We start from the raw sequence: 72,089 nt of genomic DNA, 5'->3' as shown, positions 1-72,089 counted from the left end.
ATTGGGATGGATCCAATGAGTCCCTTCTGTGAACAGAAGGGCTCCTTCTGTTCATTGAAAACACTGAGATCCAGTAGAGACTCTTGGTGGAGGAAAGGAAAAGCCATTTTTGCCAATGCCTTCTTCTCCCTGCAGCTTCCAGTACCATCCCTGATACCACCTCCCAGAATGGCGGATGTAGGAGGAACCAGTGAAAAGTGCCTTCCCCCTTATTCCACTGGAAGCATCCCGTGAATGGAGTTCTGCTCATAGGAATGCTGGATCCAATTCATTTACTATATTTTACATATATGTGTGAAGATACAGTAACCGTCAGACTTCATGACAGCATTGTCTGACAAGGCGTCCACAGTTCACAGTCTGCCATATTTGTATTGGTCCAATAAAGGGGGTGTGTGACTCAATTGCCTAATTTCTCAATTTCTTCCTCCCCACACACATGTTTTAACTTAAAATGCAACTTTGAACCTTGTTCGTGGCTTTCCCGGATTTTGCTGTTAACTGCCAAGTCCCTGTCAGATTGAAATTGAAACAGCAGAGAAAAGATTTTCAGCACACTATTTTTTCCCTGCAGTTTTTCTCCCTGTCTTTCACCTCTAATGAAATTACCGTTACCTGCCGTCTTATCCTATACTCAGCCACCTTGAATTTTAAAAACCTGAGCTTCAAATGCTTTATTAAATTAACTACAACATTGATGTGGGGTTTTTTAATAAAAGCTTGAGTGGGCACAGTTTATTGGATGCGTAGTGACGTTTCACAGTATTTAGTAGCATTGTGGAAATGTTCACTGGAAGGATGCGGGACTTTTGAATTCACTGACCACGGCACAATCCACCAGACTTTCTACAGAGTAAACCCCATTTTAATGAATGAAGAAAGAAATGAAAGAATGAATGAATGAGAATGCAGATTATATGCAAGATGCTTCTGCAGAATGTTGCCCCAAGCCTCCAGGGCTTATCCAAATGGTGAATCTTCTGAGTGCTGAATGTTTCACAGTCATTGTCGTAAATCTTCCAGATGTCCTACCTCAAGAAAGCCCAATGCTCAAAACATAATTCTGTGTCAGTGGAAAAATGAAATTTTCCCTTTCCATCCAGCCCTTGCTAATGCTTCCATTGTGATGGTGAGTTATGTATGGACTGTGGGAATATAATTGGCACTCTTTGGATGGTGGCCATGACATCAAAGGAGTTGAGCAATACCCGTTTTCTGTTCCTCCGTGAACTATGGTTTTCCAGGAAGATAGTTTTATCTACTATTTTGTTTTGTTTATTGTTGTTATTATTGAGATCCAGTGTGGTATAGTGGCGAGAGTGTTGGACTGGGAGTTGGGAGATCTGGGTTCTAGTCCCCACTCGGCCATGAAGCTCACTGGGTGATTTTGGGCCAGTCACAGACCCTCAGCCCAACCTACCTCACAGAGTTGTTGTTGTGAGGCTAAAATGGAGAGGAGGAGGACTATGTATGCCGTCTTGAGTTCCTTAAGGAGTAAAAAAATCATGGGATATAAATGTACTGAAATAAATAAATAAATAAATTGTTCTTTGTTTTGTTCTTCCCGGGCCATATGTACTAAAAGGTAAAAGGTAAAGGTGTCCCCAACCAGTCGTGTCCGACTCTAGGGTGCGGTGCTCATCCCCGTTTCTAAGCCGAAGAGCCAGCGCTGTCCAAAGGCGCTTCCGTGGTCATGCGGCCGGCATGACTGAACACCGAGGTGCAAGGAACGCTGTTACCTTTCCCGCCAAAGCGGTGCCTATTTATCTACTTGCAATTTCTTGCTTTCGAACTGCTAGGTTGGCAGGAGCTGGGGCTGAAGACGGGAGCTCACTCCGTCACGCAGCACTCGGGTCTTGAACTGCTGTCGCCGACCTTCCGGTCTGCAGTTCAGCGTCTTAACCACTAAGCCACTGTGGCCCCTTCCATATGTACTACCTCTCCATTATTAAAGCACATAGCCTATTGTTCGTTTTTAAGAAAAGCAATAGCAGCAGCAACACAATTTACCCATCTGCAAGATAACTCTACCTGCAGCAAAATAACCCTCCATCTAATATTGAACTGAACTGATGTTGTGCATCCTTCAGTGCTTTTTAAAGCTGTACACCACGGGCGGGGAACCTTTTTTTTCTTTTGAGGGCTAATCTGGCAGGTGCAAAAAAGCCAGCTGCTGGTGGATCCAGAGCCAAGGTGTGGGGGGATCACTCTCTTTTCTCTGTCTCCCCCTCTTTTTCCTCTTCCTCCCCACCCAGAAGCCTGATGGGAGAGGAACAGTTTGCTCTTGCCAGAGCTCTGGACTGATCACTTGCAGAAGGCTTTATAAAGTAGGCCAAGGGATGCATGGCAGTGGGATGATGGTTGCAGGCGTCCCTAGGGCCACAAGTTGCCCACCCTTGGCATTCACATAAAATGTGTTCTGCAGCTGGCCCTGCTCAAGCTGTTGACTTTTGCCCTGGCTTAGCCCTCAGGCCCCACCCAGGTACAAGGGAAGGACCGTAGCTGAGTGGTAGAGCCCCTGCTTTGCATGCAGAAGGTCCCAGGTTCGATCCCTGGCATCTCCAGGTAGGGCTGGGAAAGAATCCTGCCTGAAACCCTGGAGAGCCGCTGCCATTCATTTATGTATGCATTACATTTCTTATAGTGCCCAACAGCCAATGCTCTCTGGGCAGTTGACAAAACAAAGCATAAAACCACAGAATACAATAACATAGTGAAATGTAACATATAAAAACCTTCTGTTAAAAACCAACCGCGGTGTAAAGATCTAATAATGCACTAACCCAATTTTAAAAATCTGAAGGACTAAAAAGCCTGGGAAAATCAAATAAATCCCAGATCTATGCCTTGTGTCATATTGATATGATCCCATCATTGTGACGGTAGTCATGGTTGACAATGCTGGGCTAGATGGTCTGACTCAATATAAGGCAACTGCTTATGTTGCCAGTGTGGTGTAGTGGCGAGAGTGTTGGACTGGGAGCCGGGAGATCCGGGTTCTAGTCCCCACTCAGCCATGGAAGCTCCCTGGGTGACTTTGGGCCAGTCGCAGACTCTCAGCCAAGCCTACCTCACAGGGCTGTTGTTGTGAGGATAAAATGGAGAGGAGGAGGAGAATGTAAGCCACCTTGGGTTCCTTGCAAGAGGAAAAAAGGCGGGGTATAAATGCAAGAAATAAATAATAAATGTTCCTTTGTGTATGTATGTGGGTAAGTATTTCAAGAGTTAGCAATGCCATCTCAAGTACATTGTGAAAATATGGGTAGGGCATGGAGAATCCCCCCCCCATCACCTACAAGACATTTTGCTACCTAAGACAGAGCCGCAAATTCTGCCTTTCAACCACCCATGTCAAGGGGCAGAGTACTGAAGTTATTTTGGAACACGGAGCAGAAAATTCCAGGAGCACCTTTCCTCATCTCTCGCAGTAAAAATACAATAATTACAAACTGAAGAACAAAAAATTTGCTGCCCTTTCATGACACTCCAAATCTGCTGTCCGAGGCAGCTGCCTCAGTCTGCCTAATGGTAGGTCCGGCCTCATATAAATTGTTCAGTACTTGATTTTAGTTGAAATATGCTTCATGCCCTTGTCACATTTATTAATTCCCTCATATTTTCCTACTACATTATTTTTTCCCCATGTGTATGAAATTAGGCAGAAACATTGATCACCAGCATAAGCATCCCAAACGTAATAATAAAGGGATAACTTAAATAGTTCCTAAAGGAAATCAATCCTGAGTGCTCATTGGAAGGACAGATACTGAAGCTGAAGCTCCAATATTTTGGCCACCTAATGCGAAGAGAAAACTCTCTGGAAAAGACCCTGATGCTGGGAAAGACTGAAGGCAAAAGGAGAAGGGGACGGCAGAGGATGAGATGGCTAGATAGCATCACCGATGCAATGAATATGAACTTGAGCACGCTCTGGGAGAGAGCGCAGGACAGGAAGGCCTGGCATGCTATGGTCCATGGGGTCACGAAGAGTCGGACACGACTGAACGACTGAACAACAACAACAACAAACTTAAATAGTGGGTGCACAAGGTAAGAGTGAAATAAATCTACAGCAGGCTTGGTGTCATAATCATATATGTCTGAATTAAGGATGGGGGAGAAATTCATTCAGTTTGCATTTTAATATGAACTTACCTAATTTTTCACTTTCAAATCAATATGCAAAGAGAAACTCAAGTTATTTTTTACACTTTTTTGAATTTTTCAATGGAGTTTTCCAATACAAAACATGCATACTAAAATGGGCACATTAGGGGAAAATATATACAAAAATGCGTATGTTAGTGAAAATAACATTTAAAAAATATATTGTACTAGGAAAATAGCTTACAAAAATGTGCATATTACTCAAAATTGCTTGCAATAATGCATGTATTAGGAGAAATGCACACAAAAATGTATACAAATTTTCATGCAAACTTATTTTTAAAAGATTCTCAAAGTTCAGGAAGAACCAGATTTAAGACTGGAAAAATGAGAAACTGAGAGAAATCGAAATTGGCGGATTTGTCCATTCCCAGTCTGAACTACTCCACCCATTCTTAGTATGTAGCAAAATGAATGCTAATAATGGTATGAATATCCCCCATGCTCTGAGGTTTCTGAGCTGGGTCACAGACAGGGTGGGATACAACAGTAGCCTTGATCTAAAGTGCAGAGGACGGAGCATCAATGTCAGGAGCTGCTGGGACCAGATCTGGGATCCTCCGGCTTTGTGTCTGACTGCTACCAGGGCTACAGGTTCGAGTGTTGTCCTAGAATATTGCCCTAGATAGTAGAGGGTTATCAGGTAGTGGAGTGACTCCATGCACCTAGGCCGACCGTTGGCTCTCCTTTTGGGACTTTGCCTGGGCAATGATAGTCTTTCCTGGTTTGTTTTCTGGCTCTCACCCTTGCTTTGACTCCTGGCTTGCTCTCAGTGACTGCCTGTGACCCAGCTCTGACCATCAACAGTCGGATAAGGTGGGAACCGGGAAAGAGGGCATCCCTTCATCCTCTTCCATAGCATATAAAATCACTGTGCCAGAGATGTCTAAGTGATGCTTCTTACAACATCAGTTACCTGTTAAGGGGGGGGGGGTGTCACCCAGTGAGCAGAACTCATCCCTGCCCCAAGCTGTCCCACTTGCAGGCTCTTTCTCCTTATATACCCACAACTGGCATTTGCACACTGGTCAGCCAGATCCATATGTGGATGGATACCTGTTGTGACTGGAGTGAGAACTGAGGCTGTTCTGCTTATATTCTGATGGCATCTTGTGGTCTTGTTCATGTCTCTTCAAGCCTATGCTTTGGCCTCCTTTGATTCCTGCCTGGTGGTGGAAGTTGGTGGAAGTTGGAGTCCTTGTGGTGGCAGGTGGTGGCAGGTGGTGGAAGTTGACACCACTGCAATTTTAGTTATCTTTTTATACATCCCTGGTGAAGATAATATAATTTTTTAGTGGAGATAACAGCAAAAGAAGCTCGTGGGCCAGATGTGCCCCCCAGGGGCCACATCGAGAGGGGAGCTGGAGGTTCACCATCCTTGGAATAAAAAGACAGTCATCAAAATCTCATCTCCTGTAAAGGATCAGAACTCAAGTCCATTGCAAGTCTTGAACCAGGGATTTGAGTGAAGTCAAGCTGTTATCCAGCCAGCCTGCTCCAGCTGCTATAGGAGGGAACTGTAAGAAGATCGGCCTAGGAAGCCTCCTTATACCAATAGGGCAGATTCAGTCAGGTGGTGCTCTCTGCTTCCTTTAAAAGCTTCTGGGCCAGGCTTGCAATGCTCACCAGTCTGCACAACCAGCAGGCCTCCTCTTGATGTTGACACAGTTGCTGGGTCTGACATACAGTTGAAGCTTGGGCAATCATTACATAGCTGTAGTGCAAGGAGAGAATTATGGATAGTTCTCAAAATGCCAGCCAAATCTTTCTGCCCACAAGCAATAAAGACCATGTTGACAATTCAGGGGGATGTGGTGCACATGCAGAGGCCTACATGACTGGAGATGGTCTTATTCTCTTCAGCAGTTCTCCACACGCTGCTTGACACATAAGAGCATAAGGAAGCCTACCTCCCTACCATCCTCCGCCCTTGTATGCTGAGGCAGCTGAAACTACTGCACAAATTCTCATCCTCTTCCAGATGTTCATCTTCAAGCAACACCTTTAACATGAGGCTCTAAAAAGAAAAGATGAAGCCCAAATCAGGGCTAGCTCCAGGTTTGAGGGACAAAGTGCCCTCTAGTGGGCTTTATCCTATATTGGTGGGCCCCCAGCTATTTGCTTCCTGGCAGCAGTGGGTGGTTGGGAGTCGCTGTTTTAATTTCCCACAATGCCCCAGACATGGTGTCAGTCCAGTGCGTTGGGAGAAATTAATATGGTGCCTCACAGACCACGCCACCAGTGTGGGGTGGAGTAAGGCAGCACAGGGCAGGCATGAGCTGCCTGAGGGTACTGATGCCAGGCCTACCAAGTGATCACCAGTACATCAATCCCATTCAAAGGGTTTGTACTTGTGATATCAGTGTAATATATCTTTGGTGCTGGCTGTAGCATTTGTAAGCAGTTTTTGGTATGTCACATGTTAAGCTGGTACAGAACGCGGCGGCTCGCCTGATTAAAGGCAGCCGCCGGTGAGATCTCATCACTCCAGTGCTGAAGGAGTTGCACTGGTTACCAGTTGTTTTCTGGGCCAAATTCAAGGTGTTGGTTTTGACCTTTAAAACCCTATATGGTTCCGGCCCAGCCTATCTTAAGGAGCGCCTCCAGCAACACCAGACAGGCCGCTCAACAAGATCAGCCTCAGATGGCCTTCTCTCTGTCCCATCAGCCAGGACAGCTAGACTGGTGGGGACGAGGGAGAGAGCCTTCTCTGTGGTGGCCCCCACTCTGTGGAACTCCCTCCCTAAGGAACTCCGTCATGCCCCCTCGTTAATGAGCTTCCGTCGTGCATTAAAAACATGGTTGTTCAGGCAGGCATTTGGGGTGGGTTAGGGTATTTAAAAAAAAAAATTATGGTAAAATTTTATTGTTTTAAATTGTTTTATGGTGGGTTGTACATCGCCCAGAGTGGCTGGGTGACCAGTCAGATGGGCGATTAATAAATTTAATAAATAAATAAATAAACTATTATGTTCTCTAAGAGAGCCTTCTCCAACCTGGTGCCCTCCACAGGTTTTGTTCTTCAACTCCCATCAGCCCCAGCCAGCATGGCCAATAGTCAGAAATGCTGGGAGTTGTAGTCCATCTATAGGGCACCAGTTTGGGGAAGGTGGTTCTAAGAGCATGGTTTAAGGCTTAGGATATCCTTCAAAGCATGCACATTTTATCTCCATACCTAATGCAAGTGGGGGGAGATTTCTGTGAAAAATTACTCTTGAACAACTCTGAATATCCTTTTGGGGGTGGGGGCTTAAGTTTTTTTCAAAGATCTATTAAGAACCAGAAACATTTCATTTCATCATTAAAATTTTCAGTCTTAGGAATAGACTTGAGGCTGTTGGAGTGGGAGAAAGAAGTAGGCTGAACCTGTGTGCTTGTGGGAAATCAGGTTTCTTGTTTTCTAGTGAAGGTTAATAAATTTCCAATAAATGATAAAGGCTGCCTTTAGGTAGCTGATTGGTGAGGTCAGATAACAGTCAGCCTAGGCCTGGCTGGATTATCCATTTTGCTCAGTGGGTGTGGAGGGTCAATTTTTTTGGCCCTTTTGCATTGAGACATAAAAATCCACAGGAGTGAAGAGCCTTATTAGCATGCTCTCCAAGGAAGACTCTAACACAACCAGCTGGAAATGGCTCATCGGTCCAGACACATTTTCTGCTGTATAACTGAATAACTCTTCTAGGTGTGCAAAGCCAGGATCTGTGACCTTCTGTGGATCTCTATAAGTAAACAACCCTTCATCTGTAAAACCTGTAGCATGAAAACAGCTGCTTTGCTGATTAGTTGCCATTTGTGAGCACCCGGCACACAAACCTATCATATGGGGAGGGACGCTGCATTACTTGTAATGAGGAGAAATCACAGATACAGTCAAACACAGGCAGGATATAGTGAGTGGCCAACTAGCAGGCCTCTGGTGAACGGCCCCATGTCAGAGGTCCAGATTCACTGGAGAATTTCTATGGATGAGTGTTCCAAATAAATAATTAAATAATAAGTTATTTCGCAAATGTGAATAATCATAATCATGATTTCATAAGTCATTACTGATGAATGCTGAGAGGTGCTGGAACAAAATAATAATGTTCTTTTTAATTGATAGATGGAAGTTGATTTACTCTGCTATTTGTCTTTACTAAGGGAAAAAAATCCCAAGTAATGGCTCCTAAGTATATGTATAACATTTCCTCATAATGACATGCCAGCTATAGTTTTACATATACAACAATATGCTCCCCAGCGCTCTACATGGTTTGGCCATGACTAAGTAGAGTGAAATGCCCTTAGCTGTGCCTCAGGCCCTTAATGCCTCCAGCTGGTATAAAATTAGCTGATTTACTGGGAAAATAAAGAGGCGAAATACATAGCTGGACATTTCTGTTGCTCCCCAATCAGGAGCTAAAAGATCAACGCCCCCCCCCCCTCTCAAGCAGCAGATCCTCTCTTTATAAATATGAAACACATTGTCAGCAGTGGTCTACTGACCTGACAGGCACAATAGCCTGAAATCTTGTTGGAATTATGTTTAAAGTAAGGTAGTAATGTAATTAGTATCAAAATGAATTGATGCCTCAAATAACCCAAATTTAATTTCGTGGCTTGCAGTGGAAATGATTTAGCTGAATTCGGCCCAGGTGCTTCTCCTGTTATGCTTTTAATTGCAGCAAATCAGAGCTGTATCCAGGACATGTGTTTTTTTGTGTGTGTTTTTTAAACTAAAGGGTTTCTGACGTTCCTCAGAATAGAAATGTTTTGCCAATCATTCTACTTAAATAGTAACAATTTATTTTTTCAAGCACTTAGTTCCTTGATCAGAATCCATATTCATGCGGGCCGTGCTGTAATCCACTTTACCACTTAATGTTGCAATTCAAATGTTCGGTAAGAAGCAAAGCCCTCCAGAATAAAGCATGAATATTACCGTGTGGGGCTGTAAAGAGAAGACTATTAGAATATATCACCAACACACTAGGGGACCATTTAGTGCTCTGCTCTAAATACATCATTTAATTACAATGGAGACATTACTTCATGTTTCTACTGATGTAAGTATTATTAGAATTCATGATATTCGCAGGCTACTGTGGGCCATTACATTGGCCATAAGCTATTCCATAAGATTTACTGCTAAAGGCCCGCAAGGGTATTTGAGCATTCATGGATTCTGAAGCAGTAAGCTTTTATCTAAGACACATAAGTGAGGGACAACCGAGTTATTATCTCTAAGAAACATAGCTTAATATTTTGGATTCTAAAGGTTAAGGTACTATAAATCCTGAATTACTCTGAGATATCACATAAAAAGACATTTTTATTTTATTTTACTCCACTCTGCCTCTTAAAATATTTTATGGTGGCAGTTTTCTAGAGTTGTGCCATGTTGTTTACATGCAGTCCCTGGATGGATCAAGAATGCTGACACAGCATTTATTTTCAAATGTGGTAATAGGGATTTCTGCCCCTCCCCCCACCCCCCACCAAATCCTCTAATCTAGTCAATGCTGCAGACGTGCACAAGTGAACCTATGAGGAAGAGGGGAGCATTGATCTCAGAAGCCGGGGATCCCACTCCCCAGTGAGAATGCAAATTGAATACAAATGGTGTGTTGAACCCAGAAGATCCCATAGACGTCCCTGCCTTTAATGTACCTTGGGCAGTTTTGGATGAGTCATCATCAGTCAGATTTATCTGGCCATCATTCCTGACTTTCAGACACTTGCCAGAATGAGCATGCTGAATAAAACACTCACCCCCACAAGATCAGCTCCAAACCTGTCCCTTAAAGCAGGATACGTGAAAGCTTTCATTTATCATCATCATCACCACCATCATCTTCATTTACAAAGTGTGGACTGTAGTAGTCTCCTTTTGAGGAACTGATTGGGTCCACACCCACTTAGCTTCAACAACGGCACAACATCATGTGATGCTTCCTGATTTAAAAGCAGGATGGCTGCACTGGTCAAGGTTTCCCATCGGGAACCCAAAGGCATGATCCTGCATGTCCTCATGTTCCTTAGACAGTTCCTTAAACATGTTCCTTAAACATGTTCCTTAAACAGTTCCTTAAACAGTTCAAGTACACTTTGTATTTAAGAGTAAAGCACAACAAAGGCTCCAGGTTGAATTTAGCACCAGAAATGTGCTGAATCTAGTTCAGCATAATTGAGGTCATGGCAGTTCATGGCTAGTATTAATTCTTTGGTTTCTTTACATAATAAATGGTGCTCCTGTTTTTAAAGCTCAACTTTTTAATGTGTTGTAAAATCCATTGACAAGCCAAGGTGCTTGTCTATATACACCACATAGTGTGTGTGTGTGTGTGTGTGTGTGTGTGTGAGAGAGAGAGAGAGAGAGAGAGAGAGATCATATCAACGTACCATTTAAACACAGTGATGAGATATGGGGGTCTGTTCAAATAGCTTTACTTATCTCAAACATATAGGAGGGAATCCCCTTTGGAAAATATCCTTGGTAAAAGGTTGTAATTCAAGAACATCCCGTGGTGCCATCAGGGCAGGGCTTGGGGGGCAGAAGTCCATCCCATCTCAGCAGAATGAGCAGGAGGGCCCCCAAATGGAGCCATGTGGCTTAGGGTGGCCATGTGTCCTGCTTTACAGATGACAGTCATCTATCTGAAGGGGGTTTCAGAGGACAGGCCTCTACTTGAAGGCATTCCCCATTTGCAGGGCCGTCCAGTGCAAGTCCTGTTTAAAGATAATAATAAGAAGGGAGAGGCTTGAAGGGGCCTTGAAGGGGCCCATCAGTATCAGACTGAGCAGGCACACAGTACAGTCTTCCCAACCTTGGTGAGAAGCACCCTATTTTTATTTAGATGACTGTAATTCTTTCTAAGTTTGAATCTGTACATTTGAATCTAGGGCATATAACCAGCACTACTGGGAATGTTAGATGAAAATAAGTGAATATAGGGGAGGGGATGTAGCTCAGTGGAAGAGCCTATGCTTTCTAGGTCTCTAGTTCAGTCACCGGCTCCTGCCTGTCCAAGCAGACAGCTGGGTTAGATGGATCTCAATCAGAAGAAGACAGTGTCATATGTTCAGTGTGGGAACAAGCCTGTGACCCAGAGATGCAGCCCTGGGCATGCAACCTGGGGTCTCCTATAGGGAGACAGAAGGAATTCATTTTGTTTGCATTTTAATACCAACTGGCATAATTTGTACTTCCTGAACAAATATGCAAACCAGAATGCAGTTATCCTTCAGTTTTCGCACTTTTCCAAATTTTGCGATGCAGTTCTCCAATGGAAAAGAACCATCCAAAAATGCATCGGGGGGGGGGGGGGATCTGCCTGCAAAAATGCATACATCAGGAAAAAAATAGCATACAGAAAGCTATATATTAGGGGAGATGGTTTGCAAAAACTGCACGGGTTAGGGGAAAGCGGGTACAAAAACAGGCACAATTTTTTGTGTGGACTTTGAAAAAAAATCCACAAACAAATGTGAACAAACTCGCACTTCAAAACTAATTTATTTCCAGGGGAGTGGTCCTTCCATACCTCAGATACAGAGGCTGGAATTCATACTTCAGCGTGTTCTACTTGGCTTTTGCATAGTATTATCTAACCACAGTCGAATGTTGTCAACTATTCTGTGAAAAAACGTAATTGTGTGGGTGGCAGGAGCAATTATTGGAGGCAAAACTGGCAGCATGCCACAGCGCTTCCTACTGGCCAGCTGCTATAACTGCAGGCATCTCTAAACACGAACACAGTCAGTCATCCGTGGTAAAGGTCACTTCTTAGGATCACTCATCACCCCATCATCCATTACATTCTTTTACAGGTTTTGTGGAAAAAATAGCTTGGATCCTAACATAAGTTAACATATGGGTGTTCACAAAAAGGCTAATTTCCCATTACCTCCTTCTTCCTGTAGCCAGGGCCAGCGTCAAGGTTAGGCATGGTTGGGCACCTGTCAAAGGCCCATAACCCAGCAGGGGCCCAGTGACAAGAGCCCCCTGGAGTTGCTCCTCCTCTTCACCATTGCAGCCTGCTTGTTCACTTGCCTCTCGTTCTGGCCCAGACAACAGTGGTGGTAGCAATAGATGCCACAAGGGATGGCGTGGGCACCTGACCTGACTGGGTCCAGGAGTCCATCGGGCTTCCCCCCGACCATGCCCCAGACTGTGCCCACCAAGCCTCTGGCCTCACTCACCCCCACTCACGCCCTCCTGGACATTCCCCGCACTCAACCAGACCCATCCATGAGCACCCGCCATTTTGCCAAGCTTGTTCTTATGAAAAAAAAGAGGTCATTAAACATGTGCATATTTAAATATGCGCAAATTCAGTCTGGGAAAGGCTGATGGATGCAATATTAGAGGCATAACTGGCCCGTTTTTAAAGATCTCCTTTTTTTCATAAAAAAAACAAGATTGGCAAAATGGTGGTGCTTGCAGACGGGATCCAGGGTGAGTGTGGGTGGCTCGGCGAGCTCGTGGGGGATTGAAAGCGGGTCCGGGGGGGGCTTGAGCAGGGGCAGTGCTTCAGTGGCAGCCACTGGCCACTTGCTCGTTGCTCTCTGCCTGTCAATCAGGGAAGTGGTAGCAATGATGAAGAAGAGGATAAGGAGCAATAGCAACTGGAGACAATGGTGGGGAGAAGAAAGACTCCCTGTGGGAGGAGGCCCACTGAGGGTGTCTTGCCAAAGGGCCCTCCGAAACCTGGAGCCAACTCTGTCTGCAGCCCTCTGAAAACTATCTCTGCAGGGCTTTGTGGCCTTCTCGAACAATGTGACCCTGGCTGCTGGGGGTGCAGAGAATTCACCAGAATTGGGCTTGGCTCCTAAGAGAAGTTAACTTAAGGAAGTTCATGGAAGGAAGGTTTCCCAACCTTTCCTGCTCCCACAACCCATTACACCTGACCCTCTGGACTAAAGAGGCTGTTCAGGGGTCACACACAGGCGGCTGCAGAGAGGAGCAGGGCATGGGAAACTTTTCTTCCATTAGCTTCCTTAAGTTAACTTCTCTTGGGATGCAAGCCAATGAAATCAGCATATTTATTTTGTAATTAGCATAAGTATCAGACCTGTTGATGAGTGTAGCATCCTTTTGTGGTTTTTCTAATAAAGTGACATGCTTTAAAAAATACTTGGGCATTATTTGACAAGATTTATCCAATGTTTCTCTGACCAATTCACCCTATCTTTTTCTGAAGTAAATAGATCTTACTTCTACTGCATCTTGCTTCTTACTTTCCTTTTCTCCGCCAGCCCAAGCCATGCTGTCTGGCCTCTAAAAGCTGCTCCCACTGCCACCAGCATTCCTTTAAGCCTCTTCCAGGTTGGAGCCATCCCTAGAGATGACATCATTGCAGTTTGACGGGGGCTTTTCCTGCCAGCCCCACCCAGCCACCTGCTGCAGTGCTGCCCATCCTGGATCTTTTCCCCACCTGTTTCACTGGTTACGCTAGTTAAGCTCTATTTCATGATAAAAGGTAGGGATGGATCGCCTGAAGGATCGCCCCCTCCCATATGTGCCTGCCCGGACCTTAAGATCATCGTCAGCGGCCCTTCTCCATGAACCCCTGCCAAAGGAAGTGAGGTGGGTGGCTACTAGGAGGAGGGCTTTTTCTGCTGTGGCACCCCGGCTCTGGAATGAGCTCCCTAGTGAGGTTTGCCTGGCACCTACATTGTATTCCTTTCGGCACCAGGTGAAGACCTTTTTATTTTCCCAGGCATTTTAGCATTTTAGCTTTCTAAATTTTTATCTTTGCTGTTTTAAATCTGTATTTTAAACTCCTGCAGTGCTGCTAGGTTTTATTGTGGTTGTATTGTTATATTGTGGATTTAATGTTCTATATATTTTGAATTGTTTTATTGTGTGCTGTTTGGTTTTAATTTTTGTGAACCGCCCAGAGAGCTTCGGCTATTGGGTGGTATAGAAATGAAATGAATGAATAAATAAATGGGTGAATCTGTCCATTTTGGTTTCTCTCAGTTCCTCAATTTCCCAGTCTTAAGTGTGGCTCATGTCACACTTAGAAAATTTCTCCAGCCTTAAGATCATTTTATCTCTAACTTTGAGATTTTTTTTAATTCATCAGCATTTTTGTGCACATTTCTCCTAAGATGTGTATTTTTTCATGCATTTTTGCCCAATATACACTTTTTTTGCAAAGACATTTCCTAATAGAATGTATTTCTGAAAGTTATTTTCCTTAATATATGCACATTTTACAAGCAATTTTCTCTAATATTGTGCATTGTAACATTATTTTGACTAATATGTGCGTTTATGTATGCTTCTTTTTTTTCAGTTGAGAACTCCATTGCAAAATTCAGAAAATTTTGAAGGATAAGGGAGCTTCAATTCACATAGTGGTTATAAAGTGCAAAACTAGGTAAGTTTGCAATCAAATGCAAACTGAACAAATTTCTCCCCAATCTCTAGTCAAATGTCTTCCCCACTTCCATCACATTCAGTAAATGTACTCCTACAGAACTCTTCATGAAATACCTTCAGCATCTGCATTTCTCTGAATTCTCATGTACAAAGTATTTTATGAAGTGGACCCATCCTGAGAGATTCAAGTTTGTAGCATAAGCACAGAGGGTTGGGAAGAGGTACTGGAGACATTGCTTGCATTTTGAAATGATCTGCAGTTCAAAATGATCAGCTTTCTCCCCCTTATTTAATGGCCATTCCCCACCCACACCCACCCTGGACTTGCGTGGTTCCTTCATTTGTCCTGTAAATAGGATGGTCACACTTTCACAGAATTCCCCTTGGCTTGAGTTAAAAGTTTAATACATTCCCCTTTGTCTTCGTTTGCTCTGCCCTCGTGAATGCATAGAAGGGAAGGAGCAGTCTATGTCAGATCTGCCCTCAGAATCATACTTCAGACGGAGCAGGGTGCTTTCACTTTGCCCTCCAGCTTCAAACCTGTCTGTGCCATGCATTTGATTCTTTCAAAGATGATTCTCATGCACTTTATGGAAATGTACTTTTCTACCCGGGTCACTCCAAGCCCAGGAAAGCACTGGAACTCTGGAGAACACTGAGTGCCACAGAGCAGCTCCTTGGAATACCTGTGCCAGTGCTGTGGTCCTTTGAGGATCAACATTGATTTCCTTTATATTAGCACATCAGGATCCAGCCTGTGCCCCTTGACCCATTGTCTGACTGTATGCAATGGTACTAATAACTGAGGATGGGAAAGCTGCTGCTACAGCTTTTTAAAAAATGTAGGCATGGTAACATGATTCCTGTCAGTACAACAGCCCTAATTCGAACCTATTTATTTCCTCCCATATTAGACTAGGAAATCTCCTGCTTCTGTTCTTCTCCTTCCTCTTCCTCTTCACTGTGCAATATAATCTTGACCCAATAAAAGGGGCGGCCCCATGTTCTGTATCTATCCTTCGCATTGTGTGAGGAAGAATTAGTTTCTGTTGCAATTGCAAATGTGTCCTCTTTTCTCTTAAAATAAATAGTCCTATTAAGTGAATGTGCTCATGTTAACCTTTTCACCAAATGGCATTCTCTTCCCCAACTCTCTCTCTCCCTCTTACAGGAGGGACATTTTGTGTTAGCGCTTCTATGCTTCATAGAACATCTTTGCCCATCTCTGGTTTCTCAGCAGCAAAGGCCATGCTGGTTGAAACATATAAAAACAGGTAATTCTGAAAGGGTTATTCTGTATGAAGTGATTTTTGTACTTTCCACATGCATTTTAAGAGCAGAAGTACATACCTCTGATTCTGGTTCCCCTGGCATATGATGGTCTTAAGAGTCTGTACTGCTTAAGGACTTTATTCTACACCCTAGCAGCAGTAAGAACAATAGTTCTAGCTGATCAGAAAAGTTCAGTGGATAGAAACGTTCAGCAGACATATCTACCAAGGCTTGGTTTGGGAGATCTGGGGATCATTTCTTTATGGACAAGCTCACTCACCACATTACCTAGGGAGGTGGTGGGCTCTCCCACACTGGAGGCATTCAAGACAAGGCTGGACAGCCATCTGTCAGGGATGCTCTGACTTGGATTCCTGCATTGAGCAGGGGGTTGGACTCGATGGCCTTGTAGGCCCCTTCCAACCCTACTATTCTATGATTCTATGATTAAGCTTGTTAGAGACCATGCAAAACTTGAAGAAAAATGCAATATGGAACTCACTGTGGCCATGGTGCCACTGTGACATGTCGATCATACACCCAGATCTACATACAGAGATCATTATTAGATTTTCTGACCCAGTAAGAGAGAATAATTGCAGGTCGAAGGTACTGTGATTCTGTATTGTATGCACCCTAATTAAGGGAGCAATCCTAAATGGTGGGGGCAGGCCTGAAGTGGTGGATTCTCTGCTGCTTCCAAAGCCAAGGCTGGCATGTGTGTGGGGGTAGAGAGGGGTTACCATTTGGTTTATTCTGGTGCTCTGTTGTTGTTGTTTTAATTGGTTTCAGTGGGAGGGAAAATGTCTACCCCAGACTAAGGCTGGCCTAGGGAAGGGTCCCAATCCTGAAATCTGATGAGAGAATGGAGGGGCTTTGGAGCCAACTTTGTACAGGCCTCAAGGTGCCATCAAGAGAGTGGGTTAGCCACTCTAAGGCAGCTGTCCAGGTGGGTTAAGGTTGATGTGTAAAGTGGTTGTGTTTGATGGTTTTCTTCATGAGGGCACAAATACCATGATACCATGATCCAGCAAATAAAAAGCTGGGGTACATAAAATGGTCTTCACCTGAGGCCAAAAAGATATCAGGCTCAGGACCAAGTGAGCCTCTCTGGGGAGGGTGTGTTCTCCCCACTTCCCTGCGCTGCACAGTGTGCCTTGCACAGGCAAATGCACAGGCATCATATCACGGGTGCCCAGGAGGGAGTGGGAGACCTGTGCATACTGCCCATAGCGCCATCTGCTTGTTCAAGTTACTCAAGCTCCAGAGTGTGATGGGGACGGCCTTATGGGAGGAGGCATGCACAGACCTTCCATTCCCTCCAGTGGGCCCACTGTGTCGCCTGTGCATAAACATCTGCACACAGGCTAAGGAGAGAGAGAGAGAAAGATTTCTCTTCCTCTCTCGTGGTATTCTAAACTCACCATCAGCCAATGAAAGTGATAGGCAGTAGGTTAGGTGTGACAAAAGAAGGTACTGCTTTTAACAAAGCATAATTACTGTATGGTATTCATTGCCACTAAACACGGTGATGGCGGCTATCCCACATGGCTCTGAAAAAGCGTTTTATGAATGCATGGAGACTGGCTGTATCAACAGCTATTAGGCCTGATAGCTTGATGGAACCTCCTTGTTCAGAGGCGGTATATCTTTGAGCAGTAGATGCCCAGGGACAAACTAGAAGGGATTACCAAGCTGTCCTGCTCCTGAACTTGGAGGGTAATCTCTCCGGTCACTACAGAAAATGGGATGGTGGTGGATAAGGTGGAGCTTGATCTTATTCAGCCGCTCAGTTTTCTTATTGACATAGTTTGTGCTTTGTGATGTCATTCAGGCTGAAATCCAGCTTGAGATCATTAACAAACAGTGAAAATTCTTTGCATTTTCAGCCTCCCCTTGATGGCTGGTATGATGCTGAAGGGTATTGTTCAGAACTCTATATCTTTCTTTTATTGCTGTGTGATTAATTGTGTTTTTAATATAATTGTTACTATGTTGGGCAGTATCCAGTGAGGCCATTGTGCAAGTGGTTCCTCCTGCCGATTCCATTGTGCAAGCAGGACCCACCGCTTGTGCAATGGAGATTTTCGTGCTTCCAATAGGAAGCCCCGAAATAGGCGGAAACACTTGTTTCTGGATTGGGACGGGTTGGCGGAGCTCCCTTACATGAATTCACTGACCTGACCCATTCTAGAAATAAGTTTTCCTGCTCATTTCCAATTTCTCCCAGAAATGTTACATCTCCGTTGTACAAAATGGTGGGTCTCACTTGTGGGATGGAATCGGTGGGGGCACGATGGAATTGCTGGGGTCATAGTGCCCCATTGAATACTACCTGTTAACTTTTAGTTAAGATTTTGTTTTTAATGTGGATTTCATTGTTAGCCACCTTGAGTGCATTTTTTTGGCAGAAAGGTGGGATATAAATTAATTGAATCAATAAACAAACACAGGCATGCAGTTTTATTGTGCTGATGGCCATGCGTAATCCATTTAAGGAGAGCACTGAGTTTAACCTCTCCCCTTCCTCCCCCATCAGCTGAATTGACATCTGAATGAAGCATCTAGCTGTGCCCTAGATGTACCATGTTGTTTCTGGCTGCAGTCAGATCTCACCAGATATTTGGAGGTGAAGAGAGCCCTGGAATCTAACAGGTTCCCTTAACAGATCAGGTAAAACCCAATTTTCAAAAGAGGCCATCATATGCAATGTCCCTCTGCACCAACAGGTCCTGCATATCTGTTGCTGGCATGAAGATTTCACTATCAAAATGTCCCTCTGCACCAAGGTCCTGCATATCTGTTGCTGGCATGAAGATTTCACTGTCTTTGAGGGGGGACCATAGCTCAATGGTCTTTGCATGTAGAAGGTCACAGTTTCAATTCTTGGCTTCTCCAGTTGAAAGGACCATGTGGCAGATGATGGAGAAAGACTACTTCCTGAGACCCTGGAGAGCCTTTGCCAGTCAGGATAGTCAATAGTGGGCTAGATGGACAAATAGACCTGGGGGGTTCCTATATTGCATGTGTAGCCGTTCCTCTTGGTTTGCTTACTAATGGGGGAGGGGACTTTTAAGGAGTGCACCTCTCTCTTTCTCAGATGTCATTCCCCTGTATGCATTCATGTCTCTGGGGCTTAAGATCTAACAGCTTGGCATAGAAAGATGAATAGCTTTTAGAACATTGTGTAGATTGTATTAATCGGGGAGGGAGTAACGGGTTTAGCATAACTGGAAACATTTTTTAAAAATAAATAGCCTGTTTTTTCAAGAATTATCATATACACAGTGATGTAGACAAATCCATGAAAATGAGAATAATTTCCTCCTTTTCCTGGGCACATAGTTAAATTTCAGAAACTGCAAAGTTAAAAGCAAATAGCACAACCTGCTTTAATCAAAGGAGTCTAGCAAGAAACAATCAATTAAAGAACAGTCTGATTCTCTGTGACATCAATGTATGAAAATCTGTTAGACGCCAGATTGTGTCTCAAGACACATATGATGAACTGAACAAAATGACCTGCTAATAGCTTTTACGGGTAATAAATGCATCATGTTATTGGTAATTCTGCAGATGGTAAATCAAGCTAATATCCGAGCTGAAACAAGCTACTTGGTAAATATCCTTCAAAAGTGTTCTTGTAATTCCCTAATTGTATCACATAGAAAACATTATTTCCAATTTAGCTACTTTAATTAAAATATCTGCTTTCAGTATTCAGGTATTTTAATGTTTAGAATTGCTTACTAAATAATATCTTATACTTCTGGTTAGGGAACCCCTAGCTCTCATTCCCATTAGAAAGATAGATAGATCGTTTCTGTATAATATCATCTGCTTCTGGCTCAAAAATGCATATTTGAAAAATGCTTTACAAAGATGAAATGGTAAGTTGTGATCATGAATTATGTAGGACTATGAAACAGGGTTTATAAATTATGGGATTTTGCAATAAGAGAAGGGAACCATTCTAACCAGATTTTAGTTTCTATGGGGTATGAATCAGTAAGTTCGGGTGATAAAGCTATAACAGTCTTCAACAAGCTGGTGTCCTCCAGATGTTCTGGACTTCCAACTCCCATAGGCTCCAGCCAGCATGGTCAATGGTCAGGAATTCTGGGAGTTGTAGTTCAAAATATCTGGAGGCCACCAGGTTGTGGAAGGCTGAGCTATAACATATAAACCTTAGTAGGGTAATTTTTGCATCATATGAAGTAAATATGGCAAGATATATGTCTTATTCTTGGTCAGAAAAATGCTCTGAATTTCCAAAGCATTCAATGGCTCATAATACTTAGTAAGGTCTGCAAATTTTGCATCCCCCACCTCGCTCCCATGATCTTGGTTTATACTGTGCCAATGTGTAAGAGAAAAGGACAATTTCCAAATAGAGAGAATCACAAATTACATTAACCACAATCTGTCTTCCATATATTTTCTTTTATTCTTACTTTTTTAAGATTTAAAAAAGTACATTGATATTGTTCACTTGCTTCCAGGGGAAACGATTAATTGCACCTGAAGAGTACCAACTGATAGTAATCCAAACCGTGAGTTATCCAATAAAAAAAATAAAAAAGTGTGTGTGTTTGTGTTTGTGTGTGTGTGGGAGGGAGGGAGGGAGAGAACAGATGTTCAATGCCCAATTATTAAACTATCTGCTAAAAAGTGTTTTTGACAGGCTCATTCATCAGGAAACAAGCAAATGATTGGAATGCATTAATAAAACCTGAGAGCAATAACCTAACGTGTTAAATTCGTAGATACTGTAAAAAGCTGTCAGGCATCTCCAGGAGGTAGAGGTGAAGTTTAGCAAATGTGATGAGGCAACCCAAAGCAAAGAGAGAAGGAGAGAGAAAAGGTTGTGCTGGAGAATCTTTTGAACAAGCTGTCTTTCCGAGACTCTTGTGAAACTCTGGCAGCCTTGACCCTCCATTACTCCATCAGTTCTTCGTTTTCCTTCTTTTTTTCCAGCAGCCTGCGGTCTCTCTGCATTGTCACACGGTTCTCACTTGCTATTTTCCGTTAGCAAAGGCCCTCTTTTAATCACAAGCACCGGGGAGTCTACATGGAGAGCAGCTCCTTCCATGCATTGTCGATTAGCCCCAACTGAATAGCATTAGCTGGTTATTTATTTATTATAATACTTTTACACCGCTTCACAAAATAAAATCCCTCCCCGGTTCACAATAAAACCCAATATAACAATATAAAAAGGAGATAAACATGATACATAATTAATAACATTAAGGGTGCAATCCTATGCACGTTTAGACAGAAAAAAGTTCTACAATTCCCAGTGTTCCCCAGACAGCCAAATCCAATGGCTTTTCCAGCTCTGGCCCAGCCTCCAGCAGAACACTGTCTCTAGATGGGCTCAAAGGCCTGTCTAGAGGAAAATTTTGTAAAAGGAGTACAAGCAGGTGAAGGTCGCCTCAGTCTAGTGGAGGACGGTGGCTCCTATTTCAGTGGGGCAGTGTATCCATTCCAGGTTTTCAGTCAGAACCAGTCAGAATGCTAAAGGAGCTACCAAAGGGCGGGACCTTATCCCCAAAATGGATTCAGCCCCTCGATAGCTCCTTTATTTATGTATTTGTTGCATTTAAATCCTACACTTTTTCCTCTGGCAAGGAACTCAAGGTGGCTTACATTATCCTCCTTCTTTAGAATTCTGGCTGGTTCTGACTGAAATCCAGAGCAGATTCACTGCCCCACCGAAATAGAAGCCCACGCCCACCCATATAGCCGTTCATGCACTAGACCTTGTGTTTGTTTCTGGAGAAGTGGGGAGTGATCTGGAAGTCAGGGGTATATCCACCACCCCCTTGTCATGGTCAGATCACTATCTGGTGACGTTGGACTTCTCGGTTCCACAACCCCTCCGCAGGGGTGGAGGGCCCATTAAAATGGTCCGCCCCAGGCATCTTATGGATCCAAATGGATTCCTGAATGCGCTTGGGGATTCCCTGGAGCACGCCAACGGCCACTCGGTCGAGACCCTGGTGGGTGGGTGGAATGCTGCAATCACTGGGGCATTAGATCGGGTGGCTCTGAAACACCCTCTTCCCCTGAACAGGGCTCGGACTGCACCATGGTTCAACCCGCAGTTATGAACTCTGAAACAGGAGGTGAGACAGCTAGAGCGCTGGTGGCAGATGTCTCACTCCAAAGACAATCAGACAAGGGCTAGAGCTGTATCTTCAGCCTATCATGTGGCGGTGAAGGCAGCAAAAAAGGAATATTATGCTGCCTCTATCGCATCTGCAGAGTGCTGTCCCAGGAGGCTGTTCCAAGTGGTCCGGAGCCTGGTCGGTCCTGTGGCTCTAGAACCACTGGAGCATTCTAAGGCCTCCTGTGAGGCCTTGGCAAGGCACTTTGCAGATAAAATTGATCAGATTAGGAGTGTTACTCTGCATGCTGTGGATACAGTCAGTGAGCAAGAGGCGGCCTGTGGCAAACTGGTTTTGTGGGATCGGTTCCAGCTTCTTCCTTCTAATGAAGTGGACAAGGTGCTTTCATCTGTAAGGCCAACCACCTGCTTACTTGATCCTTGCCCATCTTGGCTCATTATGGGCTGCAGAGAGAGACTGGGTGAGGGGATCAGGGCAGTGGTGAATGCCTCCCTTGAGGAGGGAGTGATGCCATCAGCCCTCAAGGAGGCAGTGATAAGACCGCTCTTAAAGAAGCCCTCCTTGGATCCCCAAGTTCTGAACAACTTTTGCCCAGTCTCGAATCTGCCATTTTTGGGCAAGGTGATTGAGCGGGTGGTGGCGATGCAGTTGAAGGCACACTTGGAAGAAGCCGATTATCTAGACCCAATTTAGTCAGGCTTCAGGCTTGGGCATGGGACAGAAACGGCCTTGGTCGCCTTGGTGGATGATATGAGGAGGGCTCTGGATAGGGGTGAATGCTCCTTCCTTGTTCTCCGCGACCTCTTAGCGGCTTTTGATACCATTGACCACGGTATCCTCCTGGACTGCCTGGAGGGGTTGGGCATTGGAGACACCGTATTGCGATAGTTCTGGTCCTTCCTTTCCGGCAGGTACAAGAGGGTAGCACTGGGAGAGGACGTTTCGGACCCGTGGCCACTCACTTGTGGGGTGCCACAGGGTTCCATCCTTTCCCCGATGGTATTTAACATCTATGTGTATTCATCAGGAGGTTTGCGGTGCGGTGTCATCAATATGCAGATGACATGCAGCTCTGCCTCTCGTTCAAATCTTCACCAAGGTTGGCCGTAGAATCCCTGTCCAAATGTCTGGAGATGGTGAGTGGCTGGATTGGGAGGAATAAACTGAAGCTGAACCCTGACAAGACCAAGGTACTTTTGGTGGGAGACAAGAGGAGGCTGGGGGATGTTGACCTGGTGTTGAACGGGGTATGGCTACCCTTGAAAGACCAGGTCCACAGCCTGGGGGTCATTTTGGACTCCCAGCTGTCCATGGAGGCTCAGGTGTCAGCTGTGAGCTGGACAGCGCTGTATCAACTCCATCTGATACGGCGGCTGTGCCCCTTCCTTCCTGACCATCTGCTCCCATCGGTAGTACATGCCCTGGTCTCCTCTCGTTTAGACTACTGTAATGTGCTTTACGTCGGGTTACCCTTGAAGACGGTTCGGAAGCTGCAGCTGGTACAGAACGCGGCGGCTTGCCTGATTAAAGGCAGCCACCGGCGAGATCACATCACTCCAGTACTGAAGGAGTTGCACTGGTTGCCAGTTATTTTCCGGGCCAAATTCAAGGTGTTAGTTTTGACCTTTAAAACCCTATATGGTTCCAGCCCAGCCTATCTTAAGGAGTGCCTCCAGCACCACCACACAGGCCGCTTAACAAGATCATCCTCGGATGGCCTTCTCACTGTCCCATCAGCCAGGACAGCTAGACTGGTGGGGACGAGGGAGAGGGCCTTTTCTGTGGTGGCCCCCACTCTGTGGAACTCCCTTCCTAGGGAACTCCAACATGGCTCCTCTTTAATGAGCTTCCACTGTGCATTAAAGATGTGGTTGTTCAAGCAGGTATTTGGGGTGGGTTAGGGTATTTTAGAAAACGTTTTTATTGTAGAATTCTATTTTTTAAAACTGTTTTATTATATGCTGTACATTGCCCAGAGTGGCTGGGTGACCAGCCAGATGGGCGATTAATAAATTTAATAAATAAATAATAATAAATAATAAATAGAAGCCACCAGCCTCCACTGCCTCAGTCGCTCCTCCCATCCTGCCAGCAGCAGCCTGACAGGGCACTGGATATCTGGAAGCCTCTGCGATTGGAGGTTTCCTTCTAAGGGGAAACGTCATTCACATCCAGAATCACCATTGCAAGTTCTAGATGCCACTGAGGGCCAAACTACACATGATGTTAAATCATTTGGAAGCATATCATAAAAAATAAATAAATAAATTAAAAGTCAGTGCGGGGGTGTGTGGTGATTTTCATCAGGATTGCAGCATGCAGGACAGAGAGGTCTAATGCTTCCCTCCCTGGCCATGATCCCAGTGTAAATCACACACACACACACACACACACACACACTGCTATTAGCTTCTCTCCCTATATGCTGCAATCCCAATGAAAATTGGGGGTCCTGCTACTGAAAAATGTCTTGTTTCCAAGTGATGGATTTAATGTCTTGTGCAGCTTGGCTCTTAAGTGCAAAGGGAAGGGATGCCTTCTCTGTGAGGCATCCAAACAGAAGTGCTTAAGAATAGGAAGTATGGATTTTGTTAAATCCATTTTGTCTGTGTTTTCAAGATTGTGTCAGGCATCTTTCATTCTGCCACGTCTCATCGATGGAATCAGTTTTCTTTTAGGGATGTATGAGAATTTCATTCCACTTGCACATGTGTGCATTAGTGCAAATGAAAATGTGTGCAAATCCCCCCAGCTAAGTTTTTTTTTTAATGGACCACAAGTCCGCAGGATCCACGCAACTCAGGAAAAAAACCGATCTGCTGCAGAATCCTCAGGTTGGATTCACAGAAATCTGAACTTATTTGAATCTGCTACGGATTTCTCTGACATCCCTATGTAAGAAAGAAGGGACTCCATTCTCCTGGAAAAGGATATAAGTTTCTGTATCAACTATTTAAAAGGAACTTAGGACCAAGATGGGATTTCAAGGTTCCTCTCTTCATTACCTCATTATTTTGACTTAAAATCACCCTTTAAAAAAATTCTGAAATATGCTTCCTTTTTCTAGGTTGGTCATCTTGTAGTCTTACTATTTGGCTTACAGGTGCTGTCAAGAGCAGGGAAGACCTTTGTAAAAGTTTCCCCTACATTCTTATTTTCTTTGTAAAGATTAAAAATGTCTGGACTCATATGTAGGTAGAATTGGGACTCATGTGAATGACATCGCCTGCCCTACCAGTTTTTTTTCAGCTCCTCAGTGACTTTGAATCTAAACATTGGATGGCTCAAAAGGCAGGCTTAGGTGTTCTTTTCAAATATATGCAAGCACGTCAGCATCACAGAATTACATTACATGGAATATGTATTTAGAGTAGTCCAGCAAAGGTGGTAAAACCTCCTTGGGACCGCTTCTGTCCACCTCCTTCCTGCTCACCATCTGTCTGATCAAATAGGCCAGAATTCTGCTGTACATTTCTATGGAAATTATTCAGTATTTTAAAACAGTAATTAAGCTAAAAATTGTATTAACTGAGCCAAGAGCTGATGGGATTGGCAAAGTTCCTAAACCAAAAATGCCATTTGGAAGCTTCTGCTAGAGACCAGTGGAGACATTCCTGGCCTGGAATGTAACCTGCTCATTGGGCAGGCATGTTAGAGTGGCTGCAGACTTTAATGATATGTGTGAATACAGGAAGTGTGAATTGTGCTTCCTGTATTTGTGCCTGTCATTAACATCTGGGGTGGGGAATTGTGATTCTGCCTGGCGAGGAGATGCACATGCTTTTGATGTGGGTACAGGCCACGCACCTTTCCACAAGGGAGATGCATGAGATTTCCCTTTAGATATGATCTGTTTGTGTGAAGGCAAGACACCTGTTTCACTTGCACTTCCTCTATTTATACATATTGTTAACATCCAACGCTGCTCTTATTTTCAATGTAATATGGTGATGAAAGTGGCAGCAGATCCTCTGGAAGGAGATTTCTCATTTGGCACATGGACACTTAAAAAGCCATTTTGGGGGAGGGGCCATAGCTCAGTGGTAGAGCGCATGATTTTTGTGCAGCATAAGGATGGATGGACATGTCAAGTCCAGTTCTGCAGACATCCACCATTTTTCACTACTAAGTCTGCTCTGTACTGGTTTGTGTGAGGATTTTGTGTGTTTATTTTGCTGACACGTTTTGTGTACTGTGTTTTCAAAGTGTGCATTTTGTGCACATTTTTCCAACTGAACACATTTTCTGTAAGTACGTATCTACCTATTGAGTAAAATATGTTTAGACGCATCTTTGAAATGTACACATTTTTCTTTTTGTACTTTTCAGAAGTGCAGATTTCATCACTTTCATCAGACACATCCTTTTTTTGGTCCACATTCTTTTTTGGACCACAGCCTAAGTCCTTAAGGGAGCAGCCCTATCTAGATGGGCGGCCGCCTCTGAACTCAGAGACGACCACCTATCCAAAGTAGGGCAAGAGAAGCACAGAGGGGATCGTTCTGCCCTGCTTTTTTGGCTAGACAGCTGATTGTGGCTGTCTAGCCTCGGGAGGACAGAGTGGGGGAGGAGGCTGCTGTACGACACATAGGTTGTGTCGTACAGGCAGTTCCGCCCTCCCCACCCCGGAACACCCCCAGCCACACCCCTTTCCGGTTGCTCCATGCTCCTCTTGCGAGCATGGAGGACAGGGGTGTTCCGCGCTGCCTCCGAGGCAGCGCAGAAGTGCGGGGAGGTCAGTTCCTGGAAAACAACATATCCTATAGCCATCAAGCCGCTGTCTAGCGGCCACAGGATTGCTCCCTAAATGTACAAATTTTCAAATGCAAAATGCTCCCAGTTCGTATCAGTTTCTGGGGACTGCAGATTAAAGAAATCTCATCTCAGGTTTGATCCTGGGCACCTCCAGGTAAAAGGATGAGATAGCAGCTGATATGAAAGACCTCTGCAGATATGCTGTAATCAACCTAGCTTTTACAGAAAAACTGAGATCTTGATGAAATAGCCTTAAATTTTAAGGCAAACGGATGTCACAGAGGTAAACTACCCCAGTGAAATCCCGTGGAGCTGAAGTTTAAGTGCCTGACTCCAGTGACTGTGTCAAGGGTAGCAGCAATAGCTAAAAATAATGTACAGTTGCCTTACACTGCGGAATAAGACATGATTTTAAATGATTCTATTACGGAGGAGTGATACTATGGAACATTTTGCTCCTGGCCAGAGTTGTATGGAATGGCTTGTGTTTAATAAAAATGTGGGCAGCAAACCAGATGGGTTTAAAGAGAAATATCAAATTGGTAAGCTTTTCTAGATGAGATTTTCCCAGAATCACTGGGTGCAAGGAAAAAGAAAAGAGAACGGATGTTTGAACTAGCATTCTTCAAAGTTATCTTGGCCAAACTGCAATAGAAGGTTATAACATCTGTAGTTTTTATCCATGAGGGCTGCTGCATACTGCACTCCTGCTGATGAAGGTATTGGCCAAGAAGATGTCTGAGGAAAACAGCTGAAAATCAAATAGCTCCCATTTGCACTTAATCATCCCACACATACACACACACACAAGCTACACACATTTGGCATTTTAATTTAGTTAAAAACCTTTCTGTGAAATACATGTTTTGAAAATGGACAAAACAGCCCGCATCGGCCCATGTATACTATCCAGCAGTGACAATGGGTTGGATCCAGACATTGCCTCCCATAAACAGAAGAGTTCCTTACATCCACAGAAGGCTTCTAATCCAATGGAGGAATCCAGCTGCTGGAACAAGGGTGGAGGAGATTTACATTTGTTCCCCTTCTCTCTGCAGCTCTCCTATGCCCTGAAACATCTTAGCCAAATGGTCTGGGAATCCTCCAGAACACTGGCAGAGGGGCAACTGGGGGGGGGATTGGGAGTAGTCTGAGTAGCACTCTACTCGGGGGAAGTTACTGGTGGGGTAAGAAAACTCTGGAGCCAGCCCGTGGTCTGCTGCTAAGATTGCAATCTTATCAAATCATGGGCTTGCTACAATAGTACTATAAGCTTGCTCCGGTTCCTGATCCTGCAGGTAAAACATCACACCCCTGTTTAACTTTAGACAAAGCACGGGAGGGCTTACTATAACTTTAAGTAAATGCTCAGTTATGTGACAAGTCAGGAGTTTCTTTTGTGTCCAAGGCTTTACACTCAAAATAGGAGATGATAAACATCTACGCAGTTTTTAATCTTTTTTAATGATTTCATTGTACCATTTTTTGAATATATAAGTAGGACAGCATTTTATTAAAAAGACTGAAAATGTCTTGGTACTTGGGCTTTAGGGCACAATCCTATGCATGTTTTGACAGAGAAAAGGCCTACAACTCCCAGCATTCCCTGGCCTGCGCCCTAGTGTCTTAGAAATTGTTGACTTGCATATTTTCCCAGAGCGTCACTCTTGATGTTTAAGGCAGCAGTGGGCAATTTGTAGTCCTCCAGATGTTTTGGCCTACAACTCTCATGATGCCTCACTCTTGGCTACGCTGGCTAGGGCTGAGGAGAATTGTAGACCAAAGCATCTGGAAGGGCAAAGGTTGCCCACCCCTGGTTTAAGGGAACCAAATGAAAAGGAGGATAAGGCTCCTTTGCTTTAATAATTTTCTCATTTCTGCCAAAATTCCTTCTTCGACCCAGTTCTTACAGATACAGAGGAGATTTGCCTTCCTTTTTATTATTTTTTATATTACATTTATATCTGAGCTTTTTTCCCCTGTTGCAAGGAACCCAAGGCAGCTTACATGGCCCTCCTCCTCCTCTCCCTTTTATCTTCACAATGACCCTGTGAGGTTGGTTAGGCTGAGAGTCAATGATTGGCCCAAAGTCCCACTCTAACCACTACACCACACTAGCTGCACTTTGGATTTAACACCTTAGTTCTCCTCAATTGCAGGCTCCAATTGGAGACACAAAATAGCATTCACACTGAACTATCAGGGGAAAAACTGGCCTAAACATCCCCCCCCCCCCATCCTTGATTTTGCATCTTGAAATGCTTGGGCATAGAAACCTATTTATCAAGTTGTTTTGAATGCATCCTTGACTTCAGGCACATGCACCCATCTTGAGAATTCATTACTGCCCTTTAAGATATTTGGTCATATTGCCAAATATGTAAGCACCCCAATCATGTCAATATTGGTTGCTGAGAGGTTGAAAATTGCAGTTTAATGATCCTATGTGCTTCTGGGGAAAACTGAAAAGGCCGATTCTTACATATAAGGTGGATCTGGAAAATCAGTGTCATAACACTCCCTCTTTTTTCTAGTTTGGTAGAAGAAATCTCCTGATCGTTTTGGAGAGATGTTGCCTTTAAGCCAGTGTGCTCCGTTGGAGCCAGTTGCACTGTAGGGCTGCCCTTAAGGTTTGTCTGGAAGCTACGCCTGGTGCAAGAGTGCCACTGTTAATGGGTGCCCAGCTGCTAATCAGACAGAAGAGCTTTTCTGGCTGAGCTGGGGGAATGAACTGGCAGATCAGGTAGGGAACCAGCCACAGGCCTTATGCGGTCATGGGTTGGGGGTTCCCCATCAGTGTGCTAGGGGAACAATGACACCTCTCGTACTTTTTTTGCTAGCCTGACATTGGATACAACTCAATAACGGCCCCCATAACCACACCTCAATGAGTTTCCATAGACCCATGCCCAAGGAGAGTCCAAAAAGGCAGGCATCTGTGTTGATCTATAGACGGTGTGTGTGTGTGTGGGGGGGGATGTGATTGCTGGGGAGACCTGGGTTCACAACCCAGATCAGCCATGAGGTTTACTGGATGACATGGGCCAGTCACCTTCTGAGACTGGCCTACATAACAAAGAGATGGTGTGGCCAGGCCAGGCTAGACAAACCACCCCCAACTTACAACAATGACAAACACCATTCTGGAGGATGACCTCATTGCTCCTGGTGTGAAAATACTTTTTTTTTAAGGTTTGGAGCTCCACTCCCCCATGTTCCTGCTCCACCACGCCACTGCTTGAGACGAACTCCAGAGAGGATGGCTATTATTTTCTGAGCTTCCTCAGGGCATCTGTCTGGCCACTGTTGGGAGAGATCACTCTTGATTCGATCTAGCAAGACAAGTCTTATTGATTTATCGTTTATTTACCCTGCTTTTCAGCAAAAAAGGGCTCCAAGGGGAGCTTACAAAGATTAATAATAAGACAGCCCCTGACTTCAGGCTATCTATCTATCTATCTATCTATTTACAATATTTATATACTGCTCCACATCTAAGATTTCAGAGCAGTGAACAATATGAAAGACACAATGCAAAAGGAAAAGGAATTGGGAAGGAGGCGAAAAAAGCCAAACTCAGGTACCACTTCTTAGTTTCAAAGTTCTTATAGGTGTTCTTTCTGGCAGACACACTCCCTGCAGCTGTTCCTTTTCTGGCCAATGTACTGAGTTGTATCCACAGGGGGTTCATCACATGTAGGCCCCATGGAAATTAACAGGGCTTTAAGTTAGTCATGGAAAAAGTTTTCAGGCTGACTTCAATAGGACCTAAGTGTGACAAACTTGCTCTGGATCCAACCCATTGTTATTAGCATTATTATGAAATGATCACAGGTTAATGATCTGTAGAGCCTTTTTCTTTCTTTCTTTTTTTAACTGTGCATCTTTTTTCTAGCTATCAGCAAGAGCTGAGTTTGCCTGAAGCTGAAATTAGCAAGCATTAGCAAAAAACATCTCTGCTCAGCAAAAGTCTTTAGCATCTCAGTTTTGACTGAGGGTTTGAAGGCCTTTTTTTAAAAAAGATCTTTAAAAACAACTCTCTCATCTTTAAGGTGTAAAATTAGACATTTGTACAGCACAGCACGGTTCCATATTCAGAATGAACATGAAGGATTGGAATTACTCTGAATGGAAGTTGCATTAGCGTTGCACCCTAATTAAGCTTACCTAAGCACTGACAGTATATTTTGGTGAATTTGGAGAAAGGGAGTGCTTTGTTGTGTAATTAAGTACGGTAGGTCAACGTGCAATGTTGGCAGTGTTATTTTCCGGTGTAAGGAGCAATGGGTATTGTCATCGGCTGCCCAAGCATTAATTGCTAGCTGGGAAAAGGAGATGAATATTGGGAATGGTTTAAGTGGCTTTGCATAAATGCTCGCAACAAGGAAATGGTTTTATGTCTTACTGGTATGCATTTTTAATAATTCCAGGACTGTAGCCTGCCCATAAAGGGAGAACGGCAACAAAACTAAGAGTAATAGCTTAACCGCACTGGTTGTTTGCATACTGACCCTGTGGGGTTGCATTTGGGAGCTTTCCAATTTATTGCTGCTGGTTTAAAACAACCCAAAGTGCTTGCTTTTATTAACTCAACAATTTGCCTGCATATGAGTTTACATTAAAGATGGGAAACAAACAGGAAATAGCATGGATTATGGGCTAATTTGATTACATTTATTTATCCCACCTTTCTTCCAAGGTGGAGCTCAAGACGGTGTACATGGGGTTCCCACGCAGCAAGTCTCCCATCCAGGCACTCACCAGACCCAGTTCTGCTTAGCTTCAGCAAGGTGGTTATGTCACATGCCTTCAACCATACAGATGTCTCTGTGAACACCCCACCTTCATTCTGCCAGGTAGTTTCACCTTGCTCTTCTCCCCCCCCCACTGCTGCCTGTTTCCTATGAAACAGCTGGAACTGCTAATTACCTTGACCCATGATAAAAGATAGTTCCTGCTTCCCAAGTATTGTGGAAGTAGTATGAGAGGCATTGTTATTTGTGTCATGCATGCTTCTGCCACTAAATAGGTTTTGCAGGTTTTTATGGTGCTTCAAAAACCTGCAAAACCTGTTCAGCCAGTGTGTGTTCACCAAGAGCAACAAAGCCTCAACAGGAGAAGGGCTGTAACTCAGTGGGAGAGTCCATGCTTTGCATGCAAAAGGTCCCAGGTTCAATCTGCAGCATCTCCAGGTAAGACCCCTGTCTGAAACCCTGGAATGCTGCTGCCAGTCAGTGTAAACAGTACTGAGGGAGATGAACCAGTGCTCTGATTTGGTATAAGGAAGCATGCTATGTTCCACGTTGCTTTCAGCTCTCCTAAAAAAAAAAAACCCTAAAAGCTGTGGTCCCTCACTCACCTAAACTGTATGATGGAACAAAGGCATTATGTGGAGTAAGTTCTTCTAATTATGAATATCACATGTGGTCTTGGAGGCCAAAGGCTGTGAACATATCCTTGTAGCCCAAAGATTCTTTGTGGGCATGGTCACTAAGGCTGGATGTGGTAATTCAGTGCACCTCACCAATTCAGCCCAAATGCTTTTCGACACAGATTAGCTTCCCACCTGTCTTGAGGGAGACAGTAAGAGGAGCAGCTTAGGTTGCACATCCCCTACAAACCATGGTGAAATGTCACCACAGGGTAATACCATATTTCAACTTGGTGGTGGTGGAGGGAAAACATCTCCCAGACCTCTGACTCATCACTCCATGGTGAGACTATATGAGCCAGGTGATGCTCAGTCCGCTGTCCAGGTGCTGACTCCTGGCAGACAACTTCAAGGCTTCTGTTCTCACTTCTGATGGTTCTTTCTCTTTAAAATGGACTTGGATTGGACAGACCTTCAAGTAGAGGATTGTCCTCTGACAGCCCTTCAAATAGAGGATTGTCCTCTGACAGCCCTTCAAATAGAGGGATGTCTTCTGTAAAATATAACACATGACCACACTACTTCCTCTTCTTTTGCTGGGTTATGGCCAGTTGGCCTCAGTAACATAGTGAACTGAAAATTAAAACAAAATGAAAAACAGCCTCTAGGTTCAGCCCTAAAGGTCAAGAGAGAATCTTTTTTATGTGTACTCAGTCAGAAGTCCCTCTGTGCTCACTGGGTGTGTATAGAATTACAGGTTCCCATTGATGTGCTTGTGATGACTTGCTTAACCATGATCATCCAAATCCTGAGCTCATATTAGGGATGTACAGATTTTGTTAAATCCATTCTATCTGTGTTTTGCAGGTTGTCGGGTATCTTTCATTCCGTCATCCATTAACTGATGGAACTGTTTTTTAAGAAAACAGAATTTTGTTGTACCTGTGCTAATCCGCATTAGCGCTAATGTTAACTTGTGCAAATGCCCTAATCTATATTAGTTAATGTGAATCAGAACTAATGTGGATTAGTCCAACTCCAACCCCACCCCAAAGTGAAAAACCTAGAGTGAAAGACTAGTCCATGGAATCCATGAGTCACACCTTTCCTTGGAAGAGAGAGAAGGACCCCAAACAAGAACAACTGCAAGGTGGAAGGAGAGGGAATCTGCTGCTTGCTGCGACCTCTGCTTCTGCTTCTGGGACTCCTGATCCACCACATCACTGTGAGTGCTGCCTCTTCGCAGGATTAAGGCCCTGACTCAGCAGCTTCTCCCAGGACTGCCGCCCCCTCCCAGCCCAATTGTGTCATCTTCCTGGGCTGGGGGCATAAAAGCTAGGCTCCTGTGGGGGCCACTTTGGGGGAACACAAGTGGGAGAGCCCTGTCCCTTGTCAACTGAGGGTGGGGGATGTTGGTTACACATCTATCTTTTGAGGGATGTGCTTCAAAGAAAGAAGGGGAGATGAAGGGACACAGGGAGCAGCCATCACAACTATACAGGGCAGAGGGAGATATGGTGGGGGGAGACAGTTGCATGTTCAGTGAAGCGGGGACCATAACAGGGTCCTGGTTGTCCCCAAGTGGTTGCCCAATACAAATAACCCAGATAGCCTTGGCAGAAGTCCCCCTGGGTTGAAAATACTGTTGGTTAATGCCAGGTCGGTGAATGGTAAGTCAGCTGCCATCTAGGACTTGATCCTAGATGAGCATGCCGACCTAGCATGTATTACAGAGACTTGGCTGGATGAAGCTGGGGGTGTTAATCTATCTCAGCTTTGTCCCCCAGGGTTTTCTGTAGAACAGCAGGCTAGACCTGGGGGGCAGGGGGGCAGAGTTGCAGTGGTCTATCGTGATACTATCCCCCTCATCAGGTGCCCTGGCCCACAGTCTACTGGGTTTGAGTGTGTATACTTAAAAGTGGGTGCTCGGGACAGAATAGCGATTCTGTTGGTATACCGCCCTCCCTGCTGCCCAACCGTCTCCCTTCCTGAGCTAGCCAGGGTGATCTCGGCAGCGGTGATGGAGTTCCCTCAGCTTGTTCTGCTGGGAGACTTCAACATCCATGCTGAGGCTGCCCTGTCGGGAGTGGCTCAGGACTTCATGTCCTCCATGATGACCGTGAGTCTGTCCCAAGTGGTTTCTGGCCCCACTCAGCAGGATGACGGTGATCTGGGTGTGGAGGAACTTTCTGTTGTTCCATTGTCATGGACAGATCCCTACCTGGTGGGGTTTAGACTAACTGGAACTCAGTGCCTCTGCAGGGTTCGGGGACCGATTAAGCTGCTCCGCCCCAGGAGGCTGATGGATCCGGATGGTTTCCTGGCGGCTCTTGGGGATTTTCCTGCTGCCTCGGCAGGCGATTCTGTCGAAGCCCTGGCTGATCTCTGGAACAGGGAAATGGCTGGGCGGTGGACACAATCGCTCCTGAGTGCCCCTCTCACGGAGTGGAGCCAGACCTGCACCCTGGTTCTCTAGGGAACTGGTGTCGATGAAGAGAATGAGACTGAGACTAGAGTGACGTTGGCGGAAAACTCGGAACGAGTCCGATCGAACACAGGCTAGAGCTTGTTTGAAAGCCTACTCCATGGCAGTGAGGGCAGCAAAGATGTCCTTCTTTTCTGCCACCATTGCATCCACAGGGAGCTGGCCAGCAGAGCTGTTTCGAGTGGCCAGGGGCCTTCTATGTCCTGGCCCATGTGATAAAAATTCTGACCACTCAACAGCCCGCTGTGAACAATTTGCTCAGCACTTTGCTGATAAAATCGTTCTGATCCGTTCTGACTTGGATGCTGTAGTTGATGCAGATCCTGTGGATGTCACTTTGGCTCCTGCTTGTTCACTGTTGATGGATTCTTTTCAATTTGTGCAGCCTGAGGATGTGGACAAGATCCTTGGAGTGGTGAGAGCCACCACATGTATGCTGGACCCTTGCCCCTCCTGGCTTATTGAAGAGGCCAGAGGAGGACTGGCTGAGTGGACAATGGGAGTGGTTAATGCCTTTCTGGAACAAGGCATTGTTCCATTGTGCTTAAAAGAGGCAGTTGCGAGACCTCTGCTGAAGAAGCCTTCCCTGAATCCCACCATACTAGATAACTATTGTCCAGTCTCTAACATACCATTTTTGGGCAAGGTATTAGAGCATGTGGTGACCTCCCAGCTCCAGGGGTTCCTGGATGAAACTGATTATCTTGATCCATTTCAATCTGGTTTCAGGCCTGGGTATGGGACGGAGACAGCTTTGGTCACCTTGGTGGATCACCTATGCCGGGAACTGGACAGGGGGAGTGTGTCCCTGTTAGTTCTGCTAGACCTCTCAGCAGCATTCGATACCATTGACCATAGTATTCTTCTGGGATGCTTCGCTGGGATGGGATTTGGGGGTACTGTTTAACAGTGGCTCCATTCCTTCCTAAGCAGGGTGAACTCAGAAGGTGGTGTTGGAGGATGCCTGTTTGACTCCGTGGCCATTAGCTTGTGGGGTCCCTCAAGGTTCTGTTCTGTCCCCCATGTTATTTAATATCTACATGAAACTGCTGGGAGAGGTTGTCCGGAGTTTTGGAGTTCGGTGCCACCAATATGCTGATGACGCCCAGCTCTACTACTTCTTTCCACTAGATTCCAAGAAAGCTGTTTCTGTCCTTAACCAATATTTGGCATCAGTAATAGACTGGATGAGGGAGAACAAATTGAAACTTAATCCAGACAAGACAGAGGTGCTCCTGGTCAGTCAAAAGGCAGATCAGGGAATAGGGATTCAGCCTGAGTTGGATGGGGTTACACTCTGCTTGAAGACTCAGGTTCGCAGTTTGGGGGTGCTCCTGGATTCAGCCCTAAGCCTGGATGCTCAGGTTTCAATGGTGGCCAGGAGTGCTTTTGCACAGTTAAAACTGGTGCGCCAACTGCGCTCGTTCCTGGAGATGTCTGATCTGGCCACGGTGGCACATGCCTTAGTTACATCCCGTTTGGATTACTGCAACGTGCTCTACGTGGGGCTGCCTATGAAGAGTGTTCAGAAAATGCAGTTGGTTCAAAGAGCTGATGCCAGACTGTTGACTGGGGCTGGTTATGGGGAGCATACAACTTCCTTGTTAAAACAGCTTCACTGGCTTCCAGTCTGTTTCTGGGCACAATTCAAAGTGCTGGCTATGACCTATTAAGCCCTATACGGCTCTGGTCCAGGTTATCTGAAAGACCGTATCCTCCGTTATGAACCTGCCCATGTCTTGAGATCTTCTGGGGAGGCCCTTCTCTCAGTCCCACCACTGTCACTGGCACGTTTGGTGGGAACCCGGGAGAAGGCTTTCTTGGTGGCTGGCCCATGGCTGTGGAATACCCTTCCCAGGGAGGCTAGGATAGCTCCCTCCTTGATGTGTTTCTGGAGGCAGACTAAAACATTCTTGTTCCAGCAGGCCTTTGGGACATAGTTGGAACTAGGGATGTATGAAAGTCACCTTTTCACAGCTTGGCTTCGCGGTGGGGGGGAGGAGCTTCTCTTCTCCCCCCGAAGTTCAGGCGAGGGGGGGGAGGCTTCCTGCCCTGCCCGGCCGAAATTCAGGCCGGGGGGGAGGCTTCCCGCCTCACCCAGCCGAAATTCAGGCCGGGGAGAAGCGCCCCGTCTCCCCGGCCGCGAAACAAAAAGTAAAAAAGAAAAGAAAAAAGACCCCGTTATAGGCTACGTGATGATTTACGTAGCCTATCACGGCTAGATTTGCAAAGTCAGCCGTGATAGGCTACGTCAATCGTCACGTAGCCTATCACGGGTGACTTTGAAAAAAAAAAAAAGCACGTATGCAAATGGCGGCTCCCATGGGGACTGCCATTTGCGTTCCTTATTTTGGCACGTCTAGTCTACGTAAAGATTTACGTAGACTACGGCGAAAATAAGGGCACGCTATTTGCGTTGCCCTTATTTTCGCCGTAGTCTACGTAAATCTTTACGTAGACTAGACGTGCCAAAATAAGGAACGCAAATGGCGGTCCCCATGGGAGCCGCCATTTGCGTACGTGCTTTTTTTTTTTTCAAAGTCACCCGTGATAGGCTACGTGACGATTTACGTAGCCTATCACGGCTGACTTTGGAAATCTAGCTGTGATAGGCTATGTAAATCGTCACGTAGCCTATGCACGGGTGTGTTTTTTTGTTTTTACTTTAGTTTTTTTTTTTTTTGCAATGGCGGCGGCGGCGGCAGCCAGTCGGGAGACCGGCCGCCGGCCCCACCCGCGACGAACCACCGCCGAACCGCCGCCAGGACCCGCTGCCAGGAGGGACATTCGCCAAAGGTAAGTCCCGTCCCGGGGGGTGGCGGGGGGGTGGCGGAGAATTTCACCGCCAATTTCGGGGGGCCAAATTCGTTGGCGCTCGGCCCCCCAGAAGATTCAGGGAGAAATTCTCTGCCATCCCTAGTTGGAACCTGGTGGTAAGCTGCTAAAATGCTGTTTTAAAATGCTGTTTTAAAGTTTTAATATAATTTTAATTGTATTGTTTAAGTTATATTTTAACTTTTGTATATTTTCATATGTTTTAATTGTATATGTTTTAATTTTTGCAAGCCGCCTTGTGTCCCAGTACTGGGAAAAAGGTGGGGTATAATAATAATAATAATAAATAATTTATTTTATTTTTATTTATTTATTCTATTTACAATATTTATATACCGCTGCTCATCAGAAGATTTCGGAGCAGTGAACAACATGATAAGAATAAAACAATGGTTAAAAGAGTTAAAAGAGTTAAAACATTTTTTAAAAAGACAAATCCCAACGAAGTGGAGTTCAACACACCACAGCTGATCATGCAAGGAAGGTCTCTTGAAAGAACAATGTCTTCAGGAGGCACCGGAAAGAACACAATGTTGGCAACTGTCTGACCTCTAAAGGCAGGGAATTACACAGGAAGCGGTCCACCACACTGAAGCCTCTCCTGGTGGACTCCAACCGGGCCATAGGTCCATGTGGAACCACCAGGAACATGCCCTCTGATGATCTCAGTGACCGGGCAGGTTGGTAGGAAAGGAGGCGCTCTCTCAGGTATCCTGGTCCCAAGTTGTTTAGGGCTTTGTACACTAGTACTAATACCTTAAACCTGGCCCAGCAGTGAATAGGCAGCCAGTGCAGTTGCCTCAGCAAAGGAGTTACACGCTGAAAAGGGGCAGCTCCCGACAACAGCCGAGCTGCTGCATTCTGCACTAGCTCCAGCTTCCGGACCAGCCTTAAGGGCAGCCTCACATAGAGCGCATTGCAGTCATCCAGTCTTGAGGTTACTAATGCCTGTACCACCACGGTCAAGCTATCCCTGTCCAGGAGAGGCCATAGCTGGCGAACCAGATGAAGCTGGTAAAAGGCACTCTGAGCTGCCGTAACCACTTGGGCCTCCAGCAACAATGATGGATCTAGGAGTACCCCCAGACTACGGACCTGATCTTTCAGAGGGAGTGCAACCCCATCCAGAACAGGCAATGAGCCTATCTCCTGGACCCGGGAACCACTCACCCACAGGGCTTCCACCTTGACAGGATTCAGCTTCAGTTTACTGGCCCTCATCCAGACCATTACTGAGTCTAGGCACTGATTCAGGACTTGCACAGCCTCTCCTGATTCAGATGTCACAGGGAGATAGAGCTGCATGTCATCAGCATACTGATGGCATTTAGCTCCAAATCCCCTAATGACTGCTCCCAGCAGCTTCATATAGATGTTAAACAACATTGGGGACAGGATGGTACCCTGCGGCACCCCATAGCTCAGTTGCCAAGGGGCCGAGGAATAGTCACCCAATGTTACTCTCTGAAATTGGCCCCGTAGGTAGGACCAGAACCATTATAGCACAGTGCCTCCAATACCTATCCCACGGAGTCGATCCAGGAGGATATCATGGTCAATGGTATCAAAAGCCGATGAGAGATCGAGCAGAATTAACAGGGTTGCACTCCCCCTGTCCCTCTCTCAATGAAGGTCATCCATCAGGGCGACCAATGCTGATTCAGTCCTGTAACCAGAATGAAACCCAGACTGAAATTTTCATGTCTCCTGATTAGGGATGGGGAGAATTCTTCTCTGAACGTACCTAATTTTGCACTTTTGAACCAATATGCAAACCAAATCCCAGTTATTCTTCAAAATTTTCACTTTTCTATTTTGCAATGGATTTCTCCAATCAAAATATGCATATAAAATCATGCATTGGGGAAATGTGCACACAACAATCCAAATATTAGTGAAAACAGCATTCAAAAATGCATTGTATTAAGAAAATTGCTTACAAACGTGCATTTTAGACTAAACTGGGTACAAAAATGCATGCACTAGAGGAAACGCACACAAAAATGTGTACAAATTTTCATGTGAACCTTTTTATAAAAGGCTCAAACTTCAGGACAAATCGAACATAAGATTGGAAATATTCTCAAAGGATAAACAATGTAAAATTGGGAAAATGAGAAACTGACAGAAACTGAAATTGATAAATTCATCCATCCCTAATCCATATCTGAAATCAGAACTTGGCCTGCTGGAAGGTTTCCCCTCTTCTTTTTACTTGCATTTTAAAATGTTCTTTCTCTATAGCACCAGTTAGTAAGGCTTCTGAATTGAACTATAATCCTGTAACTTAACTTCCTTGTTGTTCCATTTTCTGAACAAATAACAGTTCCGTGACTAAGTTGTTTAGTTACACAACCATTGTGTATGGAAGATTTGCTAAAATCAGCAAAACGTGTTAACAGTTTTAGACATGGTATCAGTTCCCAATTTGTTAATTAGAATATATCTATGTATCTATCTATCATTATATATCTGGTTTTCTTTGGTCTACTTGGTTTAATACATTGTGTTCTCCATACCACACTGTCATCTTTCCTATAGTTTCTTGTAATTTAAACACTGGCAAAACAAACCATTATTCTAAGTTTAAATAAAATCCTTATACCTTTAAAAGGAATGATTAAAATTATTTCTACAAAAAATAACCTATGAAAAGCAATTAAAGAATTAAACATAGTAGCATCAGCAGGGAAATTATTTTTGAATGTGTAGAACGTTTCCTTAGATAGTTTTGATAGCAAAAGGTAATCTGCTCTTCCTGTACAACCTTTTGCTTTAACATTGAAAGAAATTGTTTGCTTATTACACATATCCTTGGGTCTTCTTCCAGTGACCTCAGAGTGGCTGAACAGTGACTTCTGAAATAAAAGAAATTGTTTGAAATTGTCTGCTTATTACACATATTACAATTTGCTTATTGCACATACTGCGCTTTGCTTATTAGACATATTAGACATATTACAATTTGCTTATTACATATAATTTTACACATATTACAATTTGCTTATTACACATAGTACAATTTGCTTATTGCACATAATTTTGCTTATTACACATAGTACGATTGTTTGCTTATTACAAATAAGAAATTGTTGATTTATTACACTTAGCCTTGGTCTTCTTCCAGTAAGCTCAGAGTGGCTGAACGGTGGCTTCCCAAATAACATCAGTGAGAGCATATTGCAATAAACAGAAATGTCTAATACAGCCATTTGTGTCTGACTATAGCTTGCCAACTGACCAGAAAACAAACAAACAGCCTGGCTTTCTCTTGTGCCTTCAAGAGCAGCTTGTTCTGCACAAATCAGTAGTCAGTGCTTCTCACAGAATGAAGAGCAGCATTACTCGCCGCCTTGGCCGCCCTACTTGAGATGGTGGGGTCTAAATGTTTATAATACCTAAGTACACAAAGTTCTGCAGATTACACTGCTGTTGATGGCACAGCTACAGGTGCCAGCTGAAAGGTTGGCAAGTTGAATGACCCTAAAATTCACACCCACTGAGTCTGTTCTAAAGGGTGTGTTCACCTAGTGTTGCTCCACTGTTTGTCCTTTTAAAATACGTAGAAGCCAGGACCTGATACTTTCCCTACAGCACCTTCTGGGTTTTTTTAATGGATAATACACATGCTCATCTTTCACGATATATGTGGCATGTGCCTGTGTTTTGCATGGTATCTGAAGCACAAACCATTGTGTGAGAAGCCACCTCAAGGTAGCTTTCACACATCGTCTCATTCTGTTGTTGCATTTGTACAACGGTGCCATGGGCTGCAACATCAGGTGTCTTTGGATTGCAGAGTGATTTATCTATTTGTCTGTCTGTCCATTAAATAAATAAAACTGATGATGATCTGTGCGGTGCCATTAGGGTACATGGTGCCTTACAGAATTCCGTAAGCAAAAATAGACAGTTTCTGGTCCCAAGGAACTTACACTCTAAAACAGAGAATGGGGCAGTGGAGGATGGTGGTTCCAAAGTCAGTGGGATGGTGAATTCACTCTGGGTTTCAGTCAGAACCAGTCAGAACTCTAAAGGAGCCATCCAAGGTGCTTTGCACTGGTTCTGACTGAAACCCAGAGTGGATTAACTGCCCGACTGACATCGGAGCCACCAGCCTCCTCTGGAATGGGGAGAATGACAGAGAAAAGGGAGGGACAAAGAATGTTGGCAAATACAGTTGCACATCCTTAAAGCTTGGTTACAACTGGGAATAAGGATGAAGGGGATAAGCCAAAGGTCACATGGAAACAGTAAGTTTTGGGGAGGAGTTTGACAGAAGTCAGAGAGGGGGCACCAAGCAATTGTTCATATTAAATACATAACATTTCCAAGGGTCTACTTGACTGTTTCTTTTAAACTATATGATCTGTCCTCACGTGAATGGATGCTTCTATGAAGCAGGTTCAAACTCCAGCTTCAAAACGCTGTTTAGCCAGAGAAGAGAAATTTGTAGCCAAGGGCAACAATGGCTCTATTGATGCCTTTATGTGAGAAGGGCCATAGCTCAGTAGAAGAGCCCATGCGATGTATCCGGAAGGTTCCAAGTTCTCCATTCTGAAACCTTGGAGAGCCATGACTAGTCTGTGGAGACAGTCCTGAGCTAGACAGGCCAATGGTCTGACTCAGTATAAGGCAAGTTCCCATTCTCTTTTATGTTGCATGTGGCTGTGGGTTGAGTATGAATATTGCAACCATGGGGGCGAGGGTGATCTTATGGGTCCTTCCTCCGTAATCAGCATCCTCTTTGGGATGCTCAGATGCTCATTGGGTGGGAGAGACTTACCTAAGTGGCCCAGCCCTGACAAGACTGAGGTACTATTGGTGGGAGACAAGAGGAGGTTGGGGGATGTTGACCTGGTGTTGAATGGGGTACGGCTACCCTTGAAAGACCTGGTCCACAGCCTGGGGGTCATTTTGGACTCCCAGCTGTCCATGGAGGCTCAGATGTCAGCTGTGAGCCGGACAGCGCTGTACCAACTCCATCTGATACGGCGGCTGCGCCCCTTCCTTCCCGACCATCTGCTCCCATCGGTAGTACATGCCCTGGTCTCCTCTCATTTAGACTACTGTAATGCGCTCTACGTGGGGTTACCCTTGAAGACAGTTTGGAAGCTGCAGCTGGTACAGAACGCGGTGCCTCGCCTGATTAAAGGCAGCCGCCGGCGAGATCAGTTGACATCACTCCAGTGCTGAAGGAGTTGCACTGGTTACCAGTTGTTTTCTGGTAACCAGTGTTGGTTTTGACCTTTAAAACTCTATATGGTTCCGGCCCAGCCTATCTTAAGGAGCGCCTCCAGCAGCACCAGACAGGCCGCTTAACAAGATCAGCCTCGGATGGCCTTCTCTCTGTCCCATCAGCCAGGACAGTTAGACTGGTGGGGATGAGGGAGACGGCCTTTTCTGTGGTGGCCCCCACTCTGTGGAACTCCCCCCCTAGGGAACTCCGCCATGCCCCCTCTTTAATGAGCTTCTGTCGTGCATTAAAAACGTGGTTGTTCAGGCAGGCATTTGGGGTGGGTTAGGGTATTTTAGAAAATGTTTTTACTGTAGAATTTTATTGTTTTAAACTGTTTCATTGTACGCTGTACATCGCCCAGAGTGACTGGGTGACCAGCCAGATGGGCGATTAATAAATTTAATAATAAAATAATAATTAATAAAATGGCAGCGATATTCATACACATGACTAGAGCCACACTGGTTAGCTTCCATGTAATTTGGTGCGTGTGTGCACACGCACGCATGCGTGTCTGTGTGTGTGTGTGTATGTGGGAGTGTGAACCATATTTTATTTGGTAGCACACTTACAGATTCACTGAGATCACACATTTTCATATTCATTGGTATGTTCTTGTTCACCTATGCTCATATGCAATCATTTGTGTTCTTTATAGTATATTACAGACATTTCAATATTTTAGACCCATGTTAAACAACTTTTTATTATGTTTTGAAAAATTCTAACCTAGGAACTGGTTCTTCTTCTGTACTGTGACTTGAGGGAAATTGAGACCTTTGTTGTGTAATTAAGTACAATAGGTCAGCACAATGTGGACTATGTTATTTTCCAATGTAAGAGACAATGCACATTGTCATCAGCTGCACAGTATTAATTGCTAGATGGAAAAAGAGATTAATATTGTCAGTTGTTCAAAGCTGTTTTGCATAAATGCTGGCAGTAAGGAAATGGGTTTGTGTTTTATTGTTATGCATTTTTAATAAAGCCAGGACTGGAGCTCTCTCATAAAAGAGAAGCTTTATGAAAGTAACAATAATGCTGGAAAAAATAATATACATAACCTTCAATGGATATTTACTGAATGGCCTATTGCTAGGTCCCCTTTTGACCATTCAGATCAGAGCACTTTAAGATCTTCTTGGAGCATTAAGCTAATAAAACAAGACACCAAAGGCATATTTTAACAGACCAGTGGTGGCCAAGCTTTTTATGGCAAGAGTGATAGAAATCTAATCTAAACCCAAATCCATTCCATATTAGTAAAGTGTTTTGTATCTTGTGCTTCAGTCACAGTATGAGTTATAGAACTCTGCAGAGATCCTTGACCCTCCCTATAGTTAGCAGAAATAGGGGAAAATGTGCAAAATAACTTTAAGGACATGGATGTAAACACGTTTCACTTATATTTTTTTTCAGATCACAGAATTTGGCACTCTCCTGATGCACAATTTGAATTTGTATATATTGCCCTGCCTTGTATTTTGCCCTTGCATTGTCACTCATATTACTGATCTACAGCTGCAGTCCTTACTTAGGAGTAACTGCAATTGAACTCAGTAGGATTTACTTCCATGTTTACATACCTAGAAATAAAACCCACTGAACTCAATCGTGGCTTTCTTCTGGGGCAGCATGTCTAGGATTGGGCTGCAAATGACCATGGCTTATGATTTTGTTCTTACACACCACCTGGGATATAAGCTCTTTCCTACAAAAGCTTATGTCACTATAAACCCATGTTCTGGACAAAGTTAAGCAACAGTCCCATTGAACTTAATGGGAGTACTAAAACACATGCTTAATCTTCTTCCATTGAAATCAGTGAGATTTAAAGCATTTGATTTTGGCTAGATCATTTTCTCTAGGGATCCCCATATGGTTCTGTCATTTTTCTGTGCTTAGCCCTAACATATTTACCCTTATGAAATTTAGTATTGGCCTCTGAATTCCAAGTGCTTGTGGAAGAGTCCCAAATGTCTACAACAGCCTTCTCCCAACCTGGTATCCTCCAGAAGCTATTGACTTCAACTCCCATCAGTCCCAACCAGCATGGCCAATGATCAAGAATTCTGGGAATTGTCATCCAAAATATTTATTTTATTTATTTATTTAGGGTGTTTTTACCCCACTGTTCAGCCGAAAAAGGCTCCCAGAGTGGCTTACAAAGATGAATATTAAGACATTTGGAGAGCACCAGGTTGGGGAAGGCTGGTGTACAGTCTTGCTAAATATGCACATCAGAAAACCTATTTATGTGACAATTCCAGTTGGCTACAAATGTTTAGGTGGGATAACAACAACAACAATTCATGCAGCTAAACAACACTAGGGGTATCCACTGGGTAGAAGTGTTGGTTTTCTTGTTCTTGACGTTGCAACTAAACTTTTTGTAACCTCATGTTTTGCAGTATAAATGAAATTATTTCTGGTTGGTCTTCTAAACTAACTTAAACGGGTTGACCATGATTATTGAAGCCTTTCAGTGGATGATTTTAACAAGGACCATATGGATACCATATGACACTTCAGCTTTCACTACTCCAGTTCCATAAACTTCAAATGCTTTCTTGTTGAGGAACTCCCCCTGCCCCCATGCTAAATAACTGTGGAAGGGGAAGGGGAAATTGACCTCTGTCATTCTAAACTCTACATTTATATAAAAACACTACTTTCTCCAAATAAACCAAGCTAGAATATATGGGAAACCTTTGTTTATGCATGTTATAGATCTAGTGAATTAGCAGAGGGAGAGAAAGAATCTAAATTAGTTGCATTGTGTGTTCTTGTTTATATTAAACAAATATTATAAGGTTTAATGTAAGATCCATGATTGATCAGAACAATGTTCCATCTAATCCAGTGTTCTTTTCCCAATAGTAACCAGCCGAATGCTCCGGGGAAGCTAGCTTACAAGTGAGGCAGGAAGGTAACAGACCTTCCCTGTTTTTTCTCTAGCATCCAACTTTCAGAGATATCCTGGAGGTTCCATGTAGTTGTCATCACTAATAGCTATTTTTTAAAATGACAATGTGATGTGTGGTTGGAGGACACATAGAAACAGCATTTATACAAGTGGATAAATGTTTTCATTAATACTTATGAAATAAGTGGATATATTATTACACTACAAAACCTCCAGATGTTTTAGCCTACAAGTCCCATCAGACCAAGCCAGAATGATGAGCAATGATGAGACTTGTAGTGAACAAATGGTGAGCAATGATGGGACTTGCAGGCCAAAACATCTGGAAGGCTACGAATTGCCCACGCCTGCAGTAGAACTGAAACCCCACTGGAGTTTGGGGCTGAATTAGCCTGTGATGAAAATATTCTGGAAAAAGTATTCCTTTGCCACAAAAGCTAATAATTAGGCAGCTAAACAATATATGAAGGATGAATGAAACCAACTGCAATAAAACTGCATCTTTTGATATGCATGGTAGATAGTTCTGCTTACAACCAAAAAAAAAAAAATCTGCTATGTGGAACGCCTACTTAATTGTTCTAAGAATTATAGGCAAATTAGGTATGAAAGATTGTTTTCTACAGAAGTGTTTGCTCAGTGTGTCTGGAACCCAGAACAGTAAAGGGATGAACTCTCCTGGTGAGACCATGACATAAACGTTGGAAAGTCCTCTGGAATGCTTCAGGACAGTATAATGCACTGGGACTACAAGTTTCATCTGAGAGAGATCTCTTTTCTTTTTTGTTAGTTTTCACAGTTTTGTTTCATTTGAGAGCTAACCATATGCATGCACTTGGATATGAGATGGAACTGGGAGAGCAAGCTTGTAGGTCATAGTGCTCTAGACACAGACGTTCACTGGTTGATGTACCCTGCCCCTCCAAGGGTAGAACAAATCATAGGAACATAAGAAGTTGCCTTGTACTGAGTCAGACCATGGGTCCATCTAGCCCAGTACTGTTGACACTGACTGACAGCAATGGCTCTCCATGGTTTCAGTCAGGAGTTGTTCCAGCCCTACCGTGAGGTACCAGGGATTGAACCTGGAACCTTCTGCATGCAAAGCAGGTGCTCTACCAGACTGAGCTATTGCCCCTCCCAAACAACACTTCATCCCACATGGGCCCTTCCCCAAGAAAATCCAGAAAGATTATCCTAAATCCCAAGATCAGAAGCAATAAAACTGTCATTCAGTGTCTTTTTGTGTGTGTGTGCAAAGAGGGAGAAAGAGGGTCATTAATTAAGTTTGTTCTGTTAAGTGACTAATGACACAATCCTGACTGGGACATCCTAAAAGAGTTGTAGGACTCTTTTCTGTTTGTATAGGATTCTGCCTTAACATATGAAAATTAGCTCAAAGGCCCCCCAAAGTAGCAGATTTGTTTCACCTTACTTATAGTTCAGATTGTTCAGCCTCTATAAAATATATGTTATCTTGACCCTCATGTAACTGATGCCGTTATCTGGGGCTCGTGACAAACATCCAACGTGTGCACGTTGTTCACTGAATGTGTTCAGCCACAGAATGAGCAGCACATCCTTTGATGTTGCACAACTAGTTCACACATGCGTGTCCACCACTTGATAACCACCAAGTGGTCGGCTGCATGTTTGAGTGAATGACACAAGTTCAAAGACCACAGATGGGACTTGGGTATCACTCCATCTCACTTGGTTTTCAGTAGATCTGGCCCACACAGTCAGCTTTGTGTTCTCAAGCATTGATTCATCAAGTGGTGAGACATCAAGTGATACCTATGCATGTATGAATTGCCCTATAAATTTTTCATCTGGAAGCAGAGTCAGTCTAAGGTGGTTGGGTTGTGGAGGAACATTAAAATTGTTTTCTCATCGGACATTCATGATCAAGAGTTGGCTAGGATATTCTAGTTATGTTTAAGTTCAGGATCTTAACTAGGATGTTATTGTACTCCTCATTAGTTAATCTGGAGTAATTACTAGTCCATCACTACCTCCAGACTCCAGAGTACCATAACTAACATAAATTGGAATCCCCATTTTACCTATAAGTGTACAGTGAAAAGCAGATAAATCCAAAAATGCAAGTGTTGGACATTCTCTCACTCCCCATTTCAAGACATTTGCATAACTGAGACAGATGCCCCTGAAATATGGACACCCCTGGTGGTTTCCTTGTTTGCATCTATGGTTGGCCTGGCCCTGACTGAAGGTTTGCAATATATTGGGCTGCCACAGGAGTGTCCTCTGTTTTGAAGTTGTCTTCTGTTTAAAGAGCTGAGTCCAGTCCAACTCTGGTATAAAGATAAGGAACCATCAGACAGAAGAACTGGGCCTCGAAGATGCCCATCAGCAGCACCTGGACAGCAGACTGAGCAAGGCACACAGGTTACATGGTCACAGTCTTCCACACTATGGTGAGATGTACTGTTATTTCCATGTAAATTATAGTATTTCTAAATTTGCAACGATTTAACCAGTGAAATAAATAATAAATATTTATTTTAGTGAATAACTAGCCAGATGGGCGATTAATAAATTTAATAATAAATAAAATAAATATGCACATTTTATGCAAGTAGGTGCCCACTTTTGGGGGTGAAGCATGTCCTATTTGGGGGCAATTCACAAGCGGCCACAATGGTAGCACTACAGATTATTTCCACCCAAGTTATATTAGTAGGTAATGATAGCAGTAGCCCAATAGCCTGACACTAAACGTTTGCACTGGCTTTGTATCTTTGGGATCCTGGCATACCATGATATTTTGGGAAATGCAATTTAAGTACACCTCATTCGAAATACTGATTTGCTGGTATGGGCAAGTGTTATGATGTGGCTAATCAAGCAACTTGAGCCAAACATGATCTGCTTTATACACAATGTAAAGAGCTATATAACTTTGCACACTTTCACAGAACAGCATTTTATGCAGAATCACAGTAAAATAACTGCCAAAAATTGGAGGGGTGGGAGGACTGTTTATAATAAAGAAATGCCCAGAACAGAGCTAAAAATAAAGCCTAGAGTGAAGTAGCAGTGGGGAATATGAAAGTTGTGAATTCAGACTACAGAGATCTGGATAAGCAATGGGTATTTTTTCATTGTGAAACCTTTATGGCTGATGCCCATATATCATACTAGAATGGATCTCATAAACGTCCAGAAATAACAATGTTAGCAGCAGTCCCCTTTTCTCCTTCTCCCACCTTAACATTCCAGCAGCCACTATGCAGCATGGCCCATGCGCTGCACATCAATTTACCAGTCACTCCATAACATACCTCTGATGACTAAATTACCATTCCTTACAGCAAACAAAAGCAATATGCTGCTTCCATTTCTAGGAAATGCAAGGAGCAAATGTGTTGTGGTAAAAAGATGCACTACACTCAGTGCAAGCAAGGGTGTGTGTGTCTCTCTTCAAGGAAAATCCTTCCTGCTTCAGTTTTTGTAATTCAGAACCAAGCTAGACCTTTCCAGGATGGGGCAGGTTGGTGGGGGGGGGGGAAATCTTTGAACAGATACATTCTACATGGTCTGAGATCTTTCATCAACACCTCACCAGATATCCTGTGGATAGCACAACCCATCCACCATCCACTGCAGTCCTTTTCTGCCATGCCAGATAGGAAGAGATCACTGCAAGCCCAACTCAAGATGCTCAAAGTTTAGAGGGATGGTATGCAATGACTGAACACATGTAAACCCTGGGAGTCAGGGGAAGCTCCTTGAGGAATAGAAGCACATTATAACTGAAAAGAAACTTTAGGGGAAGAGGATGCAGTGGGAATCCTTCATTTACAGCATGGGTGGGCAACTTGTGGTCCTCCAGATGCTGTTGGATTACAACTTCCATCAGCCCCAGCCACCACAGTTAATGGGGAGGGATAAAGTGAGTTGCAGTTCAGCAACATCTGGAAGGCCACAAATCCTCCACCCCTGATTTAAAGGGATTTTTCATTAGGCCTGAAATGTGGTCTGGTTTTGAAAGAGACTTCTTTCCCACTGACTTTGGTCTTGCTGGGCATTTTTGCATAAATAACAGTCATGCTGTTTGATTTTACCTATATCTGTGCCTTAGTAGCCATAATACCCAATTTTATTTTATTTCAGTGTGCTGGGAAAGCTTGATATACACAATATTAGAGGTGTAAATGGGCCATTTATGCCAAATTTGTGCATATTTAAATATGCACATTTTTAATGACCTCCTTTTTTTGTAAAATAAGCTTGGCGAAATGGCGGGCGCTCATGGACAGGATCCAGGGTGAGTATGGGGAACGTCTGGGAGGGCGCAAGCAGGGGTGAGCGAGGCCAGAGGCTCAGTGGGTGCAGTCTGGGGATGCGGTGGGGGGAGCACAACAGACTCCTGGACCTAGTCGGGTGTCCACGCCATCCCTAGTTGACACACTAAGAGCAAATATTGATAAGATGGAATTATGACTGCTGATGCCTGAGTATACCTATTCTGGATAGTATCACTCTTGCTCTGAGGCAGCAGGTCTGCAACTTAGGAGGAGTGTCCCAGGCACTTGGAAAGTGGCCAGGAGTGACATTCACATCCATTCATTTGTTGACTTCTATAGGTGCTTCTTATTCAAATTTCTGAGAGATGTACCAAGAGACAAGCAAATTCAAATATTCTTTCTTGTAACTGGAAAACAGGACCTGGACAAAGAAAATCTGGAGCATTGTAATTTCTACAGCAGGGTTAGGGTGTCTCTTTCAGCTCGAGGGCCAATTCAATTTTGAAGAACCTCTTGGGGGCCACATTCCAGTGACAGGAGGGCCAAAGGCAAAGGGGGCAAGGCCAAAAATACCCCCCCCCCCCAATGCTGGCATATTTAGCTTAAAGCTCATACTAAGCTTTAGGAGAGGCTTTTCAACCTTTTTGATTATGGAAAGAACTGCATAAAAGCTGGGAAACCACCCAATGATTGGTGGTTGGAGGAAAGTGGGTGGGGACAGGAGAAAGGGTGGGGCTACCTGGAGAACCCAGGAGGGCCATATTGAGATCACAGGAGGGATTTGGGCCCTGGGCCTCAGGTTCCCCACCCTTGCTCTACAGTATTGCTGGATATACAAGAATTCCCATCAGTGCTGCAGCCATTGGGGGAAGGGGGAGGGGAACTGTGGTGACCAGGTCCCAGAATTATCTTCCAGGGCCCTTCCTGAATGCTGAGTGTTTGCTTTTTAAAAGAGAAGCCTCTAGCCCTTTTATTTGTGGAGATATAGAGAGAAGGAGACAAGCAGGATTCAAGCCAACTGCTCTGTAAGAAGGACTACAACGAGATAATGTGAAACATACAGAGCTAGCTGTATTTCTATCCTGCCCTCTTAGATTCCATCGCCACAGAGCTCTGGCTAGGAGTCAGATCCTCATTCAAGTAGCAGAATGGAAGTCCTCTCTATGAGCCCTGAGACCCCTTTGTACTCTTATGCAGAAAGATACAAGAAGTCAGGCTGGCTCAGTGCTGCACTAGCTCGGGCAATATGGTATTGTGTCCAGCAAGTCTCGGGCAAGAGCAGGAGTAGGAGAATGCGCTGCAGCAGGGCCTACGTCAGTGGTCGGTATCACTGGACCCCGACCGAGGCTCCTGCTGCCAACTCCTGGAAACCCGCGACCCTGCTGCTCTTTATCCTGGCTCTCACTGCCTCTGTGCCTGTCCTCCCCACCTGAGTGAGCAGGGGCAGGAGTGGGGGCAAGGAGGAGCAACAGCCTTGGCTTGCCTCTTCCACTCCTGGGCCAGCATGCAGACTGGGACTGGAGGAAGAGGGCCAGTGAATGGGTTGTCATGAGGAGAACGTAGGCCTGCTCACAAAGGGGGCCCTCATCTTGCCCTCGGGGCCCAGAAGCTGGAGACAGCCCTGGGCTCGAGGGTGGGTTTGTTCGTTTCCACTTTGCTGCTGCTAGGGATGTCGAAGAAATCCCCCACAGATTCAAACAAATTCAGATTTTTATAAATCTGACCCACAGATTCTGCAGCAGACTGCCTTTTCCCGAGTCGCATGATTCCACAGACTTGTGGACTTTTAAAAAAACTTCCAGAATGTCATGCAAATTTAATTGTAGAAAAACATGAAAAATGAAGAACACACCAACCAAAAATGGGCATTCCCCCTGCCCATAGGCTAAAGCATGAAAAAGCGCATTTGGGGGGGGGGGTTTGCAATTTGCGCAAGTGCACACCAACGCAAGTTCGTGAAACTGAGAAAAATCCAGTTCCGTCAATGAGTGGATGATGGAATGAAAGGTGTCTCACAATCTGCGAATCGGAGACAGAATGGATGTAATAAAATCTGTAGATCCCTAGCTGCTGCTTTTCTTGCCCCCATCAAACAAGAGTTGTGGGGAAGGGTCGCTTCCCTCCTTCCTGTAGAAGTGCATGTAACAGCAGAGTGTGAGGCACTTGCTTTCTTCTTCTCAGTTTTTTAATGTGGATTGTGGGCAATGAATGCCACTGGGGAAATCATGTGGCGAAAGGTGAGGCAATGTTGTTGTTACAAGAAAGCAATCAGGGTTAAGGAGAAACCCTGCATCCTTTTCATTATGAGGGGCAGCTGATGTGTCTGCATCACTGAGATGAGGGCTGTTAACTACTGCATGGGCATCCACCTTCTGTATCTTTACAGCAGTTTAACTGCAGACAGTAGCCCGTAATACCATCACTGGGCGTCATGGCCACCTTAGGTAGGGATGTATTAGAATTTCAGTTTTGCTCGCTCCGAACGCAAGCACATTTCTGCTGAAAATATTTGTAAACTGTTGAACACATGCTCACGTTTGTCTCATTCCCAACTCCCAGTTTGATTTGCACAAATTTCCTACTTTGCGCAAATTTCCTCCATAGGCTGAATCAGCCGGCTTTACTCTATGGAGGAAAGTTGCACAACTTTGGGGAGGTTTGTGCAAATCTCCCATTCTGTCACAGCTCAATTTGTGCAAGTTTGCGAGGGAGGTGCAGCAAGTGGCTATCAGGGAAAGAGCCATCTTGGTGGTGGCACCCCGTTAGTGCAATATTCTCTCCGGGGGGGGGGGGAGAGGCTTTTTTCTGGTGCCTACTGTGATGTCATTTTGGTGTCAGATGAAGACTTTTTGGTTTTCCCAAGCTTTTATATTCCTTCATTTAATCTGGTTTTGTCTCAGTTCATGGCTTTATGCTGCATTTGTTGCAGCATAATGTTGCCATTTTTAATACGCTCTTTGTATGTTTTAACTCTTTCTTTCTTTTAATTCTGTGGCCTGGGAACTTGCTTGAGGGACAGGGTAGAAATGTCCTTCTATAATAAAATAAATGAATGAATTAATGGTGTGCATCTCTGTGCTGTGGAAATCATCTCCTGTTGATTTCTGCGAAGTCCCAGCTGTGGTTAAAGACCCAGCGTGAAGCCTGGCTGAGGGAAGCAGGAGAGGCCTACAGTTAAAGTGTGTCTCATTTATTTATTTATTTATTTGTAATGAGAATTTTGAGGCTCCAAGGCAAAGATTCTAAAATGAAAATATGGTACTATGCGACCTCCAGGAGCCACACTACTGCAGTGTGCTGTCCATGGGGCTGCCCTTGAATGCTTTGGAGCAGCAGGCACTGCACAGTGTGGCAGGGGGCCTCCTTTCAGGAAATGTCCACCAGATACAGCCCCAGCCCATCAAAGGCAAGGCCCGCATTTCCCCCATGTGATCCACCATGGTCAAGAAGAAGCCCTGCTCCTTGGGCTGGCCTGAGACATTTTGCTACCTATGGGGAAGGACAAGATGGTGGCAACCAGCAGCATTGCTAGGCTTGGGCCCATGGGCCTCTGGGCCCGAATCTATTTCCCACAGCCCCAAATTCTCCAGAGCCCCAAATATACATTGGTGCCAAGGGAAGGATTTTTTCTCAGCTTAATTTCATGTGGGGATTACAACTGGGGAGGGAAGGATTATCCCTCTCCGCACATGCTGCAATGCTCCACAACACCCTATATGGCGAGTAAGCTTAGAATACATCTTTCCCTTGGTGCCAATGGGAGGTTTTTCCGAAGCTTAGCTGTCATGTTGGGGCAGGGGGGAGGGTGATTACTTTTACATGTCTAGCAATATCCACTGGGGTACCTCCTCCATTCCATACAGCAGCCTGCCACATCTGCTCAGTGCTTCCTTAAACATATGCTGCAATGCAGCAGCAGTGATTCTAGCATGTGTCATGTGAGCAGAGCAATGCACGCCCCCCCCCCATACACACACACAACACCTGCAGGAGTGCATGGCCTGGGCCAGCTGCCTCTCTGCCTGCTCCCAATGGCCCTAGCTGCAACGCACTGGGAGAAGGCAACTAGGGGAGACAGCCTCGGGTGTCCTGTTATGGCTGAGTCAGGTTCAGCCCTGAGGCAAACTATGGGGCAAATCCATTCAGCAAAGTCAGAAGGCAGGCAAAGATCAGAAGCACAGTCAAGAAGAATGGAGCAGTCCAAAAGCAGGTTCTGAAGCTGAGCTGAAGCCAAGCACAGGCAAGCAGTCCAAATCAAGCCCAAATCTAGTATTATGCAATCTGGTATTAGCTCATAAGACTAGAACAAGGGGTCATTCCATGAAGCTGAATGGGAGAGATTCGGGACAGATAAAAGGAAGTACTTCTTCACACAGCATATCGCTAAACTACGGAATTTGCTACCATGGGATGTAGTGATGGCCACCGCTTTGGATGGCTTTAAAAGGGAGATGGACAAATTCCTGGAGGAAAACACTGTCAGTGGCTACTAGTCCTAATGGCTATGCACTATCTCCAGTACCAAAGACAGTGAGCCTATGTACACCAGTTGCTAAGAAACATGGGCGGGAGGGTGCTGTTGCACTCATGCCCTGCTTGTGGGTTCTTGGTCGACAGCTGCCTGGCCACTGTGTGAACAGAATGCTGGACTAGGTGGACCCTTGGTCTGATCCAGCAGGGCTCTTCTTGTGTTCTTAAGCCCAATCTGAGGAGCAGGAGTCCAGGGGTCAGCAACATGAGAGATCAGTCCAAAAACAAAGCAGGGTCAGGAAAGCTAGGTTGCACGATACTAGGAGTGCAAATAAAGTCTCCCTCCTTCTGAGACCCTTGCTCTTGAGAAGACATTTACTCTTGAGGAGTCCAGTTGTTGCAGAGCTGGAGGTGTACGCTTTGCCTTTGAGTGGTGGACTTCTGGTGCCAGCATGCTCTAGGGCTGGGCAGATGCTCGGCTGCCGCCTCTGACTTCATGGGGGAGGTGTGGTCCTCAGGGGCCCTGTCTGGGGGTTTCTCAGAGTCCACCATTGCTGGAGGACCTGGTGTAGCTTCTCCCCCCGTGGTGGAGGTGTCTGGAACACCACTAGAATCAGGGTGACCCATAGGGGTCTTTAGACTCAACAGTAGTAGAGCCTTTGCCTGAAGAGTCATACTAGCTTGGGTCTGGATCAGGCATGACATCAGGCCAGCAACAATCAAGCACTGAGACTGCTATGGCACCAGTTCAGGCGGACAGGAACACAGGAAGCTCCCTTATTGGTATAAGGGAGCTTCCTGTGTTGCTGTCCTCCTGAACTAGTCATTGGTCCATCAAGCCCAGTCAGATCATTGGTCCATCTAGCCCAGTATTGTCAACACTGATTGGCAGTGGCTCTCCAGAGTTTCAGGCAGGAGTTTTTCCAGCCCTACCTGGAGATACCAGGGATTGAACCTGGGAACTACTGCATACAAAGCAGGTGCTCCACCAATGAGCCATAGCCATTCTCCTGAGCCATGAATGGGGAGGGGGCTCAGGAGGAATGGATGGGGAGGCTGATTGCATCATCACCACCAGCCCTATATCTGTTGCCTGAGGCAGCCACCACACTCTGCCTAACAGTAGGGCCAGCCATGCTTCAGTTTCTGCTTGGCCATAAGATACAACCATTGTACCACACATTTGACCACCCCATCGTCTGCAGCCAGTGTGCGATCAAATCCTCCTTGCTACCTGCAGATGGCCAAGCTACCTTGAGGTGAGAGAGTTTGCTCCAGGATAGTTTGGGCTCAATCTATACTTTGTGTCATATCAATTCAATCCCATCATGGTGACACTGTATCCCTGTTGTGCATTTATATTTCACAGTGCACGCAATGACATCTGTTGTGGCAGTTTGGGTAATGCATAACAAAAAGCAGGGAATGACACTAGAAAAGTGGTATATTGAATGCCTAATGTGCCTCAACAGTTAAGTTCTGATAAAAAGCAATAATGTAGATCTAGCCCAGGACATCTAAGTTGGCTCTGTAAAGGTGAAGAATCACAGAATCATAGAATGGTAGGGCTGGAAGGGGCCTACAAGACCATCGAGCCCAACCCCCTGCTCAGTGCAGGAATCCATCCCTGACAGGTGGCTTGAATGCCTCCAGTGTGAGAGAGCCCACCACCTCCCTAGGTAATTGGTTCCATTGTCGTAGTGCTTCCTGGAGTCTGGCTTCCTGTAACTTGAGCCCATTATTCCATGTCTTGCACTCTGGGATGATCGAGAAGAGATCCTGGCCGTTATCCAGTTTGGGACTCTCTGTGGGAGCTTTCTCAAACAGCTTTTTAAAAGTTTGAAAAACCTTTTCATCTCCCCCCTAGAATTGAAAGGGGGGAAGGCAAATAGCTCTGGATTTTTGCCTGGAGTAAGGTAACCCCTCCGTGACAGTGGAGGAGCTGGATGCCAGGGTTATCCCCCCAGAGCTGTACCAACATGAAAAGCTGTAATGAGACTCCTATTTTATAGGAGAAAACAGGGCTGACGTGTTCTATAACAATATATCCTGCAAGAAAAATCAGCAACCTATGAGAGACAATTTAAGAACTTTGAACAATATTTGAGAACATCTGAGGACCTGTAAGATTTATTGGAGAAAATTACAGCTGAACCGAGGAGATGAAAAGGGCTTGCTTCAACACCTCCCACAACTCCTGTGTCAAAGGTGCCAAAAACAGAAGCTGTAGCAGAATTATTTACGATGGTGAAAACCCTATCTCGCAATTTTTGGAACTAGTTCAAAGGCTGGACTTAATTCAAAATTCCATCACTGATATGCAGAGAGCCGTGGATTTAATTAATGCGTCACAGAAAAAAATGGAGTCCAAAATTAATGAGCTTGAAGACCAAATGGCAAGAAATGAAACTACAACACAAGTTATTTGTAAGAATATATCTGACAGAATCTCTCAATTGGAGGCCTATACGAAGACAGCCAATGTATGTATAGTGGGGACTAAAAGCTTGTCTAATGATGTGAAATTGTCTACTTTTGTGGATAAATTTTGCAGGAGATACTTTCTATATCCTCTGATTATTCTCTTGATATTGAGCAGGCATTTCGTGTGCCAAATCCTAAAGGGCATGATTATACAATTGTAGTTCAATTTGCAAAAGTCTCCACAAAGTGTTATATCCTGAATTTGGCCAAACAAGCTGGAAGCCTTTCCTGGAAACAGGATAAAATTATGCTGTTCCCAGATTACATCAAAGAAGTGGTGAATAAAAGAAGGCAATTTATCAAAGCAAAGAATCTGGCAAAACAAATGAACTTATAATATTATTTAAAATATCCTGCTACATTTTGTATTGTGTCTGAAGACCAGATGAAGAAGTTTACGAATCATGAAATGGCGGAGGCTTGGTTGAATGTTAAAATGCATGAGAACTCTGTCACAATTCCATGAAATGGAATTTCTAAACAAGTACTGTTAACTGCTTGTGTGTAGCTTTCATGATCTAGGCTAACTCAGAAGAAATGATTTTATACATATTTCTTTACCTTTATTTATTTTCTTTTTATTATTTTTCTCTCTCTTTCTCTTTATGTTTCTTCTTCTATTTTATATTTTAAAATAGACAAAATATCTATTTTGTCTATTTTATATTTTAAAATAGACAAAATATCTAGTATAAAAATATTATTGACTGTTGAAGATTCATCTTAAGTTTTATTATTATACAATACTATATTCTCTCTTTTTGATTATTATGATGATGATGATGATTATAATTATTACTATTACTACTACTACTAATATTCAGGCTTTTGGGAATGAAGTGTAGAACTGTTGTGTTGATATAAAAGATTATTTTACTAAATTGTAAGATTGTATAATAGATATAGTTTTTTAAAATAGAATACCATTGGAGGTTGGGAGACATTGGAGTTTATAATTCTTAAGGGGTGGAGAGGGGGAGAGAGGGAGGAAAGGGGAAAGAACTTGTTTCTTTTTTCTTTACTTCCTTCCTTCCTTCCTTCCTCTCCTTCCTTTTTCCTTTCTTTCTTCTCTTTCTGTTATTATGATGTCCTAACTAAAATATTGTATGGATGAGAACTGAAGTATTGAGTAGGTTGCTGGTAATTTTGGTAGTGTTTATAAAGATAAAATAAATAAAAATATATTTTTTTAAAAAAGAGAAGAGATCCTGGCCTTCCTCTCTGTGACAACCTTTCAGGGTACTTGAAGAGCGCTATCCTATCCCCCCTCAGTCTTCTCTTCTCCAGGCAAAACATGCCCAGTTCTTTCAGTCTCCCCTCACAGGGCTTTGTTTCCAGTCCCCTGATCATCCCTGTTGCCCTCCTCTGAACCCTCTCGAGTTTGTCTGCAGGGCCTTCTCAGTTGTGATGCCATAACTGTGGAACTTAGTAACATATGGCTGTGAGAGCTGGACTATAAGGAAGGCTGAGCACCGAACAATAGATGCTTTTAGGGATGTACGAAAGTCACTTACCTTTAACAAAATTTGATTTGCGGTGGGGGGGAGGCGCTCCGTCCCTCCCCTTGAAATTCTGGCCAGGGGGGAGGCGCTCCGTCCCTCCACCCCCGAATCCTGGCCGGCCGGGCCCGCAAATGGCGGTGGCCGTAGCCGCCGCCCTTTGCGTCCCTGCAGTCAGCCGTGATAGGCTACGTAAATGTTTACGTAGCCTATTACGGCTGAGTAAAAAAAAAAAAGCGCATATGCAAATGGCGGCGCCCATGGGCCCGCCGCCATTTGCATTCCTTATTTTGACACGTCTAGTCTATGTAAACATATACGTAGACTACGGCGAAAATAAGGGGAACGCAAATAGCATAGCGTCTACGCTATTTGCGTTCCCCTTATTTTCGCCATAGTCTACGTAAATGTTTACATAGACTAGACGTGCCAAAATAAGGAACGTAAATGGTGGCGCCCATGGGCGCCGCCATTTGCATACGCGCTTTTTTTTTTTTTTTTTTACTCAGCCATGATAGGCTACGTAAACATTTACGTAGCCTATCATGGTATTTTTTAAAAATCTAACCGTGATAGGCTACGTAAATCTTTACGTAGCCTATCAGGTTGTTGGTGTTTTTTTTTTACTGGAAATGGCAGCGGCGGCAGCCGGTCGGAAGACCGGCCACCGCAGCCACCGCCGCCAGGAGGATTCGCCCAAGGTAAGTCCCGTCCTGGGGTGGGGGGGCATACCGCTTCGCCACCAATTTCGGGGGGCCGAATGCGCTGGCATTCAGCCTCCCCAAGATTCGTGGCGAAATTCTCTGACATCCCTAGATGCTTTTGAATTGTGGTGCTGGAGAAGACTCTTACGAGTCCCCTGGACTGCAAGGAGGTCAAATCAGTCAATCCTAAAGGAAATCAACCCTGACTGCTCATTGGAAGGATAGATACTGAAGCTGAAGCTCAAATATTTTGGCCACCTAATGCGAAGAGCAAACTCCCTGGAAAAGACACTGATGCTGGGAAAGATTGAAGGCAAAAGGAGAAGGGGACGGCAGAGGATGAGATGGCTAGATAGCATCACCGATGCAATGAATATGAACTTGAGCACACTCCAGGAGAGAGCTCAGGACAGGAAGGCCTGGCGTGCTATGGTCCATGGGGTCACGAAGAGTCGGACACGACTGAACGACTGAACAACAACAACAACTGTGGAACTACTTCACAAAACCCAAACCATAAATGTTTTAGGAGTCAAGTAAACAACAACAACAGTTGTTTAGACAGACACTTTTAAGCCAAGTACTTGTGGATTGTTCTCTGTAGATAAGATTTGAGTTGAATAGTATTGTGTGACGTGTTTAATAGCACATTTGATGCTATTTGCTGTGAGATGTGGGCTGCATTTTATAGTTTTGTAAGTTGCCCTGTTTGTTATGGGATGATGAGGATGAGGATGATTAATAACAGCTACAGGTTGTTGTTTGATATTAATAGTCCATTCCTTGGTGCTCAATCTTTTGTCGCATGCCATCCAGCTGGTTCCTTTAAAAAACAACAACAACAACAACTTTAGTCTCAAGACTGCATTCTATCATTTGGTGATCACAAGAACTAGAATCCAGTAACAACTCTAATGAACGAAGCGCTGATGGGCTCTACAAACAAACAGCTCCCAACTCAACAACAGTTAAAGTACGCCACCAGACTGGCCTGGTTGCGTGAACTGTTCTCATGTTGAAATCTGCATTTTCTCCTGTGTATTCCAAAATACATTGTGCCCCTCTGAAAAGAAAATAATTGCTTTTGACATTATTTGACTGGTTTGATTTGAGCAGGCTGTAATTACACAGTACTGATCAGGTTTCCATAGGGGGTTCCCAATTCAGGAATGACTAGCACAAACATGAGGGTTAATCACAAACAGATACAAACCAGATTTCCCCCAAATTCTTATTCCATGCTTTAGTCCAATTCTTCCAGATTTTAGAATACATAGAACAGCAAATGCCACAAAAATAACTGGTGCATAAACACTGCTCAGTATACAACTGTGTGGAAAATGTTAGAGAATTGTCGTTATGTGCCACACATTTTGACACACTCCTTGCACCAGCAAGCCTCCAAACTGTGCACCACATATATGAGTTTCTAACTACAAACAGAGATTAACATAACAAATCCAGGGGCCCCAATTCACTTCCGAGGCATGTGTCTGACAAGCTTCCATGGACAGAAAGTTTTCTGGATTGTATATACTCTCTGTGCTGGACTGAGCTAGTATTTTACAAATTCCCAACATCACCAGATATCATGACAAGCAGTCATGTTAGTGACTAACAAACCCTTGGCGCTGGTGAACAGTTGCTGGTTTTATTATTTAAAATATACATTTATAATTTGGAGCAAGAGATTTCTGAATGACTCTCTTTACAATTCATATACAAGAGTGGTGGACAACATGGACTGCAGTCCCCCCCCCCCCCAGGCTTTTGTGCATCCCCCACTGATGCCCCACCGCCACTAAATTTGCTGCTGCTGCCATGGCAGCGGAAGAAAAACACAAGTTTGCTTTAAAACAAGGTGAGCGGGGAGCTGTTTGGAAGCTGAATTGCGCTCCCAGAAGCTTCCCAGGAGTGTGATTTTGCTTCCCACATATCTTGTTTTAAAGCAAAATCACCACTTTTTTGCCACCACCAAATTTGGGTGGCAAATGCCAAATTGGTGGCAATACAGCCTCCCTTACTCCTGGAATTTGCCCAGGCCCCAATATTAACAACATGGGTGCTCACTGTTATATGTTCTGTGTGCGCGTGCGTACATGACTGGAAGGCTACAGGAGCCTTGATCCAGCCAGGGGAAACATGTGCAGCTTCTGATATGAATGGTGAATTATGCCCTACGTGATCCACTAGCTGGAGCTGTGCGCTTGTAGCTCTGTTTAGAAATCAGAATATCGCCAGTCAGCTGTTTGGAATGGGGAACAGGAGGGGTGTGGATGTAATCCCGCCATCTCTCCCTGCCAGACTGAACAACTGACCTGTACTATTTTGTGTACCTAATCAGGCTTATGTGTACACTACTCCAGTTACTCTACACACGTATATTTGAATCAAAGCCTCCATATAACTAGCTGATTCTTATTTCTACAGCTGGCAAAGAATGCTATACAGAAACTTCCTAGAGTTAAAAGTTTGTCAACAATTTGTGATAGGAAAAATCAGAAAACTCCATAACATTTAATTTCAAGAAGCCCCCGGCATCTTAGACAAGGTCCGTTTTCACCAATATGTTATGATATAATATAATAGATGATCCATTACAAAATAACCTTATTTGAGTTCTTTCCTGTTAACTCTAGCCAAGGTATTGTCTATGCTCAGAGAGAGATTTCAGTTTAGCATTATACCTCATGCAGCATCTAAAAAATACAAAGGCGACATCTCAGTTTGCAGTCATTTTCTAATGAAGGAGAAGTTACAGTGCAATCCTAGACATGTCTACTTGGAAGTAAGTTTCACTGAATTCAGTAGAGCTTACTCCCACTCCAGAGCAGATTTTTGGTGTCATGGCATGCTGCAGTGGGGTGAAGAAAGAGGGAGAAAGTTTTCTTGTGCTAGTGGATTTTGCTAATATAACCCATTAAAATAAATTAAACTTAGTGGTCCTATGTGAATTTTCTACATATATGTCTTCATGTTTTTCATATTAAGGAAATAAAGTCTGAAGGAACCCCAAACACTTCAGCAATAAGTCTCACTTAATGCAGACTGTGTGCTAAATTTTCAGTGTAGAAAAATAAGCCCCATTGACTTCAATGGGACTTACTCCCAGGTTAGCATGTGTATAAGACTGCAGCCTAATGTTGAAGTTTCAGACTTCATTATGTAATTGGAAAGTAAGACAGGCAACACTGTAAAAAGAACTAACTCTGCTCAGATTATTTCATGTTTGATTGACTGGGGAAATGACTTTCAGTTGACATCTGAGCCAACAAGTTGGCTGAAATAAAATTTTGCTTAATACCTTTGCATCAATAATCCAAGCACAGCGCCATTGACTGAAAATGTCTGATCAATAGAGTATTTCTGACTACCTAACTGTAACTTTGCCAGACTTTTGTTGTTGTTGTTGCTAATTTTCCTGATGACCTTTTTACCATGGCATTTCAGGTTCGCTGTATTTTTTCTCTTTGAAATTCAATTTGCTCCTTCTGCTATTATTTAAGGAATTTACACATCCAACTGATTTCATTCTACCTGGTACAGTAGGAGCGTGGCTGACATAACAGACTGCACGATGCTTTTCTAACTGCCTATTGAAGGTGTATATAAAATATGCTATATAATTTCATAATGATACAATAGCTACTTGGGTAATACATATTTACAGAATCATAGAGCTAGAAGGACCCCCAAAACCATATAGTCCGGGGGGGGGGGAAAGCTAAATTTAACCACTGTAGCACTCCCCAGGCATTGGGGAACAACAGGGACAGAAGGTTTTTGCCGCCATGTCCTGCTTGTGGGCTTTCCAGAGACATCTGGTAGGTGATTGTGGGAAGCAAGATGCTGGATTAGATTGGCATGATCCAGCAGAATTCATATGTTCTGAATGGTTCCCATACAGATCATGTAGAGAGCTGGTCAGGAAAAAGCTGCAGTTACATTGTTGCAACTGCACTAACATTCACACTAATTGGACCTATTCACACTAATTGGGCATGTAGAACCTCAGGACCAAGGGCCAAATATGGCCCTCCATGGTTCCCAGAAGGCCATGCTCCTGGCCCCACCCTCTTTCTCCCTATCACCAATCATTTGGTGATTCCTTGCCTTTTTGCCATTTTTTTCCTCATTCTAAAAGGTTGAAATGCCTCTCATAAAGCTTAGTTATTGGCAGTAGGAGCTTTAAGCTAAAATAGGTGGGTATTTTTGGTATTTTGGCCCTGCCCATTTGGCCTTGCCCACTACTGGAATGCAGCCCCTGAGAACTTCTGCAAAATGTAATTTGGCCCTCGTAGTATAGTGCACCCATGTAGTATACTGGTGTGCCAAAAATTTCGACTCTTCCATTTTTGGCAATGGGGGGCAGGGGGAACAACAGTTCTGGCAAAATTGGCTGGGAGACGTCAGTATTTCAGAGAATTTTCTCCTTGGGGAGGGGGACAGGATTTCCACATACCTTCTTAAGTGTAGGCAATTCTTGAGGGGTCTTCTTTCTATTTTTTTAAAACACCCCCTGAACTTGCAGGAGCCCAGGACCCTTTTCTAGCCCAGAAGTTCTGTCTGAAGTCCCAGGAGACCATGTGACCTCACCCTGTCCAATAGGCATTAAGGAAGAACTCCCAGCTGGTGAAGAGGCCTCAGCTCTTGGAATTGCAAGGGTTGTGGTTTTTTTTAGAAATTAAAAAAAGATAGAAAGGAGGCCTCTCAAGAATCACCTACACATTTTTTTAAAAAAAGGTATGTGCAAACCCTATCCCCCTCCCCAAGGTGAAAATTATCTGACATTCTCCCCCTCCCTGTGAAAGAGGCAGAAAAAACAATGCGTCTTTTGCAGGGAGATTTCCGTCTAAATCCATGGTTGCATATGCTACAGTGAATTTTGATGACATTTGGTGGCTGCGAACATTTACATGTGGCATGTGCAGAATCTCAGAAAAAAATTATGAATGCCTGCAAACAGGAAGAGGGCCTCTTCTGCTGTGGCACCCCAGCTGTGGAACGAGCTCCCTAGAGAGTTTTGCCTGGTGCCTATGTTGTGCTCTTTCAGGTATCAGGTGAAGACCTTTTTATTTCCCCAGCATTTTAGCATTATAGTCTTTTAACTCTGCTGTTTTAAATCTGTTACTGTATTTTAAATTTCTGCACTGCTGCTAGGTTTTATTCTGGTTGTATTTTTATACTGTAGTTTTAAGCTTTTATATTTTATACTGTTTTTATTCTGTACTTTGTGGTTTTAATTTTTGTGAACTGCCCAGGGAGCTTCAGCTATTGGGCGGTATAGAAATGTAATAACTAAATAAATTAAAACACACGTGCACACACAGAGGTATCACAGTGAATTTGGCAGTGAAATAAATGTGATTGTCTGCTTTCACTCATATATGAACCGCCCAGAGAGCTGGGCGGTTTTGTGAACTGCCCAGAGAGCTTCGGCTATTGGGCGGCATAGAAATGAAATAAATAAAATAATAATAAATAAAATAGGGAGGGAAAAAGTTCCGAAAAAAATAGGGAGCAGGTTTCGACACAGCACTAATGTAGTAGGCCCTTGAAACCCCTATTTATGCAGGCTCCTTGCTCATGGTCAGTTATGTGCATTAGCCACAATGTCAGAGATACATTTTGCACATCACTTCATTGTTTCTTGAGACCTGGAGATTTTAAAATAGCTGCAGAGCACTTTTTAGAAACTTCAATACATATGTACTAGCATGAAATGCACCATGTTATTTCACATTTATTACCTGCAAAAATGTGTATGTACCTGGTGTAGAAGATACTTCTAATGACAGGAAGAACTTTCTTTCAACTATCCAGACTCTATCCCAATTCGTCTGTGCTTTGTCCAATTATTGGCATGATTTAAATATCTGCAGAACTAAAAGTATTCCACATAGTCCGTTGAACTGTATGAGATGGCATAAATCATGGCTGGAAATCAGTCCGATTATTGCCAGTCTTTTACATGGAGATGAAGAAATACAGACATCAACTTCAATGGACTTTAATTAATAAATAAATTTATTACAAGATAATTGGGCATTTAATAGTAACATGGAAAAAAACTCATCCATTTTTCACAACCCCATGTCAAAGTATGTCTGACTTGAATATCTGAAGCTCTCAGGAGCACCCACATTAAAATGCTGAATAGAGATCAAAAACTCTAAAATTAATGAAACCGTTAGATATTAATCCAAAAAGTGTGAAAAGTAACACAAAATTGCCCCCCTTTGGGAAAATTGTGGATAGTACATGATCTGTAAAAGATTGGCTATACATTTCTGGTTTTGTTTTTAATTTAAAAAAAAAAAAGAAGAAACCTGATGATGTAAAATGGATATGCTGCCTGTACTACTTATATGAAATAATCTGAGGTGATTAATTTAGATCTAAAATACTGCTCCTTTGCTAATTGATATAACTAGATATCATCTGTGTCAATCACTGGGCTTTGGGATGCTTCATGAATGGGAAAGCTGTCAAATGTGTTGCAATCCCTTACACATCTTTATCAGGGTTTCATTGATTTCACTGGGCCTTCCGTCTAAATCCATGGTTGCATATGCTACAGTGAATTTTGATGACATTTGGTGGCTGTGAACATTTACATGTGGCATGTGCAGAATCTCAGAAAAAAATTATGAATGCCTGCAAACAGGAAGAGGGCCTCTTCTGCTGTGGCACCCCAGCTGTGGAACGAGCTCCCTAGAGAGTTTTGCCTGGTGCCTATGTTGTGCTCTTTCAGGTATCAGGTGAAGACCTTTTTATTTCCCCAGCATTTTAGCGTTATAGTCTTTTAACTCTGCTGTTTTAATTCTGTTACTGTATTTTAAATTTCTGCACTGCTGCTAGGTTTTATTCTGGTTGTATTTTTATACTGTAGTTTTAAGCTTTTATATTTTATACTGTTTTTATTCTGTACTTTGTGGTTTTAATTTTTGTGAACTGCCCAGGGAGCTTCAGCTATTGGGCGGTATAGAAATGTAATAACTAAATAAATTAAAACACACGTGCACACACAGAGGTACCACAGTGAATTTGGCAGTGAAATAAATGTGATTGTCCGCTTTCACTCATATATGCCTGGAAAGTGGGGAAATTATACACACACACACACCCCTATTCACAAAATTCATCTTGAATTGTCAACATGCACATGTGACTGTTGAAATTAATCAGATGTTGGACATTCCATGTAACATATATAAAGGAGAGTCTCTCATAGAGAATCTGGAAGAGCCAATTAAAGAAAAGCCATACTGGCTGGGAACGCCCTCTAGACTTCAGCAGTCATTAATAGTGAGTTTACTGACAAGCTCAAAGACGATTGAATGTGCCTGGCAATTACACTGAACTTAGAGGTATGTCCTAGTTAGAATCCACACAACCAAATAGGTATGCTAAGAATGAAAATTGGGTATGGCTGTCTTAAGAAGATAGCATGTGTTTATGTAGTTCAGGGGTGGGCAACTTGTAGCCATCCAAATGTTTTGGCCTACAACAAGGGCTTTACCCTTAAAGGCAGCCTAAAAATATTTTTTCAAGAGCCTCTCATGATCTCTTACCATTGGTTACGCTGGCTAGGGCTGATGGGAGTTGTAGGCCAAAACATCTGGAGGGCCACAAGTTGCCCACCCCTAATGTAGTTATACAACTCAGCCCATATTTACCAAGCTGAAAGTGTGACCCTATTCACATGATCCTTCGTGCCCCTTGTCATGCAAATGGCATTGTGTTTCCAGAGGTAATGCCATTTTTTTGAACCAGCACGTGCACACTGATACCCCATGATGGACTGAAGGGGCAGTCGGCCATCCAACCTAAGTTAGGTTGGCAGAACACTGGCTTCTTATAGTGCAATCCTATACATATCAACAGAAGTAATCTGCACTGAATTCAGTGGGATTTACTCCCAGGTAAGTGTGTACAGGACTACAGTCTTTAAAACATTTGGGACTGGATCCAGGATCCACTTTATGCAAGAGGAAGGACCTTCTACGAAAGGAAGAGCTCTACTTGCAAAAGGTCCTGCTGCTCAGTTTGGGGGATCCCCCACCCCACTCCTTACCCCATTCAGCAGGTTCTCCTGGTTCTCTGTATAGCATTTGCAGGGGCCTGGAGGGGCTGCCCTGGAAGGAGAGGGTGGGGAAGTCCACTTCACTCAGAGCAGTTGATATAGCGTAATTCTGGATCCAGCTCTTTAATACAAGAATAAATGCAACGATTACAGCAAAGAACCAATCAGTGTTGAGTTTGCCTGTAACTTCAGTAGGATCGGAAATGCACCATCACACTGATCCAGTGGTCCTTTGAAGGCACAGGGCTCAGATGTGCACACCTTATTTGCAAGGGTTTCTCCATTCACTTTAATGGTGGACACAATAGGTGAGCACAAGGAGATGGGCTCAACAAACATTTCCGTCCATTAAAGTGAATGGGGACATTCTGTCATCCATGAGCTCCAGGTGCACACTGACTGGGGAGTCAGTCTGGGGAGCACACTGACTGATTACAGTGAGCTTTGTGTTAGGGTTGCCTCTGAGCATATAGAGTGCCAGAGCAGTTCAGATTCTGAGGAAGAGCTGCAGCACATGGGGGAGGAACTTTTCCAGGCTTCAGAGGCACAGCTGGATGGAGAGGCCCTCCCTTCACACATCCCTGTGAGTGATAGCGAACAGGGGGAGGCGAGAGAAGGACAACCTGAACTCTTTGATGCAAGGCACAGACGTAGGCACAAGCGGGAAACCGCAGGGGCTGAACTTAGGCACTTTGCCCGATTGGCTCGGCATCAACAGCTGCGCCTAGAGGTGTCACGGGAGAGGGAGAGAGTTTCCCCTCCCACCCCTTAAGTTAAGAGAGTTTGCCACCTTTTTCCAAATGGATACCAACTTTCGTAGCTCCCCTTTGAACTCCTTGAAGGCTTTTCCTTTGTAGTCTGTGAGTCTCTAACAATTTGCATCTGTGTGCCTCATTAGGGTAAACGGAATTAAAGCCTTGGAAATGCAGCCTCTTGTCTGAGTGTTGATTTGGCTATTGGAGTTTGCAGCAGGGCAAAAGGGGAATCCTGGCACTTTGCCTGTTTCATGACCTGCTGCTCCTGTGCATTTTGAGAGACGGCCTTGCTGCTTTTACATGGATATGTTTTCATTCTGCTCTTTTAGTGTTTCATGCATCGTTTATGTTGTTTGATTTTGGTTGTATTGTTTTGACCTCTTCTAATCATCATTATCATCATCCATTTGAATGATGAATGGCAATTCACAGCCATCTTTTAGATGACTAGACACAGGCTTTAGTAGGACTTCTACTGGATAATCAGTCAACCACTCCCTCAGCAATGCAGTGTATCCATTTTTGTTCTACATTCATAGACATACCGTTCTTTAAGATGGCCAACGTTTGGTTCATTGTGGAAGACTACGAGTCTCTAGTATTCAAGAACCGGTAGGAATTGCAATGCTTTCCACCTACATGATAAATCTAAAATGTGCCCTGTTTTAAAAATGCAAATAATTGTTGGCTGTAGCCTACAATAATGTCAATGACATGATCTCTATTGTACTACACAAGCATAATTGATGTCTGTAATTAACATTGGGTCAGACTTGCCTATCTTGCATTAAAAGAGTCATCTCTGGAATGACATTTTATTGGCCATGTGTTTGTGCCAAAAATATGTATCTGAGATATATGGCCGGGGAGTCATGCTAGTGAGTTTGTAATCTACAAATGCCCTTCAGAGAGATTCCTCACCTCAAATTCTAGGCAGCATTCTATACAAATAATTGATGAAACAATATATCATAACAAGAACTATTTCTGTATGACCCACACTCACCCTGATCCTTGTATCTCAAAACTAGGGATGTCTGTCCCTGGGAAATCCAGCCCGTTGGGGGTTTGCCGGATTTCCGCAGCATCCCTGACTCAGCTTGTGTTTGTGACCACAGGTTTTTCCCCAAAATCTGGGAACTTCTTCGGTTTTTTAAAATTTGCATAGACATTTGTGCATTTGTTCGCACAAATTTCAGTTGCAATTTGCATAATGTGTGGAAATTACGCAAATTGTGGCTGCAATTTGTGCAAATGCCTATTTGCCTTTAAAAAAAAAAATTAAAATCTGCCTCTTGATCCAATTCATTGCAGACTGAATCAGGCCAACCAGTGAAAGATGTAACAGAGTTCCTGAGCCAACGAAAGCTTGGCAAGCTCCACCCCGCAATCGGATCCCTACTCCAAACACAGAGCCCACAAACCTTCCACGCAGGTCCATGTGCGGGGGAGGGGAAGGGTACACTTTGCCAGGGCTCAAAATCCAGGGGACCAGCCCAGGCTGCAAATGCATTACCATAAGGAAACAAATTGAGGCTAAATAAATTATAGATCATCCTTGTGGATATTTATGGAAATGTATTTCTCTGTATTTGTGTATCTATTGTCCAGATCTTGTGAGATTTGCTGGAACCTAACAGAAGCAGTGTTAGAAGAGACCCAGACTGGGAAGTCCACAGGCTGGATTAAGCCCATGGGCTGAAGGTTCTCTACCACTGATTTATAGGATGGGATTGCAGTATGTGTGTGTGATGGGGCTGTGTTACACCTTCTCTGTGCTGAACAGCAAGTTGGACATAAGAGGGTGTGACTTCAGCAGGGGGGAAAACTGTGAGTATAGCAGGGGATGTCGAGCAGCCTTTCCCCAGATGTTGTTGGGCTAGAGCTCCCATCATTCCTGACCATTGGCCAGGCTGGCTGGTGATGATAGGAATTGTACTCCAACAACATCTGAGGACCCAGGGTTGGGAAAGGCTGCTAAAGAGCCTGCTGCTATGCATGAAGATCTTGGGATTGGCTCCCCCTCTACATGCACAAGGCAGCCTGAAATGGTGGAGAGATGCCAATTGAAGAAACCAAGATCTACTCGGAAAATACAAGAAACATGTTTGTTATAGTTGAGATTATTGTTGTAACAAATGAGGAAGTAGTCAAGGATTTTAGATTCTTAGTCGTTTCCTTCTCCTTTAATATGATGTAATAATAATGTCAGCAAAATTGCATTCTCTGTTTTAGTCTTGCGTTTGCTATGGCTTTATATATTGTTTATATATTTGCTGATACTAGGATTGCTGCAAGCCATGGAAAATAGTTGCAATAAAGATGGCACCCCTTACAGTCTTGGCATTATAAAATACTAAATGAAAAATAGCCAAGTCAAGTATCATGTATAGAATCCCCTATAGAACAACCAGCAAAAAATACAAGTTTCCTGACTTGTTTTCTTTTCCATTTTTGTTTTATGATAAATGAAAGTGATTGGACCTGCTCTAACACACAGTTACGCTAGGCTACAATAACATTAAATGCAAGTGCTAATAAATCTTCTATCTTGTGATTCCTTTTACTCTTTTTCCCCCTGCTGTAAATGATATTGTTGTTTTGCCCGTATGCAACAACATGAACTAAGCTGGTAGGATTATATCAGTCCTCCCCACTGCCTATGGCAATCTTTTTGCTATCCCATTCAAAATTCAATTTAGTAAATACATTTCTTCCTTGAACACTATCATCAGCAGTGGCACTACCACTCACCCCATGGGCTTACCAGAGGAGGTGAGAGATGCTGAGCAAAACCTTGGAAATGAAATGTGCTGTTTTACGAGGCACAGCTAATAGGGAATCATAGAATAGTAGGGTTGGAAGGGGTCTATAAGACCATAGAGTCCAACCTCCTGCTCAGTGCAGGAATCCAAGACAGAGAATCCCTGACAGATGGCTGTCCAGCTTCATCTTGAATGCCTCCAATGTGGGAGAGCCCACCTCCTCCCTAGGTAATTCGTTCCATTGTCATATTGCTCTGACAGTCAGGAAGTTTTTCCTGATGTTCAGCCAGAATCTGGCTTCCTGTAACTTGAGCCCACTATTCCTTGACCTGCACTCTGGGATGATCAAGAAGAGATCCTGGCCTTCTTCTCTGTGACAACCTTTCAAGTACTTGAAGAGTGCTATCATATCTCCCCTCAGTCTTCTCTTCTCAAGGCTAAACATGCCCACTTCTTTCAGTCTCTCTTCTTAGGACTGTGTTACCAGTCCCCTGATCATCTTTGTTGCCCTCCTCTGAACCCTTTCCAGTTTGTCTGCATCCTTCTTAAAGTGTGGTGCCCAGAACTGGACACAGTACTCCAGATGAGGCCTAACCAGTGCTGAGTAGAGGAGAACTAGTCCTTCCCTGGATTAGGAAGCTATGCTTCTATGAATGCAGCCCAAAAGAGCATTTGCCTTTTTTGCAGCCACATCACATTGTTGGCTCTTATTCATCGTATGATCTACAACAATTTCAAGATCTTTCTCACTTGTACTATTGTTGAGCCAAATATCCCCTATCTTGTAATTGTGCATTTGGTTTCTCTTTCCTAGGTGCAGAACTTGGCATTTATCCCTATTAAATTTCATTCTGTTTTTTTCAGCCCAGCGCTCCAGCCTGTCCAGATCACTTTGAATTTTGTTTCTGTCTTCCAGGGTATTAGCTAGGGATGGCGGAGAATTTCTCCACGAATCTTCGGGAGGCCAAGCGCCGAGGCATTCGGCCCCCTGAAAGTGTTGGGGAAATTATCCGCCGGCCCCCCGCCCCCCCCCCCCGGGATGGGACTTACTGTGGCCAAATGTCCCTCTCGGCAGCGGGTCCCGGCGGCGGTTCAGCGGTGGTTCGTCAGGGGCAGGGGCAGCGGCCGGTCTGCCGACCGGCTGCCACCGCCGCCATTACAAAATAAAAAAGTAAAACACACACACACACCTGTGATAGGCTACGTGATGATTTACGTAGCCTATCATGGCTAGATTTCCAAAGTCAGCCGTGATAGGCTACGTAAATCGTCACGTAGCCTATCACGGGTGACTTTGGGGAAAAAAAGAAGCGCGTATGCAAATGGCGGCGGCCCATGGGCGCCGCCATTTGCGTTCCTTAGTTTGGCACATCTAGTCTACGTAAAGATTTATGTAGACTACGGCAAAAATAAGCGAACGCGCTTCCCCCCCCCCCAAAGTCTAACGTAGCCTATCACGGGTTTGTTTGTTTTTTCCCCACTTTTTCTTTCGCGGCCGGGGA

The sequence above is a fragment of the Heloderma suspectum genome, chromosome 1 (assembly GCF_057233095.1).
Source record: "Heloderma suspectum isolate Gila_16-S chromosome 1, 16-S_ref, whole genome shotgun sequence".
Lineage (NCBI taxonomy): Eukaryota > Metazoa > Chordata > Lepidosauria > Squamata > Helodermatidae > Heloderma > Heloderma suspectum.
Note: the sequence above shows the minus strand (reverse complement) of the source record.